The sequence below is a fragment of the Ambystoma mexicanum genome, chromosome 3q (genome assembly GCF_040938575.1).
Source record: "Ambystoma mexicanum isolate Mex_15411 chromosome 3q, UKY_AmexF1_1, whole genome shotgun sequence".
In the NCBI taxonomy this organism is placed as follows: Eukaryota; Metazoa; Chordata; class Amphibia; order Caudata; family Ambystomatidae; genus Ambystoma; species Ambystoma mexicanum.
The window spans coordinates 1149130769-1149202857 of record NC_090926.1 but is presented as its reverse complement, the minus strand read 5'-3'; positions in this window follow the sequence as shown (position 1 = coordinate 1149202857).

Here is a 72089-nt window from a genome sequence, read left to right as displayed (position 1 = left end):
GGCACTTGCGGAGGGCTAGAGGCAGCACATATTTCCGTCATGCTACAGGCAGGCACTTGCTGAGGGCTAGATGCAGCACAAGTTCCCATCATGCTACAGGCAGGCACTTGCTGGGTGCTAGAGGCAGCACACGTTCCCATCATGCTACAGGCAGGAGCTTGCTGAGAGTTAGAGGCATCACAAGTTCCCATCATTATACAGGCAGGCACTTGCTGAGGGATAGAGGCTGCAAAAGTTCCTATCATGGTACAGGCAGGCACTTGCCGAGGGCTAGAGGCAGCACATATTTCCGTCATGCTACAGGCAGGCACTTGCTGAGGGCTCGAGGCAGAACAAGTTCCAATCTTTCTACAGGCAGGCACTTGCTGGGTCTAGAGGCAGCACACGTTCCCATCATGCTACAGGTAGGCACTTGCTGAGGGCTAGAAGCAGCACACGTTCCCATCATGCTACAGGCAGGCACTTGCTGAGGGCTAGATGCAGCAGAGGTTTCCATCATGCTACAGGCAGGCACTTGCTGAGGGCTAGAGGAGGACAAGTTCCCATCATTCTACAGGCAGGCACTTGCTGAAGGCTAGAGGCAGCACCAGTTCCCTGCATGCTACAGGCAGGCACTTGCTGAGGTCTAAAGGCAGCAGAAGTTCCCATCATGCTACAGGCAGGCACTTACTGAGGGATAGAGTCAGCACAAGGTCCCCTCATTCTATATCCTCTAGGCTGGCCCTTGAGGGCTAGGGGCAGCACAAGTTCCTATCATGCTACAGGTAGGCACTTGCTGAGGGATAGAGGCTGCAAAGGTTCCCATCATGGTACAGGCAGGCACTTGCTGAGGGCTAGAGGCAGCACATGTTTCCGTCTTGCTAGAGGCAGGCATTTGCTGAGGGCTAGAGGAAGCATACGTTCCCATCATGCTACAGGCAGGCACTTTCTGAGGGCTAGAGTCAGCACACGTTCCCATCATGCTACAGGCAGGCACTTGCTGGGTGCTAGAGGCAGCACACATTCCCATCATGCTACAGGCAGGCACTTGCTGAGGGCTAGAAGCAGCACACGTTCCCATCATGCTACAGGCAGCACCTGCTGAGGGCTAGATGCAGCACACGTTCCCATGCTACAGGCAGGCACTTGCAGAAGGCAAGAGGCAGCAGACGTTTCCCTCATTCTATAGCCTCTAGGCAGGCCCTTGAGGACTAAAGGCAGCACAAGTTCTCCTCACGCTATATAGTCTCTAGGAAGGCCCTTGAGGGTTAGAGGCAGCACATGTTCACACCATGTTGCTGACAGGCACCTGCTGAGGGCTAGAGGCTGCTTAAGTTCCCATCATGCTACAGGCAGGCACTTTTTTGACGGCTAGAGGCTGCATACATTCCTATCATTCTACAGGCAGGCACTTGTTGAGAGCTAGAGGCAGCATGCGTTCCCATCATAGTACAGGCAGGCACTTGCTGAGGGATAGAGGCAGCAAAAGTTCCCATTATGCTACAGGCAGGCACTTGCTGACGGCTAGAGGCTGCATAAGTTCCCATCATTCTACAGGCAGGCACTTGCTGAGAGTTAGAAGCAGCACGCGTTCCCATCCTGCTACAGGCAGGCATTTGCTGAGAGCTAGAGGCAGCACAAGTTCACATCATGCTACATGCAGGCACTTGCTGAGAGCAAGAGGCAGCACAGGTTCCCATCATGCTACAGGCAGGCACTTGCTGAGGGATAGAGGCTGCAAAAGTTCCCATCATGCTACAGGCAGGCGCTTGCTGAGAGCTAGAGGCAGCACAAGTTCCCATCATGTTACAGGCAGGCACTTGCTGAGGGATAGAGGCTGCAAATGTTCCTATCATGGTACAGACAGGCACTTGCGGAGGGCTAGAGGCAGCACATATTTCCGTCATGCTACAGGCAGGCACTTGCTGAGGGCTAGATGCAGCACAAGTTCCCATCATGCTACAGGCAGGCACTTGCTGGGTGCTAGAGGCAGCACACGTTCCCATCATGCTACAGGCAGGCACTTGCTGAGGGCTAGAGGCAGCTCACGTTTCTCTCATTCTATAGCCTCTAGGCAGGCCCTTGAGGGCTAGATGCAGTATACATTCTCCTCACGCTATATAGTCTCTAGGAAGGTCCTTGAGGGCTAGAGGCAGCATATGTTCACACCATGCTACAGACAGGCACTTGCTGAGAGCTAGAGGCAGCACAAGTTCCCCTCATGCCACATAGCGATAGGCAGGCCCTTGCTGAGAGCTAGAGGCAGCACAAGTTCTCATCATGCTACAGGCAGGCACTTGCAGAGGGCAAGAAGCAACACAAGTTCCCCTCATTCTATAGCCTCTAGGCAGGCCCTTGAAGGATAGAGGCAGCACAAGTTCCCATCATGCTACAGGCAGGCACTTGCTGAGGGATAGAGGCAGCACAAGTTCCCATCATGCTACAGGCAGGCACTTGTTGAGGGCTAGAGGCAGCACAAGTTCCAATCATTCTACAGGCAGGCACTTGCTGAGAGCTAGAGACAGCACACGTTCACATCATGCTACAGGCAGGAACTTGCTGAGGGCTAGAAGCAGCAGACGTTCCCATCATGCTACAGGCAGGGACTTGCTGGGTGCTAGAGGCTGCAAACATTCCCATCATGCTACAGGCGGGCACTTGCTGACGGCTAGAGGCTGCATAACTTCCCATCATTCTACAGGCAGGCACTTGCTGAGAGTTAGAAGCAGCACGCGTTCCCATCCTGCTACAGGCAGGCATTTGCTGAGAGCTAGAGGCTGCAAACATTCCCATCATGCTACAGGCAGGCACTTGCTGACGGCTAGATGCTGCTTAAGTTCCCATCATGCTACAGGCAGGCACTTTTTTGACGGCTAGAGGCTGCATAAATTCCCATCATTTTACAGGCAGGCACTTGCTGAGAGCTAGAGGCAGCATGCATTCCCATCATACTACAGGCAGGCACTTGCTGAGGGATAGAGGCAGCATAACTTCCCATCATTCTACAGGCAGGCACTTGCTGAGAGTTAGAAGCAGCACGCGTTCCCATCCTGCTACAGGCAGGCAATTGCTGAGAGCTAGAGGCAGCACAAGTTCTCATCATGCTACATGCAGGCACTTGCTGAGAGGTAGAGGCAGCACATGTTCCCATCATGCTACAGGCAGGCACTTGCTGAGGGATAGAGGCTGCACAAGTTCCCATCATTCTACAGGCAGGCACTTGCTGAGGGCTAGAGGCTGCAAATGTTCCTATCATGGTACAGGCAGGCACTTGCCGAGGGCTAGAGGCAGCACATATTTCCGTCATGCTACAGACAGGCACTTGCTGAGGGCTAGATGCAGAACAAGTTCCAATCATTCTACAGGCAGGCACTTGCTGGGTCTAGGGGCAGCACACGTTCCCATCATGCTACAGGCAGGCACTTGCTGAGGACTAGATGCAGCAGAGGTTCCCTTCATGCTTCAGGCAGGCACTTGCTGAGGGCTAGAGGAGGACAAGTTCCCATCATTCTACAGGCAGGCACTTGCTGAAGGCTAGAGGCAGCACCAGTTCCCTGCATGCTACAGACAGGCACTTGCTGAGGGCTAAAGGCAGCACAAGTTCCCATCATGCTACAGGCAGGCACTTACTGAGGGATAGAGTCAGCACAAGTTCCCCTCATTCTATATCCACTAGGCTGGCCCTTGAGGGCTAAGGGCAGCACACGTTCCTATCATGCTACAGGTAGGCACTTGCTGAGGGATAGAGGCTGCAAAGGTTCCCAGCATGCTACATGCAGGCACTTGCTGAGGGCTAGAGGCAGCACAGGTTCCCCTCATTATATAGCCTCTAGACAGGCCCTTGAGGGCTAGGGGCAGCACAAGTTCCTATCATGCTATCGGCAGGCACTTGCTGAGAGCTAGAGGCTGCACAAGTTTCCATCATGCTACAGGCAGGCACTTGTTGACGGCTAGAGGCAGCACACGTTCCCATCAGGCTTCAGGCAGGCGATTGCTGAGGGATAGAGGCAGCAAACATTCCCATCATGGTACAGCATGCACTTGCTGAGGGCTAGAGGCATCATAGGTTCCCCTCATGCTACAAGTAGGCACTTGCTGAGGGCTAGAGGCAGCACACGTTCACATCATGCTACAGGCAGTCACTTGCTGAGAGCTAATGGCAGCACAAGTTCCCATCATGCTACAGGCAGGCACTTGCTGAGCGCTATAGACAGCACACGTTGACATCATGCTACAGGCAGGCACTTTCTGACAGCTAGAGGCAGCACATGTTCCCATCATGCTACACGCAGGCACTTGCTGAGGGATAGAGGCTGTAAACGTTCCCATCATTCTATAGCCTCTAGGCTGGCCCTTGAGGGCTAGGGGCAGCACAAGTTCCTATCATGCTACAGGTAGGTGCTTGCTGAGGGCTAGAGGCAGCACACGTTCACATCATGCTTCAGGCAGGGACTTGCTTGGAGCTAGAGGCAGCACAAGTTCCCATCATGCTACAGGCAGGCACTTGCTGAGAGCTAGAGGGAGCACAAGTTCTCATCATGCTACAGGCAGGCACTTGCTGTGGGCTAGAGGCAGCACAGGTTCCCATCATGCTACAGGCAGGCACTTGCTGTGGGCTAGAGGCAGCACATGTTTCCATCATGCTACAGGCAGGCACTTGCTGAAGACTAGAGACAGCACAAATTCCCATCATGCTACAGGCAGGCACTTGCTGAGGGCTAGAAGCAGCACACATTCCCATCATGCTACAGGTAGGCACCTGCTGGGTGCTAGAGGCTGCAAACGTTCCCATCATGCTACAGGCAGGCACTTGCTGATGGCTAGAGGCTGCTTAAGTTCCCATCATGCTACAGGCAGGCACTTTTTTGACGGCTAGAGGCTGCATAAATTCCCATCATTCTACAGGCAGGCACTTGTTGAGAGCTAGAGGCAGCATGCGTTCCCATCATACTACAGGCAGGCACTTGCTGAGGGATAGAGGCAGCAAAAGTTCCCATTATGCTACAGGCAGGCACTTGCTGACGGCTAGAGGCTGCATAAGTTCCCATCATTCTACAGGCAGGCACTTGCTGAGAGTTAGAAGCAGCACACGCTCCCATCCTGCTACAGGCAGGCATTTGCTGAGAGCTAGAGGCAGCACAAGTTCCCATCATGCTACAGGCAGGGACTTGCTGAGGGATAGAGGCTGCAAAAGTTCCCATCATGCTACAGGCAGGCGCTTGCTGAGAGCTAGAGGCAGCCCAAGTTCCCATCATGCTACAGGCAGGCACTTGCTGAGGGATAGAGGCTGCAAAAGTTCCTATCATGGTACAGGCAGGCACTTTCGGAGGGCTAGAGGCAACACATATTTCCGTCATGCTACAGGCAGGCACTTGCTGAGGGGTAGAGGCAGCACAAGTTCCCATCATGCTACAGCCAGGCACTTGCTGGGTGCTAGAGGCAGCACACGTTCCCATCATGCTACAGGCAGGCACTTGCTGAGGGCTAGAGGCAGCACACGTTTCCCTCATTCTATAGCCTCTAGGCAGGCCCCTGAAGGTTAGAGGCAGCACAGGTTCCCATCATGCTACAGGTAGGCAATTGCTGGGGGCTAGAGGCAGCACAAGTTCCAGTCATTCTACAGGCAGGCACTTGCTGGGTGTTAGAGGTAGCACACGTTCCCATCATGCTACAGGCTGGCACTTGCTGAGGGCCAGTAGCAGCACACGTTTCCATCATGCTACAGGCAGGAACTTGCTGAGGGCTAGAGGCAGCAGAAGTTTCCAACATGCTACAGGCAGGCACTTGCTGAAGGCTAGAGGCAGCACAAGTTCCCTGCATGCTACAGGCAGGCACTTGCTGAGGGCTAGAGGCAGCACAAGTTCACATCATGCTACAGCAGGCACTTACTGAGGGCTAGAGTCAGCACAAGTTCCCCTCATTCTATAACCTTTAGGCTGGCCCTTGAGGGCTAGGGGCAGCATATGTTCACTCCATGCTACAGACAGGCACTTGCTGAGGTCTAGAGGCAGCACAAGTTCCTATCATGCTACAGGCGGGCACTTGCTGAGGTCTAGAGGAAGCACAAGTTCCCATCATGCTACAGGCAGGCACTTTCTGGGTGCTAGAGGCAGCACACGTTCCCATCATGCTACAGGCAGGCAATTGCTGAGGGCTAGAGGCAGCACAAGTTCCAGTCATTCTACAGGCAGGCACTTGCTGGGAGCTAGAGGCAGCACACGTTCACATCATGCTACAGGCAGAAACTTACTGAGGGCTAAAGGCAGCACAGGTTTCCCTCATTCTATAGCCTCTAGGCAGGCCCTTGTGGGCTAGACGCAGTACAAGTTCTCCTCACGCTATATAGTCTCTAGGAAGGCCCTTGAGTGCTAGAGGCAGCATATGTTCACACCATGCTACAGACAGGCACTTGCTGAGGGCCAGTAGCAGCACAAGTTTCCATCATGCTACAGGCAGGCACTTGCTGAGGGCAAGAGGCAGCACACGTTTCCATCATGCTACAGGCAGGAAGTTGCTGAGGGCTAGAGGCAGCAGAAGTTTCCATCATGCTACAGGCAGGCACTTGCTGAAGGCTAGAGGCAGCACAGGTTCCCTGCATGCTACAGGCAGGCACTTGCTGAGGGCTAGAGTCAGCACAAGTTCCCCTCATTCTATAGCCTTTAGGCTGGCCCTTGAGGGCTAGGGGCAGCATATGTTCACTCCATGCTACAGACAGGCACTTGCTGAGAGCTAGAGGCAGCAAAAGCTCCCCTCATGCTACATAGCGATAGGCAGGCCCTTGCTGAGAGCTAGAGGCAGCACAAGTTCACATCATGCTACAGGCAGGCACTTGCCGGGTGCTAGAGGCAGCACAGGTTCCCATCATGCTACAGGCAGGCACTTGCTGAGGGCCAGTAGCAGCACACGTTTCCATCATGCTACAGGCAGGAACTTGCTGAGGGCTAGAGGCAGCAGAAGTTTCCATCATGCTACAGGCAGGCACTTGCTGAAGGCTAGAGGCAGCACACGTTCACATCATGCTACAAGCAGGCACTTTCTGACAGCTAGAGGCAGCACACGTGCCCATCAATCTACAGGCAGGCACTTGCTGAGGGATAGAGGCTGCAAAAGTTCCCATCATGCTACAGGCACGCACTTGCTGGGTGCTAGAGGCAGCACACGTTCCCATCATGCTACAGGCAGGCACTTGCTGAGGGCTAGAGGCAGCACATGTTTCGGTCTTGCTACATGCAGGCACTTGCTAAGGGCTAGAGGAAGCACAAGTTCCCATCATGCTAGAGGCAGGCACTTGCTAGGTGCTAGAGGCAGCACACGTTCCCATCATGCTGCAGGCAGGCACTTGCTGAAGGCTAGAGGCAGCCCAAGTTCCGAGCATGCTACAGGCAGGCACTTGCTGAGGGCTAGAGGCAGCACACGTTCCCATCATGCTACAGGCAGGCACTTGCTGAGAGCTAGAGGCAGCACAGGTTCCCCTCATTATATAGCCTCTAGACAGGCCCTTGATGGCTAGGGGCAGCACAAGTTCCTATCATGCTATCGGCAGGCACTTGCTGAGAGCTAGAGTCTGCACAAGTTCCCATCATGCTACAGGCAGGCACTTGTTGACGGCTAGAGGCAGCACACGTTCTCATCAGGCTTCAGGCAGGCAATTGCTGAGGGATAGAGGCAGCAAACGTTCCCATTATGCTACAGGCAGGCACTTGCTGAGAGCTAGTGGCAGCACAAGTTCCCATCATGCTACAGGCAGGCACTTGCTGAGAGCTAGTGGCAGCACAAGTTCCCATCATGCTACAGGCAGGCACTTGCTGAGCGCTAGAGACAGCACACGTTCACATCAGGCTACAGGCAGGCACTTTCTGACAGCTAGAGGCAGCACATGTTCCCATCATGCTACAGGCAGGCACTTGCTGAGGGCTAGAGGCAGCATACGTTCACATCATGCTTCAATCAGGCACTTGCTTGGAGCTAGAGGCAGCACAAGTTCCCATCATGCTACAGGCAGGCACTTGCTGAGAGCTAGAGGCAGCACAAGTTCTCATCATGCTACAGGCAGGCACTTGCTGTGGGCTAGAGACAGCACAAGATCCCATTATGCTACAGGCAGGCACTTGCTGACGGCTAGAGGCTGCATACGTTCCCATCATTCTACAGGCAGGCACTAGCTAAGAGTTAGAAGCAGCACGCGTTCCCATCCTGCTACAGGCAGGCATTTGCTGAGAGCTAGAGGCAGCACAAGTTCCCATCATGCTACATGCAGGCACTTGCAGAGGGATAGAGGCTGCAAAAGTTCCCATCATGCTACAGGCAGGCACTTGCTGAGAGCTAGAGGCAGCTTAAGTTCCCATCATGCTACAGGCAGGCACTTGCTGAAGGATAGAGGCTGCAAAGGTTCCTATCATGGTACAGGCAGGCAATTGCGGAGGGCTAGAGGCAGCACATATTTCCGTCATGCTACAGGCAGGCACTTGCTGAGGGCTAGAGGCAGCACAAGTTCCCATCATGCTACAGGCAGGCACTTGCTGGGTGCTAGAGGCAGCACACGTTCCCTTCATGCTACAGGCAGGCACTTGCTGAGGGCTAGTAGCAGCACACGTTCCCATCATGCTACAGGCAGGCACTTGCTGAGTGCTAGAGGCAGGAGTAGTTTCCATCATTCTATACCCTGTAGGCTGGCCCTTGAGGGGTAGGGGCAGCACAAGTTCCTATCAGGCTACAGGTAGGCGCTTGCTGAGGGCTAGAGGCAACAGACGTTCACATCATGCTTCAGGCAGGCATTTGCTTGGAGCTAGAGGCAGCACTAGTTCCCATCATGCTACAGGCAAGCACTTGCTGTGGGCTAGAGGCAGCACATGTTTCCGTCATGCTACAGGCAGGCACTTGCTGAAGACTAGAGACAGCACAAGTTCCCATCATGCTACAGGCATGCACTTGCTGGGTGCTAGAGGCAGCACACGTTCTCATCATGCTACAGGCAGGCACTTGCAGAGAGCTAGAGGCAGCACAGGTTCCCCTCATTATATAGCCTCTAGACAGGCCCTTGAGGGCTAGGGGCAGCACAAGTTCCTATCATGCTATCGGCAGGCACTTGCTGAGAGCTAGAGGCTGCACAAGTTCCCATCATGCTACAGGCAGGCACTTGTTGACGGCTAGAGGCAGCACACGTTCCCATCAGGCTTCAGGCAGGCAATTGCTGAGGGATAGAGGCAGCAAACGTTCCCATTATGCTACAGGCAGGCACTTGCTGAGAGCTAGTGGCAGCACAAGTTCCCATCATGATACAGGCAGGCACTTGCTGAGAGCTATTGGCAGCACAAGTTCCCATCATGCTACAGGCAGGCACTTGCTGAGCGCTAGAGACAGCACACGTTCACATCAGGCTACAGGCAGGCACTTTCTGACAGCTAGAGGCAGCACATGTTCCCATCATGCTACAGGCAGGCACTTGCTGTGGGCTAGAGGCAGCACACGTTCCCATCATGCTGCAGGCAGGCACTTGCTGAAGGCTAGAGGCAGCCCAAGTTCCGAGCATGCTACAGGCAGGCACTTGCTGAGGGCTAGAGGCAGCACACGTTCCCATCATGCTACAGGCAGGCACTTGCTGAGAGCTAGAGGCAGCACAGGTTCCCCTCATTATATAGCCTCTAGACAGGCCCTTGATGGCTAGGGGCAGCACAAGTTCCTATCATGCTATCGGCAGGCACTTGCTGAGAGCTAGAGTCTGCACAAGTTCCCATCATGCTACAGGCAGGCACTTGTTGACGGCTAGAGGCAGCACACGTTCTCATCAGGCTTCAGGCAGGCAATTGCTGAGGGATAGAGGCAGCAAACGTTCCCATTATGCTACAGGCAGGCACTTGCTGAGAGCTAGAGGCTGCATACGTTCCCATCATTCTACAGGCAGGCACTTGCTAAGAGTTAGAAGCAGCACGCGTTCCCATCCTGCTACAGGCAGGCATTTGCTGAGAGCTAGAGGCAGCACAAGTTCCCATCATGCTACATGCAGGCACTTGCTGAGAGCTAGAGGCAGCACAGGTTCCCATCATGCTACAGGCAGGCACTTGCTGAGGGATAGAGGCTGCAAAAGTTCCCATCATGCTACAGGCAGGCACTTGCTGAGAGCTAGAGGCAGCTTAAGTTCCCATCATGCTACAGGCAGGCACTTGCTGAGGGATAGAGGCTGCAAAGGTTCCTATCATGGTACAGGCAGGCACTTGCGGAGGGCTAGAGGCAGCACATATTTCCGTCATGCTACAGGCACTTGCTGAGGGCTAGAGGCAGCACAAGTTCCCCTCATGCTACAGGCAGGCACTTGCTGGGTGCTAGAGGCAGCACACGTTCCCTTCATGCTACAGGCAGGCACTTGCTGAGGGCTAGTAGCAGCACACGTTCCCATCATGCTACAGGCAGGCACTTGCTGAGTGCTAGAGGCAGGAGTAGTTTCCATCATTCTATACCCTCTAGGCTGGCCCATGAGGGGTAGGGGCAGCACAAGTTCCTATCAGGCTACAGATAGGCGCTTGCTGAGGGCTAGAGGCAACAGACGTTCACATCATGCTTCAGGCAGGCATTTGCTTGGAGCTAGAGGCAGCACTAGTTCCCATCATGCTACAGGCAAGCACTTGCTGTGGGCTAGAGGCAGCACATGTTTCCGTCATGCTACAGGCAGGCACTTGCTGAAGACTAGAGACAGCATAAGTTCCCATCATGCTACAGGCATGCACTTGCTGGGTGCTAGAGGCAGCACACGTTCTCATCATGCTACAGGCAGGCACTTGCTGAGGGCTAGAAGCAGCAGACGTTCCCATCATGCTACAGGCAGGCACTTGCTGGGTGCTAGAGGCTGCAAACATTCCCATCATGCTACAGGCGGGCACTTGCTGACGGCTAGAGGCTGCATAACTTCCCATAATTCTACAGGCAGGCACTTGCTGAGAGTTAGAAGCAGCACGCGTTCCCATCCTGCTACAGGCAGGCATTTGCTGAGAGCTAGAGGCTGCAAACATTCCCATCATGCTACAGGCAGGCACTTGCTGACGGCTAGAGGCTGCTTAAGTTCCCATCATGCTACAGGCAGGCACTTTTTTGACGGCTAGAGGCTGCATAAATTCCCATCATTTTACAGGCAGGCACTTGCTGAGAGCTAGAGGCAGCATGCATTCCCATCATACTACAGGCAGGCACTTGCTGAGGGATAGAGGCAGCATAACTTCCCATCATTCTACAGGCAGGCACTTGCTGAGAGTTAGAAGCAGCACGCGTTCCCATCCTGCTACAGGCAGGCATTTGCTGAGAGCTAGAGGCAGCACAAGTTCTCATCATGCTACATGCAGGCACTTGCTGAGAGCTAGAGGCAGCACATGTTCCCATCATGCTACAGGCAGGCACTTGCTGAGGGATAGAGGCTGCACAAGCTCCCATCATTCTACAGGCAGGCACTTGCTGAGGGCTAGAGGCTGCAAATGTTCCTATCATGGTACAGGCAGGCACTTGCCGAGGGCTAGAGGCAGCACATATTTCTGTCATGCTACAGACAGGCACTTGCTGAGGGCTAGATGCAGAACAAGTTCCAATCATTCTACAGGCAGGCACTTGCTGGGTCTAGGGGCAGCACACGTTCCCATCATGCTACAGGCAGGCACTTGCTGAGGGCTAGATGCAGCAGAGGTTCCCTTCATGCTTCAGGCAGGCACTTGCTGAGGGCTAGAGGAGGACAAGTTCCCATCATTCTACAGGCAGGCACTTGCTGAAGGCTAGAGGCAGCACCAGTTCCCTGCATGCTACAGACAGGCACTTGCTGAGGGCTAAAGGCAGCACAAGTTCCCATCATGCTACAGGCAGGCACTTACTGAGGGATAGAGTCAGCACAAGTTCCCCTCATTCTATATCCTCTAGGCTGGCCCTTGAGGGCTAAGGGCAGCACACGTTCCTATCATGCTACAGGTAGGCACTTGCTGAGGGATAGAGGCTGCAAAGGTTCCCAGCATGCTACATGCAGGCACTTGCTGAGGGCTAGAGGCAGCACAGGTTCCCCTCATTATATAGCCTCTAGACAGGCCCTTGAGGGCTAGGGGCAGCACAAGTTCCTATCATGCTATCGGCAGGCACTTGCTGAGAGCTAGAGGCTGCACAAGTTTCCATCATGCTACAGGCAGGCACTTGTTGACGGCTAGAGGCAGCACACGTTCCCATCAGGCTTCAGGCAGGCGATTGCTGAGGGATAGAGGCAGCAAACATTCCCATCATGGTACAGCATGCACTTGCTGAGGGCTAGAGGCATCATAGGTTCCCCTCATGCTACAAGTAGGCACTTGCTGAGGGCTAGAGGCAGCACACGTTCACATCATGCTACAGGCAGTCACTTGCTGAGAGCTAATGGCAGCACAAGTTCCCATCATGCTACAGGCAGGCACTTGCTGAGCGCTATAGACAGCACACGTTGACATCATGCTACAGGCAGGCACTTTCTGACAGCTAGAGGCAGCACATGTTCCCATCATGCTACAGGCAGGCACTTGCTGAGGGATAGAGGCTGTAAACGTTCCCATCATTCTATAGCCTCTAGGCTGGCCCTTGAGGGCTAGGGGCAGCACAAGTTCCTATCATGCTACAGGTAGGTGCTTGCTGAGGGCTAGAGGCAGCACACGTTCACATCATGCTTCAGGCAGGGACTTGCTTGGAGCTAGAGGCAGCACAAGTTCCCATCATGCTACAGGCAGGCACTTGCTGAGAGCTAGAGGCAGCACAAGTTCTCATCATGCTACAGGCAGGCACTTGCTGTGGGCTAGAGGCAGCACAGGTTCCCATCATGCTACAGGCAGGCACTTGCTGTGGGCTAGAGGCAGCACATGTTTCCATCATGCTACAGGCAGGCACTTGCTGAAGACTAGAGACAGCACAAATTCCCATCATGCTACAGGCATGCACTTGCTGGGTGCTAGAGGAAGCACACGTTCCCATCAATGTACAGGCAGGCACTTGCTGAGGGCTAGAAGCAGCACACATTCCCATCATGCTACAGGTAGGCACCTGCTGGGTGCTAGAGGCTGCAAACGTTCCCATCATGCTACAGGCAGGCACTTGCTGATGGCTAGAGGCTGCTTAAGTTCCCATCATGCTACAGGCAGGCACTTTTTTGACGGCTAGAGGCTGCATAAATTCCCATCATTCTACAGGCAGGCACTTGTTGAGAGCTAGAGGCAGCATGCGTTCCCATCATACTACAGGCAGGCACTTGCTGAGGGATAGAGGCAGCAAAAGTTCCCATTATGCTACAGGCAGGCACTTGCTGACGGCTAGAGGCTGCATATGTTCCCATCATTCTACAGGCAGGCACTTGCTGAGAGTTAGAAGCAGCACGCGCTCCCATCCTGCTACAGGCAGGCATTTGCTGAGAGCTAGAGGCAGCACAAGTTCCCATCATGCTACAGGCAGGGACTTGCTGAGGGATAGAGGCTGCAAAAGTTCCCATCATGCTACAGGCAGGCGCTTGCTCAGAGCTAGAGGCAGCCCAAGTTCCCATCATGCTACAGGCAGGCACTTGCTGAGGGATAGAGGCTGCAAAAGTTCCTATCATGGTACAGGCAGGCACTTTCGGAGGGCTAGAGGCAACACATATTTCCGTCATGCTACAGGCAGGCACTTGCTGAGGGGTAGAGGCAGCACAAGTTCCCATCATGCTACAGCCAGGCACTTGCTGGGTGCTAGAGGCAGCACACGTTCCCATCATGCTACAGGCAGGCACTTGCTGAGGGCTAGAGGCAGCACACGTTTCCCTCATTCTATAGTCTCTAGGAAGGCCCTTGAGGGCTAGAGGCAGCATATGTTCAAACCATGCTACAGACAGGCCCTTGCTGAGAGCTAGAGGCAGCACAAGTTCTCATCATGCTACAGGCAGGCACTTGCGGAGGGCAAGAGGCAACACAAGTTCCCCTCATTCTATAGCCTCTAGGCAGGCCCTTGAAGGATAGACGCAGCACAATTTCCCATCATGCTACAGGCAGGCACTTGCTGAGAGCTAGAGACAGCACACGTTCACATCATGCTACAGGCAGGCACTTGCTGAGGGCTAGTAGCAGCACACGTTCCCATCATGCTACAGGTAGGTGCTTGCTGAGGGCTAGAGGCAGCAGACGTTCACATCATGCTTCAGGCAGGCATTTGCTTGGAGCTAGAGGCAGCACTAGTTCCCATCATGCTACAGGCAGGCACTTGCTGAGAGCAAGAGGCAGCACAAGTTCTCATCATGCTACAGGCAGGCACTTGCTGTAGGCTAGAGGCAGCACAAGTTCCCATCATGCTACAGGCAAGCACTTGCTTTGGGCTAGAGGCAGCACATGTTTCCGTCATGCTACAGGCAGGCACTTGCTGAAGACTAGAGACAGCACACGTTCACATCATGCCACAGGCAGGCACTTGCTGAGGGCTGGAAGCAGCACACGTTTCCATCATGCTACAGGCAGGCACTTGCTGGGTGCTAGAGGCTGCAAACGTCCCATCATGCTACAGGCAGGCACTTGTTGACAGATAGAGGCTGCGTAAGTTCCCATCATGCTACAGGCAGGCACTTTTTTGACGGCTAGAGGCTGCATAAATTCCCATCATTTTACAGGCAGGCACCTGCTGAGAGCTAGAGGCAGCATGCGTTCCCACCATACTACAGGCAGGCACTTGCTGAGGGATAGAGGCAGCATAAGTTCCCATTATGCTACAGGCGGGCACTTGCTGACGGCTAGAGGCTGCATAACTTCCCATCATTCTACAGGCAGGCACTTGCTGAGAGTTAGAAGCAGCACGCGTTCCCATCCTGCTACAGGCAGGCATTTGCTGAGAGCTAGAGGCAGCACAAGTTCTCATCATGCTACATGCAGGCACTTGCTGAGAGCTAGAGGCAGCACAGGTTCCCATCATGCTACAGGCAGGAACTTGCTGAGGGATAGATGCTGCAAAGTTTCCCATCATGCTACAGGCAGGAGCTTGCTGAGAGTTAGAGGCATCACAAGTTCCCATCATTATACAGGCAGGCACTTGCTGAGGGATAGAGGCTGCAAAAGTTCCTATCATGGTACAGGCAGGCACTTGCCGAGGGCTAGAGGCAGCACATATTTCCGTCATGCTACAGGCAGGCACTTGCTGAGGGCTAGAGGCAGAACAAGTTCCAATCTTTCTACAGGCAGGCACTTGCTGGGTCTAGAGGCAGCACACGTTCCCATCATGCTACAGGTAGGCACTTGCTGAGGGCTAGAAGCAGCACACGTTCCCATCATGCTACAGGCAGGCACTTGCTGAGGGCTAGATGCAGCAGAGGTTTCCATCATGCTACAGGCAGGCACTTGCTGAGGGCTAGAGGAGGACAAGTTCCCATCATTCTACAGGCAGGCACTTGCTGAAGGCTAGAGGCAGCACCAGTTCCCTGCATGCTACAGGCAGGCACTTGCTGAGGTCTAAAGGCAGCAGAAGTTCCCATCATGCTACAGGCAGGCACTTACTGAGGGATAGAGTCAGCACAAGGTCCCCTCATTCTATATCCTCTAGGCTGGCCCTTGAGGGCTAGGGGCAGCACAAGTTCCTATCATGCTACAGGTAGGCACTTGCTGAGGGATAGAGGCTGCAAAGGTTCCCATCATGGTACAGGCAGGCACTTGCTGAGGGCTAGAGGCAGCACATGTTTCCGTCTTGCTAGAGGCAGGCATTTGCTGAGGGCTAGAGGAAGCATACGTTCCCATCATGCTACAGGCAGGCACTTTCTGAGGGCTAGAGTCAGCACACGTTCCCATCATGCTACAGGCAGGCACTTGCTGGGTGCTAGAGGCAGCACACATTCCCATCATGCTACAGGCAGGCACTTGCTGAGGGCTAGAAGCAGCACACGTTCCCATCATGCTACAGGCAGCACCTGCTGAGGGCTAGATGCAGCACACGTTCCCATGCTACAGGCAGGCACTTGCAGAAGGCAAGAGGCAGCAGACGTTTCCCTCATTCTATAGCCTCTAGGCAGGCCCTTGAGGACTAAAGGCAGCACAAGTTCTCCTCACGCTATATAGTCTCTAGGAAGGCCCTTGAGGGTTAGAGGCAGCACATGTTCACACCATGTTGCTGACAGGCACCTGCTGAGGGCTAGAGGCTGCTTAAGTTCCCATCATGCTACAGGCAGGCACTTTTTTGACGGCTAGAGGCTGCATACATTCCTATCATTCTACAGGCAGGCACTTGTTGAGAGCTAGAGGCAGCATGCGTTCCCATCATAGTACAGGCAGGCACTTGCTGAGGGATAGAGGCAGCAAAAGTTCCCATTATGCTACAGGCAGGCACTTGCTGACGGCTAGAGGCTGCATAAGTTCCCATCATTCTACAGGCAGGCACTTGCTGAGAGTTAGAAGCAGCACGCGTTCCCATCCTGCTACAGGCAGGCATTTGCTGAGAGCTAGAGGCAGCACAAGTTCACATCATGCTACATGCAGGCACTTGCTGAGAGCAAGAGGCAGCACAGGTTCCCATCATGCTACAGGCAGGCACTTGCTGAGGGATAGAGGCTGCAAAAGTTCCCATCATGCTACAGGCAGGCGCTTGCTGAGAGCTAGAGGCAGCACAAGTTCCCATCATGTTACAGGCAGGCACTTGCTGAGGGATAGAGGCTGCAAATGTTCCTATCATGGTACAGACAGGCACTTGCGGAGGGCTAGAGGCAGCACATATTTCCGTCATGCTACAGGCAGGCACTTGCTGAGGGCTAGATGCAGCACAAGTTCCCATCATGCTACAGGCAGGCACTTGCTGGGTGCTAGAGGCAGCACACGTTCCCATCATGCTACAGGCAGGAGCTTGCTGAGAGTTAGAGGCATCACAAGTTCCCATCATTATACAGGCAGGCACTTGCTGAGGGATAGAGGCTGCAAAAGTTCCTATCATGGTACAGGCAGGCACTTGCCGAGGGCTAGAGGCAGCACATATTTCCGTCATGCTACAGGCAGGCACTTGCTGAGGGCTAGAGGCAGAACAAGTTCCAATCTTTCTACAGGCAGGCACTTGCTGGGTCTAGAGGCAGCACACGTTCCCATCATGCTACAGGTAGGCACTTGCTGAGGGCTAGAAGCAGCACACGTTCCCATCATGCTACAGGCAGGCACTTGCTGAGGGCTAGATGCAGCAGAGGTTTCCATCATGCTACAGGCAGGCACTTGCTGAGGGCTAGAGGAGGACAAGTTCCCATCATTCTACAGGCAGGCACTTGCTGAAGGCTAGAGGCAGCACCAGTTCCCTGCATGCTACAGGCAGGCACTTGCTGAGGTCTAAAGGCAGCAGAAGTTCCCATCATGCTACAGGCAGGCACTTACTGAGGGATAGAGTCAGCACAAGGTCCCCTCATTCTATATCCTCTAGGCTGGCCCTTGAGGGCTAGGGGCAGCACAAGTTCCTATCATGCTACAGGTAGGCACTTGCTGAGGGATAGCGGCTGCAAAGGTTCCCATCATGGTACAGGCAGGCACTTGCTGAGGGCTAGAGGCAGCACATGTTTCCGTCTTGCTAGAGGCAGGCATTTGCTGAGGGCTAGAGGAAGCATACGTTCCCATCATGCTACAGGCAGGCACTTTCTGAGGGCTAGAGTCAGCACACGTTCCCATCATGCTACAGGCAGGCACTGGCTGGGTGCTAGAGGCAGCACACATTCCCATCATGCTACAGGCAGGCACTTGCTGAGGGCTAGAAGCAGCACACGTTCCCATCATGCTACAGGCAGCACCTGCTGAGGGCTAGATGCAGCACACGTTCCCATGCTACAGGCAGGCACTTGCAGAAGGCAAGAGGCAGCAGACGTTTCCCTCATTCTATAGCCTCTAGGCAGGCCCTTGAGGACTAAAGGCAGCACAAGTTCTCCTCACGCTATATAGTCTCTAGGAAGGCCCTTGAGGGTTAGAGGCAGCACATGTTCACACCATGTTGCTGACAGGCACCTGCTGAGGGCTAGAGGCTGCTTAAGTTCCCATCATGCTACAGGCAGGCACTTTTTTGACGGCTAGAGGCTGCATACATTCCTATCATTCTACAGGCAGGCACTTGTTGAGAGCTAGAGGCAGCATGCGTTCCCATCATAGTACAGGCAGGCACTTGCTGAGGGATAGAGGCAGCAAAAGTTCCCATTATGCTACAGGCAGGCACTTGCTGACGGCTAGAGGCTGCATAAGTTCCCATCATTCTACAGGCAGGCACTTGCTGAGAGTTAGAAGCAGCACGCGTTCCCATCCTGCTACAGGCAGGCATTTGCTGAGAGCTAGAGGCAGCACAAGTTCACATCATGCTACATGCAGGCACTTGCTGAGAGCAAGAGGCAGCACAGGTTCCCATCATGCTACAGGCAGGCACTTGCTGAGGGATAGAGGCTGCAAAAGTTCCCATCATGCTACAGGCAGGCGCTTGCTGAGAGCTAGAGGCAGCACAAGTTCCCATCATGTTACAGGCAGGCACTTGCTGAGGGATAGAGGCTGCAAATGTTCCTATCATGGTACAGACAGGCACTTGCGGAGGGCTAGAGGCAGCACATATTTCCGTCATGCTACAGGCAGGCACTTGCTGAGGGCTAGATGCAGCACAAGTTCCCATCATGCTACAGGCAGGCACTTGCTGGGTGCTAGAGGCAGCACACGTTCCCATCATGCTACAGGCAGGCACTTGCTGAGGGCTAGAGGCAGCTCACGTTTCTCTCATTCTATAGCCTCTAGGCAGGCCCTTGAGGGCTAGATGCAGTATACATTCTCCTCACGCTATATAGTCTCTAGGAAGGTCCTTGAGGGCTAGAGGCAGCATATGTTCACACCATGCTACAGACAGGCACTTGCTGAGAGCTAGAGGCAGCACAAGTTCCCCTCATGCCACATAGCGATAGGCAGGCCCTTGCTGAGAGCTAGAGGCAGCACAAGTTCTCATCATGCTACAGGCAGGCACTTGCAGAGGGCAAGAAGCAACACAAGTTCCCCTCATTCTATAGCCTCTAGGCAGGCCCTTGAAGGATAGAGGCAGCACAAGTTCCCATCATGCTACAGGCAGGCACTTGCTGAGGGATAGAGGCAGCACAAGTTCCCATCATGCTACAGGCAGGCACTTGTTGAGGGCTAGAGGCAGCACAAGTTCCAATCATTCTACAGGCAGGCACTTGCTGAGAGCTAGAGACAGCACACGTTCACATCATGCTACAGGCAGGAACTTGCTGAGGGCTAGAAGCAGCAGACGTTCCCATCATGCTACAGGCAGGGACTTGCTGGGTGCTAGAGGCTGCAAACATTCCCATCATGCTACAGGCGGGCACTTGCTGACGGCTAGAGGCTGCATAACTTCCCATCATTCTACAGGCAGGCACTTGCTGAGAGTTAGAAGCAGCACGCGTTCCCATCCTGCTACAGGCAGGCATTTGCTGAGAGCTAGAGGCTGCAAACATTCCCATCATGCTACAGGCAGGCACTTGCTGACGGCTAGAGGCTGCTTAAGTTCCCATCATGCTACAGGCAGGCACTTTTTTGACGGCTAGAGGCTGCATAAATTCCCATCATTTTACAGGCAGGCACTTGCTGAGAGCTAGAGGCAGCATGCATTCCCATCATACTACAGGCAGGCACTTGCTGAGGGATAGAGGCAGCATAACTTCCCATCATTCTACAGGCAGGCACTTGCTGAGAGTTAGAAGCAGCACGCGTTCCCATCCTGCTACAGGCAGGCAATTGCTGAGAGCTAGAGGCAGCACAAGTTCTCATCATGCTACATGCAGGCACTTGCTGAGAGGTAGAGGCAGCACATGTTCCCATCATGCTACAGGCAGGCACTTGCTGAGGGATAGAGGCTGCACAAGTTCCCATCATTCTACAGGCAGGCACTTGCTGAGGGCTAGAGGCTGCAAATGTTCCTATCATGGTACAGGCAGGCACTTGCCGAGGGCTAGAGGCAGCACATATTTCCGTCATGCTACAGACAGGCACTTGCTGAGGGCTAGATGCAGAACAAGTTCCAATCATTCTACAGGCAGGCACTTGCTGGGTCTAGGGGCAGCACACGTTCCCATCATGCTACAGGCAGGCACTTGCTGAGGACTAGATGCAGCAGAGGTTCCCTTCATGCTTCAGGCAGGCACTTGCTGAGGGCTAGAGGAGGACAAGTTCCCATCATTCTACAGGCAGGCACTTGCTGAAGGCTAGAGGCAGCACCAGTTCCCTGCATGCTACAGACAGGCACTTGCTGAGGGCTAAAGGCAGCACAAGTTCCCATCATGCTACAGGCAGGCACTTACTGAGGGATAGAGTCAGCACAAGTTCCCCTCATTCTATATCCTCTAGGCTGGCCCTTGAGGGCTAAGGGCAGCACACGTTCCTATCATGCTACAGGTAGGCACTTGCTGAGGGATAGAGGCTGCAAAGGTTCCCAGCATGCTACATGCAGGCACTTGCTGAGGGCTAGAGGCAGCACAGGTTCCCCTCATTATATAGCCTCTAGACAGGCCCTTGAGGGCTAGGGGCAGCACAAGTTCCTATCATGCTATCGGCAGGCACTTGCTGAGAGCTAGAGGCTGCACAAGTTTCCATCATGCTACAGGCAGGCACTTGTTGACGGCTAGAGGCAGCACACGTTCCCATCAGGCTTCAGGCAGGCGATTGCTGAGGGATAGAGGCAGCAAACATTCCCATCATGGTACAGCATGCACTTGCTGAGGGCTAGAGGCATCATAGGTTCCCCTCATGCTACAAGTAGGCACTTGCTGAGGGCTAGAGGCAGCACACGTTCACATCATGCTACAGGCAGTCACTTGCTGAGAGCTAATGGCAGCACAAGTTCCCATCATGCTACAGGCAGGCACTTGCTGAGCGCTATAGACAGCACACGTTGACATCATGCTACAGGCAGGCACTTTCTGACAGCTAGAGGCAGCACATGTTCCCATCATGCTACAGGCAGGCACTTGCTGAGGGATAGAGGCTGTAAACGTTCCCATCATTCTATAGCCTCTAGGCTGGCCCTTGAGGGCTAGGGGCAGCACAAGTTCCTATCATGCTACAGGTAGGTGCTTGCTGAGGGCTAGAGGCAGCACACGTTCACATCATGCTTCAGGCAGGGACTTGCTTGGAGCTAGAGGCAGCACAAGTTCCCATCATGCTACAGGCAGGCACTTGCTGAGAGCTAGAGGGAGCACAAGTTCTCATCATGCTACAGGCAGGCACTTGCTGTGGGCTAGAGGCAGCACAGGTTCCCATCATGCTACAGGCAGGCACTTGCTGTGGGCTAGAGGCAGCACATGTTTCCATCATGCTACAGGCAGGCACTTGCTGAAGACTAGAGACAGCACAAATTCCCATCATGCTACAGGCATGCACTTGCTGGGTGCTAGAGGAAGCACACGTTCCCATCAATGTACAGGCAGGCACTTGCTGAGGGCTAGAAGCAGCACACATTCCCATCATGCTACAGGTAGGCACCTGCTGGGTGCTAGAGGCTGCAAACGTTCCCATCATGCTACAGGCAGGCACTTGCTGATGGCTAGAGGCTGCTTAAGTTCCCATCATGCTACAGGCAGGCACTTTTTTGACGGCTAGAGGCTGCATAAATTCCCATCATTCTACAGGCAGGCACTTGTTGAGAGCTAGAGGCAGCATGCGTTCCCATCATACTACAGGCAGGCACTTGCTGAGGGATAGAGGCAGCAAAAGTTCCCATTATGCTACAGGCAGGCACTTGCTGATGGCTAGAGGCTGCATAAGTTCCCATCATTCTACAGGCAGGCACTTGCTGAGAGTTAGAAGCAGCACACGCTCACATCCTGCTACAGGCAGGCATTTGCTGAGAGCTAGAGGCAGCACAAGTTCCCATCATGCTACAGGCAGGGACTTGCTGAGGGATAGAGGCTGCAAAAGTTCCCATCATGCTACAGGCAGGCGCTTGCTGAGAGCTAGAGGCAGCCCAAGTTCCCATCATGCTACAGGCAGGCACTTGCTGAGGGATAGAGGCTGCAAAAGTTCCTATCATGGTACAGGCAGGCACTTTCGGAGGGCTAGAGGCAACACATATTTCCGTCATGCTACAGGCAGGCACTTGCTGAGGGGTAGAGGCAGCACAAGTTCCCATCATGCTACAGCCAGGCACTTGCTGGGTGCTAGAGGCAGCACACGTTCCCATCATGCTACAGGCAGGCACTTGCTGAGGGCTAGAGGCAGCACACGTTTCCCTCATTCTATAGTCTCTAGGAAGGCCCTTGAGGGCTAGAGGCAGCATATGTTCAAACCATGCTACAGACAGGCCCTTGCTGAGAGCTAGAGGCAGCACAAGTTCTCATCATGCTACAGGCAGGCACTTGCGGAGGGCAAGAGGCAACACAAGTTCCCCTCATTCTATAGCCTCTAGGCAGGCCCTTGAAGGATAGACGCAGCACAATTTCCCATCATGCTACAGGCAGGCACTTGCTGAGAGCTAGAGACAGCACACGTTCACATCATGCTACAGGCAGGCACTTGCTGAGGGCTAGTAGCAGCACACGTTCCCATCATGCTACAGGTAGGTGCTTGCTGAGGGCTAGAGGCAGCAGACGTTCACATCATGCTTCAGGCAGGCATTTGCTTGGAGCTAGAGGCAGCACTAGTTCCCATCATGCTACAGGCAGGCACTTGCTGAGAGCAAGAGGCAGCACAAGTTCTCATCATGCTACAGGCAGGCACTTGCTGTAGGCTAGAGGCAGCACAAGTTCCCATCATGCTACAGGCAAGCACTTGCTGTGGGCTAGAGGCAGCACATGTTTCCGTCATGCTACAGGCAGGCACTTGCTGAAGACTAGAGACAGCACAAGTTCCCATCATGCTACAGGCATGCACTTGCTGGGTGCTAGAGGCAGCACATGTTCCAATCATTATACAGGCAGGCACTTGCTGAGAGCTAGAGACAGCACACGTTCACATCATGCCACAGGCAGGCACTTGCTGAGGGCTAGTAGCAGCACACGTTCCCATCATGCTACAGGCAGGCACTTGCTGGGTGCTAGAGGCAGGAGTAGTTTCCATCATTCTATAGCCTCTAGGCTGGCCCTTGAGGGGTAGGGGCAGCACAGGTTCTTATCAGGCTACAGGTAGGTGCTTGCTGAGGGCTAGAGGCAGCAGACGTTCACATCATGCTTCAGGCAGGCATTTGCTTGGAGCTAGAGGCAGCACTAGTTCCCATCATGCTACAGGCAGGCACTTGCTGAGAGCAAGAGGCAGCACAAGTTCTCATCATGCTACAGGCAGGCACTTGCTGTAGGCTAGAGGCAGCACAAGTTCCCATCATGCTACAGGCATGCACTTGCTGGGTGCTAGAGGCAGCACACGTTCTCATCATGCTACAGGCAGGCACTTGCTGGGGGCTGGAACCAGCACACGTTTCCATCATGCTACAGGCAGGCACTTGCTGGGTGCTAGAGGCTGCAAACGTCCCATCATGCTACAGGCAGGCACTTGTTGACAGATAGAGGCTGCGTAAGTTCCCATCATGCTACAGGCAGGCACTTTTTTGACGGCTAGAGGCTGCATAAATTCCCATCATTTTACAGGCAGGCACTTGCTGAGAGCTAGAGGCAGCATGCGTTCCCACCATACTACAGGCAGGCACTTGCTGAGGGATAGAGGCAGCATAAGTTCCCATTATGCTACAGGCGGGCACTTGCTGACGGCTAGAGGCTGCATAACTTCCCATCATTCTACAGGCAGGCACTTGCTGAGAGTTAGAAGCAGCACGCGTTCCCATCCTGCTACAGGCAGGCATTTGCTGAGAGCTAGAGGCAGCACAAGTTCTCATCATGCTACATGCAGGCACTTGCTGAGAGCTAGAGGCAGCACAGGTTCCCATCATGCTACAGGCAGGAACTTGCTGAGGGATAGATGCTGCAAAGTTTCCCATCATGCTACAGGCAGGAGCTTGCTGAGAGTTAGAGGCATCACAAGTTCCCATCATTATACAGGCAGGCACTTGCTGAGGGATAGAGGCTGCAAAAGTTCCTATCATGGTACAGGCAGGCACTTGCCGAGGGCTAGAGGCAGCACATATTTCCGTCATGCTACAGGCAGGCACTTGCTGAGGGCTAGAGGCAGAACAAGTTCCAATCTTTCTACAGGCAGGCACTTGCTGGGTCTAGAGGCAGCACACGTTCCCATCATGCTACAGGTAGGCACTTGCTGAGGGCTAGAAGCAGCACACGTTCCCATCATGCTACAGGCAGGCACTTGCTGAGGGCTAGATGCAGCAGAGGTTTCCATCATGCTACAGGCAGGCACTTGCTGAGGGCTAGAGGAGGACAAGTTCCCATCATTCTACAGGCAGGCACTTGCTGAAGGCTAGAGGCAGCACCAGTTCCCTGCATGCTACAGGCAGGCACTTGCTGAGGTCTAAAGGCAGCAGAAGTTCCCATCATGCTACAGGCAGGCACTTACTGAGGGATAGAGTCAGCACAAGGTCCCCTCATTCTATATCCTCTAGGCTGGCCCTTGAGGGCTAGGGGCAGCACAAGTTCCTATCATGCTACAGGTAGGCACTTGCTGAGGGATAGAGGCTGCAAAGGTTCCCATCATGGTACAGGCAGGCACTTGCTGAGGGCTAGAGGCAGCACATGTTTCCGTCTTGCTAGAGGCAGGCATTTGCTGAGGGCTAGAGGAAGCATACGTTCCCATCATGCTACAGGCAGGCACTTTCTGAGGGCTAGAGTCAGCACACGTTCCCATCATGCTACAGGCAGGCACTTGCTGGGTGCTAGAGGCAGCACACATTCCCATCATGCTACAGGCAGGCACTTGCTGAGGGCTAGAAGCAGCACACGTTCCCATCATGCTACAGGCAGCACCTGCTGAGGGCTAGATGCAGCACACGTTCCCATGCTACAGGCAGGCACTTGCAGAAGGCAAGAGGCAGCAGACGTTTCCCTCATTCTATAGCCTCTAGGCAGGCCCTTGAGGACTAAAGGCAGCACAAGTTCTCCTCACGCTATATAGTCTCTAGGAAGGCCCTTGAGGGTTAGAGGCAGCACATGTTCACACCATGTTGCTGACAGGCACCTGCTGAGGGCTAGAGGCTGCTTAAGTTCCCATCATGCTACAGGCAGGCACTTTTTTGACGGCTAGAGGCTGCATACATTCCTATCATTCTACAGGCAGGCACTTGTTGAGAGCTAGAGGCAGCATGCGTTCCCATCATAGTACAGGCAGGCACTTGCTGAGGGATAGAGGCAGCAAAAGTTCCCATTATGCTACAGGCAGGCACTTGCTGACGGCTAGAGGCTGCATAAGTTCCCATCATTCTACAGGCAGGCACTTGCTGAGAGTTAGAAGCAGCACGCGTTCCCATCCTTCTACAGGCAGGCATTTGCTGAGAGCTAGAGGCAGCACAAGTTCACATCATGCTACATGCAGGCACTTGCTGAGAGCAAGAGGCAGCACAGGTTCCCATCATGCTACAGGCAGGCACTTGCTGAGGGATAGAGGCTGCAAAAGTTCCCATCATGCTACAGGCAGGCGCTTGCTGAGAGCTAGAGGCAGCACAAGTTCCCATCATGTTAAAGGCAGGCACTTGCTGAGGGATAGAGGCTGCAAATGTTCCTATCATGGTACAGACAGGCACTTGCGGAGGGCTAGAGGCAGCACATATTTCCGTCATGCTACAGGCAGGCACTTGCTGAGGGCTAGATGCAGCACAAGTTCCCATCATGCTACAGGCAGGCACTTGCTGGGTGCTAGAGGCAGCACACGTTCCCATCATGCTACAGGCAGGCACTTGCTGAGGGCTAGAGGCAGCTCACGTTTCTCTCATTCTATAGCCTCTAGGCAGGCCCTTGAGGGCTAGATGCAGTATACATTCTCCTCACGCTATATAGTCTCTAGGAAGGTCCTTGAGGGCTAGAGGCAGCATATGTTCACACCATGCTACAGACAGGCACTTGCTGAGAGCTAGAGGCAGCACAAGTTCCCCTCATGCCACATAGCGATAGGCAGGCCCTTGCTGAGAGCTAGAGGCAGCACAAGTTCTCATCATGCTACAGGCAGGCACTTGCGGAGGGCAAGAAGCAACACAAGTTCCCCTCATTCTATAGCCTCTAGGCAGGCCCTTGAAGGATAGAGGCAGCACAAGTTCCCATCATGCTACAGGCAGGCACTTGCTGAGGGCTAGAGGCAGCACAAGTTCCCATCATGCTACAGGCAGGCACTTGTTGAGGGCTAGAGGCAGCACAAGTTCCAATCATTCTACAGGCAGGCACTTGCTGAGAGCTAGAGACAGCACACGTTCACATCATGCTACAGGCAGGAACTTACTGAGGGCTAGTAGCAGCACACGTTCCCATCATGCTACAGGCTGGCAATTGCTGAGGGCTAGAGGCAGCACAAGTTCCAATCATTCTACAGGCAGGCACTTGCTGAGAGCTAGAGGCAGCACAAGTTCCAATCATTCTACAGGCAGGCACTTGCTGAGAGCTAGAGACAGCACACGTTCACATCATGCTACAGGCAGGCACTTGCTGAGGGCTAGTAGCAGCACACGTTCCCATCATGCTACAGGCAGGCACTTGCTGAGTGCTAGAGGCAGGAGTAGTTTCCATCATTCTATAGCCTCTAGGCTGGCCCTTGAGGGGTAGGGGCAGCACAAGTTCCTATCAGACTACAGGTAGGCGCTTGCTAGGGCTAGAGGCAACAGACGTTCACATAATGCTTCAGGCAGGCATTTGCTTGGAGCTAGAGGCAGCACTAGTTCCCATCATGCTACAGGCAGGCACTTGCTGAGAGCAAGAGGCAGCACAAGTTCTCATCATGCTACAGGCAGGTACTTGCTGTGGGCTAGAGGCAGCACAAGTTCCCTTCATGCTACAGGCAAGCACTTGCTGTGGGCTAGAGGCAGCACATGTTTCCGTCATGCTACAGGCAGGCACTTGCTGAAGACTAGAGACAGCACAAGTTCCCATCATGCTACAGACATGCACTTGCTGGGTGCTAGAGGCAGCACACGTTCTCATCATGCTACAGGCAGGCACTTGCTGAGGGCTAGAAGCAGCACACGTTCCCATCATGCTACAGGCAGGCACTTGCTGGGTGCTGGAGGCTGCATACGTTCCCATCATGCTACAGGTAGGCACTTGCTGACGGCTAGAGGCTGCTTAAGTTCCCATCATGCTACAGGCAGGCACTTTTTTGACGGCTAGAGGCTGCATAAATTCCCATCATTTTACAGGCAGGCACTTGCTGAGAGCTAGAGGCCGCATGCGTTCCCACCATACTACAGGCAGGCACTTGCTGAGGGATAGAGGCAGCATAAGTTCCCATTATGCTACAGGCGGGCACTTGCTGACGGCTAGAGGCTGCATAACTTCCCATCATTCTACAGGCAGGCACTTGCTGAGAGTTAGAAGCAGCACGCGTTCCCATCCTGCTACAGGCAGGCATTTGCTGAGAGCTAGAGGCAGCACAAGTTCTCATCATGCTACATGCAGGCACTTGCTGAGAGCTAGAGGCAGCACAGGTTCCCATCATGCTACAGGCAGCCACTTGCTGAGGGATAGAGGCTGCAAAGGTTCCCATCATGCGACAGGCAGGCGCTTGCTGAGAGTTAGAGGCAGCACAATTTCCCATCATTATACAGGCAGGCACTTGCTGAGGGATAGAGGCTGCAAAAGTTCCTATCATGGTACAGGCAGGCACTTGCCGAGGGCTAGAGGCAGGACATATTTCCTTCATACTGCAGGCAGGCACTTGCTGAGGGCTAGAGGCAGAACAAGTTCCAATATTTCTACAGGCAGGCACTTGCTGAGGGCTAGTAGCAGCACACGTTCCCATCATGCTACAGGCAGGCACTTGCTGAGGGCTAGATGCATCAGAGGTTTCCATCATGCTACAGGCAGGCACTTGCTGAGGGCTAGAGGAGGACAAGTTCCCATCATTCTACAGGCAGGCACTTGCTGAAGGCTAGAGGCAGCACCAGTTCCCTGCATGCTACAGGTAGGCACTTGCTGAGGTCTAAAGGCAGCAGAAGTTCCCATCATGCTACAGGCAGGCACTTACTGAGGGATAGAGGCTGCAAAGGTTCCCATCATGCTACAGGCAGGCACTTGCTGAGGGCTAGAGGAAGCACACATTCCCATCATTCTACATGCAGGCACTTGCTGAGGGCTAGAGTCAGCACACGTTCCCATCATGCTACAGGCAGGCACTTGCTGGGTGCTAGAGGCAGCACACATTCCCATCATGCTACAGGCAGGCACTTGCTGAGGGCTAGAAGCAGCACACGTTCCCATCATGCTACAGGCAGCACCTGCTGATGGCTAGATGCAGCACATGTTCCCATGCTACAGGCAGGCACTTGCAGAAGGCAAGAGGCAGCAGACGTTTCCCTCATTCTATAGCCTCTAGGCAGGCCCTTGAGGACTAAAGGCAGCACAAGTTCTCCTCACGCTATATAGTCTCTAGGAAGGCCCTTGAGGGTTAGAGGCAGCACATGTTTCCGTCATGCTACAGGCAGGCACTTGCTGAAGACTAGAGACAGCACAAGTTCCCATCATGCTACAGACATGCACTTGCTGATGGCTAGAGGCTGCATCTGTTTCCATCATGCTACAGGCAGGCACTTGCTGAGGGCTAGAAGCAGCACACGTTCCCATCATGCTACAGGCAGGCACTTGCTGGGTGCTAGAGGCTGCATACGTTCCCATCATGCTACAGGTAGGCACTTGCTGACGGCTAGAGGCTGCTTAAGTTCCCATCATGCTACAGGCAGGCACTTTTTTGACGGCTAGAGGCTGCATAAATTCCCATCATTTTACAGGCAGGCACTTGCTGAGGGATAGAGGCAGCATAAGTTCCCATTATGCTACAGGCGGGCACTTGCTGACGGCTAGAGGCTGCATAACTTCCCATCCTGCTACAGGCAGGCATTTGCTGAGAGCTAGAGGCAGCACAAGTTCTCATCATGCTACATGCAGGCACTTGCTGAGAGCTAGAGGCAGCACAGGTTCCCATCATGCTACAGGCAGGCACTTGCTGAGGGATAGAGGCTGCAAAGGTTCCCATCATGCGACAGGCAGGCGCTTGCTGAGAGTTAGAGGCAGCACAATTTCCCATCATTATACAGGCAGGCACTTGCTGAGGGATAGAGGCTGCAAAAGTTCCTATCATGGTACAGGCAGGCACTTGCCGAGGGCTAGAGGCAGCACATATTTCCGTCATGCTACAGGCAGGCACTTGCTGAGGGCTAGAGGCAGAACAAGTTCCAATCTTTCTACAGGCAGGCACTTGCTGGGTCTAGAGGCAGCACACGTTCCCATCATGCTACAGGTAGGCACTTGCTGAGGGCTAGAAGCAGCACACGTTCCCATCATGCTACAGGCAGGCACTTGCTGAGGGCTAGATGCAGCAGAGGTTTCCATCATGCTACAGGCAGGCACTTGCTGAGGGCTAGAGGAGGACAAGTTCCCATCATTCTACAGGCAGGCACTTGCTGAAGGCTAGAGGCAGCACCAGTTCCCTGCATGCTACAGGCAGGCACTTGCTGAGGTCTAAAGGCAGCAGAAGTTCCCATCATGCTACAGGCAGGCACTTACTGAGGGATAGAGTCAGCACAAGGTCCCCTCATTCTATATCCTCTAGGCTGGCCCTTGAGGGCTAGGGGCAGCACAAGTTCCTATCATGCTACAGGTAGGCACTTGCTGAGGGATAGAGGCTGCAAAGGTTCCCATCATGGTACAGGCAGGCACTTGCTGAGGGCTAGAGGCAGCACATGTTTCCGTCTTGCTAGAGGCAGGCATTTGCTGAGGGCTAGAGGAAGCATACGTTCCCATCATGCTACAGGCAGGCACTTTCTGAGGGCTAGAGTCAGCACACGTTCCCATCATGCTACAGGCAGGCACTTGCTGGGTGCTAGAGGCAGCACACATTCCCATCATGCTACAGGCAGGAACTTGCTGAGGGCTAGAAGCAGCACACGTTCCCATCATGCTACAGGCAGCACCTGCTGAGGGCTAGATGCAGCACACGTTCCCATGCTACAGGCAGGCACTTGCAGAAGGCAAGAGGCAGCAGACGTTTCCCTCATGCTATAGCCTCTAGGCAGGCCCTTGAGGACTAAAGGCAGCACAAGTTCTCCTCACGCTATATAGTCTCTAGGAAGGCCCTTGAGGGTTAGAGGCAGCACATGTTCACACCATGTTGCTGACAGGCACCTGCTGAGGGCTAGAGGCTGCTTAAGTTCCCATCATGCTACAGGCAGGCACTTTTTTGACGGCTAGAGGCTGCATACATTCCTATCATTCTACAGGCAGGCACTTGTTGAGAGCTAGAGGCAGCATGCGTTCCCATCATAGTACAGGCAGGCACTTGCTGAGGGATAGAGGCAGCAAAAGTTCCCATTATGCTACAGGCAGGCACTTGCTGACGGCTAGAGGCTGCATAAGTTCCCATCATTCTACAGGCAGGCACTTGCTGAGAGTTAGAAGCAGCACGCGTTCCCATCCTGCTACAGGCAGGCATTTGCTGAGAGCTAGAGGCAGCACAAGTTCACATCATGCTACATGCAGGCACTTGCTGAGAGCAAGAGGCAGCACAGGTTCCCATCATGCTACAGGCAGGCACTTGCTGAGGGATAGAGGCTGCAAAAGTTCCCATCATGCTACAGGCAGGCGCTTGCTGAGAGCTAGAGGCAGCACAAGTTCCCATCATGTTACAGGCAGGCACTTGCTGAGGGATAGAGGCTGCAAATGTTCCTATCATGGTACAGACAGGCACTTGCGGAGGGCTAGAGGCAGCACATATTTCCGTCATGCTACAGGCAGGCACTTGCTGAGGGCTAGATGCAGCACAAGTTCCCATCATGCTACAGGCAGGCACTTGCTGGGTGCTAGAGGCAGCACACGTTCCCATCATGCTACAGGCAGGCACTTGCTGAGGGCTAGAGGCAGCTCACGTTTCTCTCATTCTATAGCCTCTAGGCAGGCCCTTGAGGGCTAGATGCAGTATACATTCTCCTCACGCTATATAGTCTCTAGGAAGGTCCTTGAGGGCTAGAGGCAGCATATGTTCACACCATGCTACAGACAGGCACTTGCTGAGAGCTAGAGGCAGCACAAGTTCCCCTCATGCCACATAGCGATAGGCAGGCCCTTGCTGAGAGCTAGAGGCAGCACAAGTTCTCATCATGCTACAGGCAGGCACTTGCGGAGGGCAAGAAGCAACACAAGTTCCCCTCATTCTATAGCCTCTAGGCAGGCCCTTGAAGGATAGAGGCAGCACAAGTTCCCATCATGCTACAGGCAGGCACTTGCTGAGGGCTAGAGGCAGCACAAGTTCCCATCATGCTACAGGCAGGCACTTGTTGAGGGCTAGAGGCAGCACAAGTTCCAATCATTCTACAGGCAGGCACTTGCTGAGAGCTAGAGACAGCACACGTTCACATCATGCTACAGGCAGGAACTTACTGAGGGCTAGTAGCAGCACACGTTCCCATCATGCTACAGGCTGGCAATTGCTGAGGGCTAGAGGCAGCACAAGTTCCAATCATTCTACAGGCAGGCACTTGCTGAGAGCTAGAGGCAGCACAAGTTCCAATCATTCTACAGGCAGGCACTTGCTGAGAGCTAGAGACAGCACACGTTCACATCATGCTACAGGCAGGCACTTGCTGAGGGCTAGTAGCAGCACACGTTCCCATCATGCTACAGGCAGGCACTTGCTGAGTGTTAGAGGCAGGAGTAGTTTCCATCATTCTATAGCCTCTAGGCTGGCCCTTGAGGGGTAGGGGCAGCACAAGTTCCTATCAGGCTACAGGTAGGCGCTTGCTAGGGCTAGAGGCAGCAGACGTTCACATAATGCTTCAGGCAGGCATTTGCTTGGAGCTAGAGGCAGCACTAGTTCCCATCATGCTACAGGCAGGCACTTGCTGAGAGCAAGAGGCAGCACAAGTTCTCATCATGCTACAGGCAGGTACTTGCTGTGGGCTAGAGGCAGCACAAGTTCCCTTCATGCTACAGGCAAGCACTTGCTGTGGGCTAGAGGCAGCACATGTTTCCGTCATGCTACAGGCAGGCACTTGCTGAAGACTAGAGACAGCACAAGTTCCCATCATGCTACAGACATGCACTTGCTGATGGCTAGAGGCTGCATCTGTTTCCATCATGCTACAGGCAGGCACTTGCTGAGGGCTAGAAGCAGCACACGTTCCCATCATGCTACAGGCAGGCACTTGCTGGGTGCTAGAGGCTGCATACGTTCCCATCATGCTACAGGTAGGCACTTGCTGACGGCTAGAGGCTGCTTAAGTTCCCATCATGCTACAGGCAGGCACTTTTTTGACGGCTAGAGGCTGCATAAATTCCCATCATTTTACAGGCAGGCACTTGCTGAGGGATAGAGGCAGCATAAGTTCCCATTATGCTACAGGCGGGCACTTGCTGACGGCTAGAGGCTGCATAACTTCCCATCCTGCTACAGGCAGGCATTTGCTGAGAGCTAGAGGCAGCACAAGTTCTCATCATGCTACATGCAGGCACTTGCTGAGAGCTAGAGGCAGCACAGGTTCCCATCATGCTACAGGCAGGCACTTGCTGAGGGATAGAGGCTGCAAAGGTTCCCATCATGCGACAGGCAGGCGCTTGCTGAGAGTTAGAGGCAGCACAATTTCCCATCATTATACAGGCAGGCACTTGCTGAGGGATAGAGGCTGCAAAAGTTCCTATCATGGTACAGGCAGGCACTTGCCGAGGGCTAGAGGCAGCACATATTTCCTTCATACTGCAGGCACGCACTTGCTGAGGGCTAGAGGCAGAACAAGTTCCAATCTTTCTACAGGCAGGCACTTGCCGGGTCTGGAGGCAGCACACGTTCCCATCATGCTACAGGTAGGCACTTGCTGAGGGCTAGTAGCAGCACACGTTCCCATCATGCTACAGGCAGGCACTTGCTGAGGGCTAGATGCAGCAGAGGTTTCCATCATGCTACAGGCAGGCACTTGCTGAGGGCTAGAGGAGGACAAGTTCCTATCATTCTACAGGCAGGCACTTGCTGAAGGCTAGAGGCAGCACCAGTTCCCTGCATGCTACAGGTAGGCACTTGCTGAGGTCTAAAGGCAGCAGACGTTCCCATCATGCTACAGGCAGGCACTTACTGAGGGATAGAGGCTGCAAAGGTTCCCATCATGCTACAGGCAGGCACTTGCTGAGGGCTAGAGGAAGCACACATTCCCACCATTCTACAGGCAGGCACTTGCTGAGGGCTAGAGTCAGCACACGTTCCCATCATGCTACAGGCAGGCACTTGCTGGGTGCTAGAGGCAGCACACATTCCCATCATGCTACAGGCAGGCACTTGCTGAGGGCTAGAAGCAGCACACGTTCCCATCATGCTACAGGCAGCACCTGCTGAGGGCTAGATGCAGCACATGTTCCCATGCTACAGGCAGGCACTTGCAGAAGGCAAGAGGCAGCAGACGTTTCCCTCATTCTATAGCCTCTAGGCAGGCCCTTGGGGACTAAAGGCAGCACAAGTTCTCCTCACGCTATATAGTCTCTAGGAAGGCCCTTGAGGGTTAGAGGCAGCACATGTTCACACCATGTTGCAGACAGGCACCTGCTGAGGGCTAGAGGCAGCACAAATTCCCATCATGCTACAGGCAGGCACTTGCTGATGGCTAGAGGGTGCATATGTTTCCATCATGCTACAGGCAGGCACTTGCTGAAGGCTAGAGGCTGCATAAGGTCCCATAATGCTACAGGCAAGAACTTACTGAGGACTTGAGGCAGCACAATTTCCCATCATGCTGCAGGCAGGCACTTGATGAGAGCTAGAGGCAGCACAAGTTCCCATCATTCTACAGGCATGCACTTACTGAGGGCTAGAGGCAGCACAAGTTCTCATCATGCTACAGGCAGGCACTTGCTGAGAGCTAGAGGCTGCACAATTTCCAATCATTCTACAGGCAGGCACTTGCTGAGGTCTAGAGGCAGCACACTTACCCATCATGCTACAGGCAGGCACTTGCTGGGTGCTAGAGGCACTACACGTTCCCATCATGCTACAGGCAAGCACTTGCTGGGTGCTAGAGGCAGCACACGTTCTCATCATGCTACAGGCAGGCACTTGCTGTGGGCTAGAGGCAGCACAAGTTCCCATCATGCTACAGGCAGGCACTTGCTGTGGGCTAGAGGCAGCACATGTTTCCGTCATGCTACAGGCAGGCACTTGCTGGGTGCTAGAGGCACTACACGTTCCCATCATGCTACAGGCAAGCACTTGCTGGGTGCTAGAGGCAGCACAAGTTCCCATCATGCTACAGGCAGGCACTTTCTGTGGGCTAGAGGCTGCAAACGTTCCCATCATGCTACAGGCAGGCACTTGCTGACGGCTAGAGGCTGCTTAAGTTCCCATCATGCTACATGCAGGCACTTTTTTGACGGCTAGAGGCTGCATAAATTCCCATTATTCTACAGGCAGGCACTTGCTGAGAGCTAGAGGCAGCATGCATTCCCATCATACTACAGGCAGGCACTTGCTGAGGGATAGAGGCAGCATAAGTTCCCATTATGCTACAGACAGGCACTTGCTGACGGCTAGAGGCTGCATAAGTAGGCAGGCATTTGCTGAGAGCTAGAGGCAGCACAAGTTCCCATCATGCTACATGCAGGCACTTGCTGAGAGCTAGAGGCAGCACAGGTTCCCATTATGCTAAATGCAGGCACTTGCTGAGAGCTAGAGGCAGCATGCGTTCCCATCATACTACAGGCAGGCACTTGCTGAGGGATAGAGGCAGCAAAGGTTCCCATTATGCTACATGCAGGCACTTGCTGAGAGTTAGAGGCAGCACGAGTTCCCATCCTGCTACAGGCAGGCACTTGCTGAGAGCTAGAGGCAGCACAGGTTCCCCTCATTCTGTAGCCTCTAGACACGCCCTTGAGGGCTAGGGGCAGCACAAGTTCCTATCATGCTATCGGCAGGCACTTGCTGAGAGCTAGAGGATGCATATGTTCCCATCATGCTACAGGCAGGCACTTGCTGAGAGCTAGAGGCATCATAGGTACCCCTCATGCTACAGGCAGCAGGCACTTGCTGAGAGCCGAGGCAGCACAAGTGACCATATCATGCTACAGGCAGGCACTTGCTGAGAGCTAGAGACAGCACACGTTCACATCAATCTACAGGCAGGCACTTGCTGAGGGATAGAGGCTGCAAAAGTTCCCATCATGCTACAGCCAGACGCTTGCTAAGGGCTAGAGGAAGCACAAGTTCCCATCATGCTAGAGGCAGGCACTTGCTGGGTGCCAGAGGCAGCACACGTTACCATCATGCTACAGGCAGGCACTTGCTGAGGGGTAGAAGCAGCACACGTTCCCATCATGCTACAGTGTTAGGGAGAATTCTCTGTTTAGGCTGAATTTCCCTCCCTAGTGAGTCCCCCAGCAGCTTTGCTGGATTTCTGGGGTTTAATTTTTTCTCCTGCCAAGAGTGAGACTCTTTTACCCTCACTCTTGGACATGTTGAACGGTGTTATCTTGGACAAACCTTGTGTTGAATGGGCTATGGGGTCTTTTACTCCATAGGGCCTCATGTATTTTTGTGATGTGGGTTACCCAGCACCCTCTGTGCCGTGACCCAGGGGTGTCCTAGGGACTCCCCAACATAGACTCCATACCCTGGGACTGACTACTGTCTCCCAGGGCATGTAAAGTCACCAAAGACTTTGCTAGTCTTGAATCCTGAACAGAACCAGTACAAACCATCATATTGTGGACGTACTGGCTGGGGCAATTCGATTGCCCCAGGGTCTGTTAGTCGAGGGGGCACGTCTCCGTCCCCCCTGATCGAGTTTTGGCTGGTGGCAGTGGAAACTACGTTTTATATTCGACCGCGAATATTTTCCTATGGGATTTCCCATTGTTTTAGGCTAACACATTTAATTATTTATTTACGGTAGCCTTAAACATACCGCCGGTTTATATATTTATTTTTATAACTCCGGTTGGGACTTTTTGCCAAAACTTGATCCTAAAATGGCGTTGGTGTTCGCCTCTGTAACTCTGACCCAAAGTGGAGCCCTTTGTTCCACTTTTGGCGGGCTTCTCCACAGAAGCCCTCCAAAGTGGTGCCACTCTGTCTGGGGTACTTAGGAGGGGTGGAGGGGGATTTAGGCACCCTGGACTGAGTTACCTTGGTAACTCAAGTCGCACTCCGTCCTGATTGGCCCAAGTGGTGAGCCGCCCGGCTCACCACTTAGCATGTTTGAGTGACAGCTAGGCTGGGTGAATGGGGGTTTGCTGCATAAAAGCAGGGCTTTGGGGACTGGGACTTCAGAAGTCGCCACAGGACCAAGAATCCGACGAGGGAAGAGCTGAGCCGACCTGCTTCGACGACACCACCCGGTGGAGCCCTGCTGAACCGTCTCACCACTTTTCCCGACGACCGAGGAGAACTCCTAACAGAGTGGCTCCTTCCCTTGACTGGTGGGGACAACCAGTTTTCGCCTTCTTTTCGCTTCTCGAGGTATCTCGTGGCCGCCTTGCCAGTGCCAAGCACCCCGGCAACCGGAACCCCACCACTTTTACCCCAACCACGAAAGTCGGTACAACCCTTTTACCGGAGGACTCCGCGGCTGGTTTCTTCCCGGGCAGTGCAACGACCTTCTTCTTCTGCTCTTCAGCGAGAACTTCTTCTCCCCTGACCGACGTCGAGCCTTGCTGCCACTGCCTGGAACAACTGCCACCGCTGGAGGATCCTTTCCACTTAAGGTACCGTGTTCCGCCTGGCTTCCCTTGCCACCGACTGTACGGGGTAGATTTAGCCCCCGGCTTTCGAACCTGGGAGTGCCTGGGACACCCTGGCTAAACTTTCTAAGCCACTCTAAACTCTTTCTAACTCTTTGCAAGACTTTGAATCCCTAATAACAGTGTGATCTTGGGCACATTTTCGCTCCGGCTACTCTAAGAGTGGGCCCTGCCCAGTGACTTTTGCTCACCTGTGACTTTGTGCTTCTTTGAGCCTATTGCAAGTGTTCTGGACCTTAGAGTGGTGTGTTTAACCCATTTCTGCTTTTTCTCTCCCTTTCTTGGAAACTACTAGAGTGTCATCTAACGTTAAGCACTCACCTCTGTTTTAATTAAGTGGTGTTAACCTAGAGTTGTCTAGATAGGAGAAAGGATTGAATCTACTTTCGTTATAACTGTGTTTGAAGTGTTTACTATATTTTGCTAGAGTGTTTTTAACTTATGTGTATTTTAAATAAATAACTATATACTTTTGAAACCAAGCTCTGGTCAGTGTTTGCTTGTGCTATTGTGTTTTGGTACATATTGTGTATACTTTGCATACTGCCTAACTCTTCTTGAGAGAAGTCTGACTGCTCAGCCACAGCTACCAGGTAAATCTGGGTGGTACAGACTGCTACCAAAGGGGTTTACTGCTCTACCTGTAGTCTTAAATCTTTTGCAGTGTTCCCCAAGGGAACTGCACAGGTTTCTGCCTAACACTGGTGTACAGCGGTGGGATTTGTATTGAGTATACATTTTATTGTGCTTTAGATACCTTAGTGCAACTAACCACAAAGCTTAGCACTGAAAAAGTAAAACCTCTAACATGTCAGTTATAGAAAGCTATAGTCAAGAGTCCCTTGCAGCCAAAACTGCTGATTGTTTAAGAGTGCTCTGTAAACATAAGGATCTCCTGACTAAGGGCAAGAAAATGGAGCTGATTGAAAGATTGTTAGCTAACCAAAGTCTGGGTGATGGTTCAGGGGAACCTACCACTCCAGCAACTGTAGATGACAGTGTTGAAGTTAACATGGAGCAAAATGTTGATGATTCTGAGGAAGAGTCAGAAGAGGAGGGTGAGGCTGTTGTAACTGTCCCCCCTAGGCCTCTGCCTGCTCTACCTGCTGTGCCTACTGGACCTTTACCAGGTCCCACATTTAGTCCTCAGTACTTTGAACTGGAGAAAATGAAGCTAGAATTGGAGTATAAGAAACTTAATGCTCAAACTGACAAAGAACTAAGGCTAAGGGAAATGGAGCTCAAGTATGACTTAGAAATGAAGAAATTATCTGTTGAGAATGTTTCTCTCTCTGGCTCCTCTAGAAGTTCCAGTCCTAAAAGACCCCGGATGCCTAAAGAATTGGTTGGTATGTATGAGCCTAAGTTGGATGTGTTGGATTGGTTGTCTCTGTTTGAATATAATCATGGGCTCCAGAACATCACAGGAAATGACTTACTCACCTGGTTGTTCTCTAGGCTTCCCCCTGTTGCAACTGATGTGGTAATGGAGATGGGGGAGGAGGATAGGAAGGACTATGAATGTGTGAAACTAGCTTTGATAGCTAGGTTTGGGAAGACCCCTTCCCAGTATCTTAAGAGGTTTAGGAACCTCAAAAAGCATGATGGTACCCCTTGGGCTACCTGGGTGAGTGAATGTTTGAAAAACTTAGAGGGATGGATTAAGGGTTACAAGGTGAACACTTATGAAGGTATGAAGAATTTGTTTATGTTGGAGACTATTTATGATGCCTGCTCTCCTGAGCTCAGACAACACTTGGCTGATTCCAGGGAATTGGATTCCCGGAGGCTAGCTAAGGCTGCTGACTTGTGGGTTGCCAACAGGGCCACTCACAAGGATTCTGGGGTAACTCAGAAGAAGGATGGGGAGAAACAGTCTAAAAAGGACTCCAAAGAGAATTCTAATACTACAAATTCCAAAGAGGGCCCCAAACAAAACTATAAGGGTAAGCCACAAGGGAAACCAAATCAGGCTAGTGTACCTTCTGGTCCCAGACCAGAAGGAGGTCAGAACAAGCCTCCATTCCAGCGAGCCTTTGGCTCATGCTTTGTTTGTAAGGCTACTGACCATGTGAAAGGAGATCCCAGATGTAAGGGTAAACCTTCAGGGGTCCAGCTTGCCTCCTTAGCCTTCGCTCCAGAAGAGGAAGTACAAATGGCAAGTGGAAACTTTCTATTACTAGCTGATGAACCCACTGGAGTCTCAGCTAGTGTTTCTTTAGTCTCTCTGGGGTTGTGGGAGCAACAGAATTTAGATGTCTATAACTCTATCCCAGATAATACTAAAGAGTATTATAAGGACAGTGTCCAGGTGAATGGTCAGGAGACTCCTGCCATTAGGGACACTGGAGCCAGCATAACTGTGGTGGATGAATCATTTTTCAAGGCAGAGGATGTTGCTAAGGCACCCAAATGCCTCACCAAGTTAGCTGGTGGGCCTGTGCAGATGTGTCCCCAGTTACCAGTTCTCATCCAATGTAATGATATGGCTGTAAAAATACCTGTCAGTGTACAATGTGAAGTGCCAGGTAGGGTTCTGTTGGGTAATGACCTCAAAGCTCTTGGAGTTGTATCTCATACCCCCAGACCTCCTAGCAAAAGGTTCCAGGAACTCACAAAACCTGCAAGGGAGAAAACCCTGAGAGGGTTATCTCAGGAGATGATGACAGAAATCACTCCTCTACCACTGGAGCAACTTACTGCAGTAACTACCAGATCAGGAGCAAAGGGGCAACCCAAGACTCCTAGGAAAAAGCCAGCAGCAAGCACTCCAGTGCTTCCAACAAGGACTTCCCCTAGGTTGTCCAAAAGTACACCTGTAACTCCACCTCCAGCTGAGGCTGAGAGGGAGGTACAACCCTGTGTGGTTGAGCTAGACTCTGAGGAAGAGCTAGAAGGAGGCCCCAACCTTATTGGAGATTTGGACCCTGAGGACCATCCTGAGCTGCAGTCTTTACTGGCAGAAGGTGGGCCTAGCAGGGCAGCTTTTCGTAAGGGGCAAAGAGAATGTCCAACTCTGGAAGGTCTCCGCCACCAGGCAGCTTCTCAAGCTGATGGGCAAGAGCCTGGGAAGTATAGGTTGCACTGGGAAGATGGCCTCTTCTACAGTGAACCCACTGAGTCTGAACCTGGAGACTACAAACGCCTTGTAGTCCCACAAGAAAACAGACAACAGTTCTTACAACTAGCCCATGAGATACCTTTGGCTGGCCACTTGAGTTTCAAGAAGACCAAGGAAAGGCTCTCACTCTACTTTTATTGGCCAAAGATGGGGGCCGAAGTAGATAGATATTGTAAGAGCTGCCATACCTGCCAGACTTCTGGTAAGGTTGGTTCCAAGAATGTGGCACCTTTAGTGCCTCTCCCAGTTGTGGGAGTCCCATTTGAGAGGGTAGGGATTGACATTGTTGGTCCCCTTGATCCTCCAACCTCCTCAGGCAACAGGTTTATCCTTGTTGTAGTAGACCATGCTACTAGGTACCCTGAGGCCATTCCTATGAGGACTGTTACAGCTCCGGCTGTGGCTAAGGCCCTCCTTGGTATTTTTACCAGGGTTGGGTTTCCTAAGGAGGTAATCTCTGACAGGGGGTCAAACTTTATGTCCCACTACATGAAGGCCATGTGGAAAACCTGTGGAGTTACCTACAAGTTCTCAACCGCCTACCACCCTCAGACAAACGGGTTGGTTGAAAGGTTTAACAGAACCATGAAGAGCATGATAGGTGCTTTGGAAGAACCCCTTAAGAAAAAGTGGGACCTTCTACTGCCATGCCTTCTCTTTGCTTATAGAGAAGTCCCTCAGGAGGGAGTAGGTTATTCTCCCTTTGAGCTTCTCTATGGCCATCCAGTCAGAGGTCCATTGGCCCTGATTAAGGAGGGGTTGGAAGGTGCTCCTCCCCTCAAGCCAGTCAGAGTGACTGACTATGTGATAGGTCTCCGGAGGAGAATGTCACACATGATGGCAGAAGCAAGTGACAACTTGAAAGCTGGTCAAGCCCTGGTCAAACATTGGCACGACCAGAAGGCTAACATGGTTGAGTTTACTCAAGACCAGCTAGTTCTAGTTATGCTCCCAACAAGGCAGAGGGCCTTGCAAGACAAATGGATGGGACCCTTCAAGGTTGTGGGAAAACTTGGAGAGGTCAACTATCTGGTGGATCTGGGCAGACCCAGGGAAGCTCCTAGAGTCTTCCACACCAACCGACTAAAAGCATACATCTCCAGACCTGATGTAGGAGCCTTGCTTCTAGCTTCAGCTGCAGAGGAGGAAGAGAGTGAATCTCTCCCTGATCTCCTCAGAGGTGTACCTTTAGATGAAAAAGTTGAAGGAGTCAATCTCTCTTCAGACCTGACACCTGAGCAACAAGAGGAGTGCAAATCTATGTTAAATCAGTTTGCCTCCCTGTTCTCACTGTCACCAGGCTTGACCCCTTGGGGCCAGCATGAGATACTCACTGGTGACTGTCTGCCAGTCAAAAGCAGAGGATACAGAATGTCAGAACATATCAGAGCCCACATCAAAGGAGAGGTCAAGAAGATGCTTGATCTCGGGGTAATAGAGCCCTCTACTAGTCCATGGTCTAGCCCAGTTGTGTTAGTACCAAAGGCAGGATCCAAAGACTTGAGATTCTGTGTGGACTATAGAGCTCTAAATGCAGTCACCAAGACTGATGCCCACCCTTTGCCCAGGACAGATGAGTTGGTGGATAAACTTGGTGCAGCCAAGTACCTCAGCACATTTGACCTGACGTCAGGCTATTGGCAAATAGCCCTGACAGACCATGCCAAGGAGAAAACTGCATTTTCAACCCCAGTTGGCTTGTACCAGTTTAAGGTCATGCCTTTTGGACTAAAAAATGCACCTGCCACGTTCCAAAGGATGGTGAACCAAGTTCTGGCTGGGATGGAAGATTTCTGCATGGCATACTTGGATGACATTGCAGTCTTCAGCCACTCCTGGGAAGAACATGTGAACCACCTAGGACATGTGTTGCAGGCTCTGGAACAGGCCCATTTGACAATCAAAGCCAGTAAGTGCCAGATTGGTCAAAGTAAAGTGGTCTACCTTGGACATGAGGTAGGAGGTGGAGAAATAAGGCCTTTGCCCAGCAAGATTGAAGCTGTGCAAAATTGGACAACACCAACTACTCAAACCCAAGTGAGAGCTTTTTTAGGCCTCACTGGATATTACAGGAATTTCATTGAGAACTATGGGACCATAGCTTCTCCACTGAATGTAATCTCCTCTCCCAAATTCCCTAAAAAGGTAAAATGGAATGAGGAGTGCAATCAGGCCTTTGAAAAACTGAAGAGAGCTCTTTGCCAAGCTCCAGTATTGAGAGCTCCTGACTACCACCAACCTTTCATTGTACAAACTGATGCTTCCAATGTAGGTATAGGTGCAGTTCTAAGCCAACTGGATGAGAAGGGTAGGGAGCACCCCATTTGCTTCATCAGTAGGAAACTGAAGGATCCTGAGACAAGGTGGGCAACTATCGAAAGAGAATGCTTTGCTATTGTGTGGGCACTGAAGAAGTTTAGGCCATACTTGTATGGTTCTACTTTTGTTATTCAGACTGACCACCAACCCTTGAGATGGTTAATGCAAATGAAAGGGGAAAATCCAAAACTATTGAGATGGTCAATCTGCCTGCAAGGGTTTGATTTCACCATTGAGCACAGGTCAGGGTGTCACCATCAAAATGCTGATGGACTCTCTAGGATGTATATCATCGACTAGAGGTATGAGGTTCATCCAGGAGTGGATTAAATCCTCCTGTCCCTTAGTCTGGGGGGGGCGAGTGTTAGGGAGAATTCTCTGTTTAGGCTGAATTTCCCTCCCTAGTGAGTCCCCCAGCAGCTTTGCTGGATTTCTGGGGTTTAATTTTTTCTCCTGCCAAGAGTGAGACTCTTTTACCCTCACTCTTGGACATGTTGAACGGTGTTATCTTGGACAAACCTTGTGTTGAATGGGCTATGGGGTCTTTTACTCCATAGGGCCTCATGTATTTTTGTGATGTGGGTTACCCAGCACCCTCTGTGCCGTGACCCAGGGGTGTCCTAGGGACTCCCCAACATAGACTCCATACCCTGGGACTGACTACTGTCTCCCAGGGCATGTAAAGTCACCAAAGACTTTGCTAGTCTTGAATCCTGAACAGAACCAGTACAAACCATCATATTGTGGACGTACTGGCTGGGGCAATTCGATTGCCCCAGGGTCTGTTAGTCGAGGGGGCACGTCTCCGTCCCCCCTGATCGAGTTTTGGCTGGTGGCAGTGGAAACTACGTTTTATATTCGACCGCGAATATTTTCCTATGGGATTTCCCATTGTTTTAGGCTAACACATTTAATTATTTATTTACGGTAGCCTTAAACATACCGCCGGTTTATATATTTATTTTTATAACTCCGGTTGGGACTTTTTGCCAAAACTTGATCCTAAAATGGCGTTGGTGTTCGCCTCTGTAACTCTGACCCAAAGTGGAGCCCTTTGTTCCACTTTTGGCGGGCTTCTCCACAGAAGCCCTCCAAAGTGGTGCCACTCTGTCTGGGGTACTTAGGAGGGGTGGAGGGGGATTTAGGCACCCTGGACTGAGTTACCTTGGTAACTCAAGTCGCACTCCGTCCTGATTGGCCCAAGTGGTGAGCCGCCCGGCTCACCACTTAGCATGTTTGAGTGACAGCTAGGCTGGGTGAATGGGGGTTTGCTGCATAAAAGCAGGGCTTTGGGGACTGGGACTTCAGAAGTCGCCACAGGACCAAGAATCCGACGAGGGAAGAGCTGAGCCGACCTGCTTCGACGACACCACCCGGTGGAGCCCTGCTGAACCGTCTCACCACTTTTCCCGACGACCGAGGAGAACTCCTAACAGAGTGGCTCCTTCCCTTGACTGGTGGGGACAACCAGTTTTCACCTTCTTTTCGCTTCTCGAGGTATCTCGTGGCCGCCTTGCCAGTGCCAAGCACCCCGGCAACCGGAACCCCACCACTTTTACCCCAACCACGAAAGTCGGTACAACCCTTTTACCGGAGGACTCCGCGGCTGGTTTCTTCCCGGGCAGTGCAACGACCTTCTTCTTCTGCTCTTCAGCGAGAACTTCTTCTCCCCTGACCGACGTCGAGCCTTGCTGCCACTGCCTGGAACAACTGCCACCGCTGGAGGATCCTTTCCACTTAAGGTACCGTGTTCCGCCTGGCTTCCCTTGCCACCGACTGTACGGGGTAGATTTAGCCCCCGGCTTTCGAACCTGGGAGTGCCTGGGACACCCTGGCTAAACTTTCTAAGCCACTCTAAACTCTTTCTAACTCTTTGCAAGACTTTGAATCCCTAATAACAGTGTGATCTTGGGCACATTTTCGCTCCGGCTACTCTAAGAGTGGGCCCTGCCCAGTGACTTTTGCTCACCTGTGACTTTGTGCTTCTTTGAGCCTATTGCAAGTGTTCTGGACCTTAGAGTGGTGTGTTTAACCCATTTCTGCTTTTTCTCTCCCTTTCTTGGAAACTACTAGAGTGTCATCTAACGTTAAGCACTCACCTCTGTTTTAATTAAGTGGTGTTAACCTAGAGTTGTCTAGATAGGAGAAAGGATTGAATCTACTTTCGTTATAACTGTGTTTGAAGTGTTTACTATATTTTGCTAGAGTGTTTTTAACTTATGTGTATTTTAAATAAATAACTATATACTTTTGAAACCAAGCTCTGGTCAGTGTTTGCTTGTGCTATTGTGTTTTGGTACATATTGTGTATACTTTGCATACTGCCTAACTCTTCTTGAGAGAAGTCTGACTGCTCAGCCACAGCTACCAGGTAAATCTGGGTGGTACAGACTGCTACCAAAGGGGTTTACTGCTCTACCTGTAGTCTTAAATCTTTTGCAGTGTTCCCCAAGGGAACTGCACAGGTTTCTGCCTAACATACAGGCAGGCACTTGCTGAAGGCTAGAGGCAGCCTAAGTTCCCAGCATGCTACAGGCAGGCACTTGCTGAGGGCTAGAGGCAGCACACGTTCCCATCTTGCTACAGGCAGGCACTTGCTGAGGTCTAGAGGCAGCACATGTTTCCGACTTGCTACAGGCAGGCACTTGCTGGGTGCTAGAGGCAGCACGCGTTCCCATCATGCTACAGGCAGGCACTTGCTGAGGACTAGAGGCAGCACACGTTTCCCTCATTATATAGCCTCTAGACAGGCCCTTGAGGGCTAGGGGCAGCACAAGTTCCTATCATGCTATCGGCAGGCACATGCTGAGAGCTGGAGGCTGCACAAGTTCCCATCATGCTACAGGCAGGCACTTGTTGACGGCTAGAGGCATCATAGGTTCCCCTCATGCTACAGGTAGGCACTTGCTGAGGGCTAGAGGCAGCACACGTTCACATCATGCTACAGGCAGGCACTTGCTGAGAGCTAGTGGCAGCACAAGTTCCCATCATGCTACAGGCAGGCACTTGCTGAGAGCTAGAGGCAGCACACGTTCACATCATGCTACAGGCAGGCACTTGCTGAGGGCTAGTAGCAGCACACGTTCCCATCATGCTACAGGCAGGCACTTGCTGAGTGCTAGAGGCAGGAGTAGTTTCCATCATTTTATAGCCTCTAGGCTGGCCCTTGAGGGCTAGGGGCAGCACAAGTTCCTATCATGCTACAGGCAGGCGCTTGCTGAGGGCTAGAGGCAACAGACGTTCACATCATGCTTCAGGCAGGCATTTGCTTGGAGCTAGAGGCAGCACTAGTTCCCATCATGCTACAGGCAGGCACTTGCTGAGAGCAAGAGGCAGCACAAGTTCTCATCATGCTACAGGCAGGCACTTGCTGTGGGCTAGAGGCAGCACAAGTTCCCATCATGCTACAGGCAAGCACTTGCTGTGGGCTAGAGGCAGCACATATTTCCGTCATGCTACAGGCAGGCACTTGCTTAAGACTAGAGACAGCACAAGTTCCCATCATGCTACAGGCATGCATTTGCTGGGTGCTCGAGGCAGCACACGTTCTCATCATGCTACAGGTAGGCACTTGCTGAGGGCTAGAAACAGCACACGTTCCCATCATGCTACAGACAGGCACTTGCTGGGTGTTAGAGGCTGCAAACGTTCCCATCATGCTACAGGCAGGCACTTGCTGACGGCTAGAGGCTGCTTAAGTTCCCATCATGCTACAGACAGGCACTTTTTTGACAGCTAGAGGCTGCATACATTCCCATCATTTTACAGGCAGGCACTTGCTGAGAGCTAGAGGCAGCATGCGTTCCCACCATGCTACAGGCGGGCACTTGCTGACGGCTAGAGGCTGCATATCTTCCCATCATTCTACAGGCAGGCAGTTGCTGAGAGTTAGAAGCAGGACGCGTTCCCATCCTGCTACAGGCAGGCATTTGCTGAGAGCTAGAGGCAGCACAGGTTCCCATCATGCTACAGGCAGGCACTTGCTGAGGGATAGAGGCTGCAAAGGTTCCCATCATGCTACAGACAGGCGCTTGCTGAGAGTTAGAGGCAGCACAAGTTCCCATCATTCTACAGGCAGGCACTTGCTGAGGGCTAGAGGCTGCAAAAGTTCCTATCTTGGGTCAGGCAGGCACTTGGCGAGGGCTAGAGGCAGCACATATTTCCGTCATGCTACAGGCAGGCACTTGCTGAGGGCTAGAGCCAGAACAAGTTCCAATCATTCTACAGGCAGGCACTTGCTGGCTCTAGAGGCAGCACACGTTCCCATCATGCTACAGGCAGGCACTTGCTGAGGGCTAGATGCAGCAGAGGTTCCCATCATGCTTCAGGCAGGCACTTGCTGAGGGCTAGAGGAGGACATGTTCCCATCATGCTACAGGCAGGCACTTGCTGAGAGCTAGAGGCAGCACATGTTCCCCTCATTATATAGCCTCTAGACACGCCCTTGAGTGCTAGGGGCAGCACAAGTTCCTATCATGCTATCAGCAGGCACTTGCTGAGAGCTAGAGGCTGCACAAGTTTCCATCATGCTACAGGCAGGCACTTGTTGACGGCTAGAGGCAGCACACGTTCCCATCATACTACAGGCACGCACTTGCTGAGAGCTAGTGGCAGCACAAGTTCCCATCATGCTACAGGCAGGCACTTGCTGAGCGCTAGAGACAGCACATGTTCCCATCATGCTACAGGCAGGCACTTGCTGAGGGATAGAGGCTGCAAACGTTCCCATCATTCTATAGCTTCTAGGCTGGCCCTTGAGGGCTAGGGGCAGCACAAGTTCCTATCATGCTACAGGTAGGCGCTTGCTGAGGGCTAGAGGCAGCACACGTTCACATCATGCTTCAGGCAGGCACTTGCTTGGAGCTAGAGGCAGCACAAGTTCCCATCATGCTACAGGCAGGCACTTGCTGAGAGCTAGAGGCAGCACAAGTTCTCATCATGCTACAGGCAGGCACTTGCTGTGGGCTAAAGGCAGCACAGGTTCCCATCATGCTACAGGCAGGCACTTGCTGTGGGCTAGAGGCAGCAAATGTTTCCGTCATGCTACAGGCAGGCACTTGCTGAAGACTAGAGACAGCACAAGTTCCAATCAAGCTACAGGCATGCACTTGCTGAGGGCTAGAAGCAGCACATGTTCCCATCATGCTACAGACAGGCACTTGCTGGGTGCTAGAGGCAGCACACGTTCCCATCATGCTACAGGCAGGCACTTGCTGAGGGCTAGAAGCAGCACACGTTCCCATCATGCTACAGGCAGGCACTTGCTGGGTGCTAGAGGCTGCAAACGTTCCCATCATGCTACAGGCAGGCACTTGCTGACGGCTAGAGGCTGCTTAAGTTCCCATCATGCTACAGGCAGGCACTTTTTTGACGGCTAGAGGCTGCTTAAATTCCCATCATTCTACAGGCAGGCACTTGCTGAGAACTAGAGGCAGCATGCGTTCCCATCATACTACAGGCAGGCACTTGCTGAGGGCTAGAGGCAGCACAAGTTCCCCTCATGCTGCAGGCAGGCACTTGCGGAGGGCTAGGGCTAGAGGCAGCACAAGTTCCCATCATGCTACAGGCAGGCACTTGCTGAGGGATAGAGGCTGCAAATGTCCCCATCATGCTACAGGCAGGCACTTGCTGTGGGCTAGAGGCAGCACATGTTTCCGTCATGCTACAGGCAGGCACTTGCTGAATACTAGAGGCAGCACAAGTTTCCATCATGCTACAGGTAGGCACTTGCTGGGTGCTAGAGGCAGCACACGTTCACATCATTCTACAGGCAGGCACTTGCTGAGGGCTAGAAGCAGCAGACGTTCCCAACATGCTACAGGCAGGCACTTGCTGAGGGATAGAGGCAGCACAAGTTCCAATCATTCTACAGGCAGGCACTTGCTGAGGGCTAGAAGCAGCACACGTTCCCATCATGCTACAGGCAGACACTTGCTGGGTGCTAGAGGCTGCAAACGTTCCCATCATGCTACAGGCAGGCACTTGCTGACGGCTAGAGGCTGCTTAAGTTCCCATCATGCTACAGGCAGGCACTTTTTTGGCGGCTAGAGGCTGCTTAAATTCCCATCATTCTACAGGCAGGCACTTGCTGAGGGATAGAGGCAGCGCATGTGCCCATCATGCTACAGGCAGGCCCAGAGGCAGCACAGGTCGTGGGGAAGTCCACATCATGCCACATCAGGCCCTTGTGTAGAGGCAGTTAAAGCTTCAAACGGAGGGCGTCTCTTGATTGAGTGCGCGCCGTGACTACTAATTTACCAAACATGGCAGAGGGTTGGCAGAGGTCCCAAATAATACTGGAGCCGGGCAGCGGTGGGAAACCAATCATGGCGCTCGGTTACGCACCCGCCACGGCTTCCATTGGAAGCAATGCCCTCTCAGCAGGCGGACTCCAGAAGCAGGAGAACGGAGACATGCTCCAAGAGTCCTGTCAACAACAACAGGGGCCCTCCGAGAGGCCCTGCGCAGGGTGGGGCGCCCGCCAGAGGGCTCCGTGGGATGTATCGACTCTAATTATGACAAAAAATGCCATGTGCAGCAGAGGAGAAAAGCGGAGCGCTGACAGGCAAAGCGGCAGGGCACGGCGGTAGCAGCCCCCGGGGGCGTGGAGGGGGAGGGGAGAAAAGTTATTTGTGTCTGTTAGCTATAACAAATTTCTTTAGGGATGAAGTAAGACTGTCGAAAGAGAAAGCGTGGATGGATAGGGAAAGGTGGCAGGGGAGAGAAGACCCACAGAAACCACTGGTTTACCTGGCCTTGATGGGTTAATAGGGCAATATTTCAAAGAGGCCGACGGTTGATTGGGGCAAGGCAACAAGGAGCCAGGAATCAGAGAATCCACCTACTCGGGGAGGGAGAGGGGACAAGGTACAAAAAAAAGACTGGAAGCCCCATGAGTGGCTGTTGCAAGGTGCCCAATACAAACATCTTCCCTTCAGACATCAGAGACGCGCTATACCGCACGTGTGGACAGGGAGTTAAGTGAAGACAAGAGAACAGACTGCATGCATGGACACTGAGTTAAGCGAAAGACGTGGGAACATACCGCATGGGTATAAAGGGTTAAGCGAAAGACGAGTTGCATGCACATGTCTGGACAGGAGGTTAAGTGAAAGACAAGGGTGGGTACCACTTGCATGAACAGGGAGTTAATTGAGGGACACCGGAGAATACCGCATGCGTGGACAAGGGACTAAGTGGGTGTAAAGGGAGTTAAGCGAAAGATGAGGGAGCATGCCACATGTATGGACAGGAAGTTAAGTGAAAGACAAGGGCGGATACTGCATGTGTGGGCAATGTGGTATGTTGCTGGTGTGCCCATCCGTCCCCGTGAAGCCCTCCAGCACACAGAACATGCCACAACGCGGCGATCCTAGGACTGCCCCTTTTATAATGCATGTTGGGAGTCGCCTGCCATGGTCATCCGGCAGGCGCCCCTGGGCGCTATCTCTGCTAGCGCCGTGCAGTCCCACTATGTGTGGGGGTGGGGGCCTGCCATGGACATCCGGCATGGCCCCGGGTGCCAGGGCCTCTGGCACCCTGGCGTGGGGTCACAGCCTGCCAGGCCTCTGACCGAGGGGACCTCGACTGCCATCCTGGCATGCGAGTCCCTCAGTGTCTGGGCGTGCAGGCCTGCGCCTCCACGTGTAGGCCTGGGGCCTACATGGATAATGAGACACGGACTCAGTCGTTCCTCTTTGGGAGTCTGCAGCCGCTCTGACTCACGTGCCTGCAGGGGCTCCTTTTATTAGCTTGGGCCATGACACAGTCATGGCCCATCTTAAAGGGGCCATACACGTGAGGAAAACACATCCCCTTAAAGGGGCAATGCACACACAGGAGGGTCCCACCTAACACTCCTCCTTTTTCATAATGAACAAACAAACAGTGCCGAAACATACAGGCATCCCACCTGTTACAAAACAACAGAATACTTTTTGGTTTAGAACTTGTGGGGTAGGCAAATAATAAGATAGGCCACCGCCACATACCTAGCTTGCCCTAACATATATTAACCCATTTCTAAACACACTCAACAAGTGACAGTCGTGGCAGGTGAGCTGCCAGAGGAACACAGGCAGTTCTACCACAGTTTGCAAGACCCTTTATTAACCTGGGGCTCGGAACGGTCAATATACAAACAACCGCCATGATTGGCGGCTGGCATTACATGCACACCTTGCAACGGCAGGATCACGGCCTCACCTTATCATTCTTTACTGAGACCACTTAAAAGCATGTGGTTAATATGCAGGTTCACAGCATTGAAACGCATATTTACTGAGTCCTCTTCAAACGATGATGGAATTACAGGACACCAGTCCATCTTCCATCCGCGTCCATTTGTGAGTCACCTCCCCGTGACCAGGTCCATGGATGGCGTAATTCAAAACCGGCAAAGCCGCGCCTGTCAGAGAACGCCAGGGGCCACATCGGCATAGACCCTTGATGTTATGGGCCGTCCATGCAGGAGTCCCTTCCCCCCCAGGTCCTCGTCCCTTAATGGTACAGTCCACGGCTGGCAAAACCGCACCTGACCAGCGGCCACATCGGCATATCCTCCTTATGTTTAGAGCAGGGTAGCGAGACGCAGATCACAGGGCGTCCAGGCTGCTCCTGATGCTGTTAATGGGGACGGTGCTGCAGGTAGGGCCCGGGATGACAGGACATCGCTCACCCCACCCTTCTCGCGATGCTCCCCCAGTCAGGAGTGTCTTTTTTTCCCCAGGGGTGCAGGAGGGCACACAAGCACTCATGATGCGCTGCACCCCATCCCTGCTCGCTGCACTGCTTCGAGGTGTTGGTTCGGTCCTCACGACGGCATGGCATGCAGGGCAGCACCAGTGGTAGGCAGTTCTGGAACCTTTGTGGCTCGGTGTCTAGGACACCCGTGGGGCAGACACGGTGACTGTGGTGCTATATTGTTGGTGCCACCGTGATGCCACATTTAAGCGACACACGGCTGTCTTGGGGGTGCACAGTTCCTTCCCTGCACCTTCTCTTCTCCAGACAAAGGCACGCACCCATGGTAGCAGGGCACTCGTGACGGGGCGATGCTGGTAACGTGGCGCTGAGAGTGGCGGGGGCAGCCCACCACATATTTATTCAGCTCCTCTTGCATGGAGGCAAGGATCACTTCCTTGTCAGCCCCGCTGGGCTGGGCTCTTTAAAGGGCCTTCTACTTTCCAGGGCTCTGGCGCCGGAGCGCTGTTGCGAGTCACCGCCTCACGGCCTGGGGTCTTCATGATCTTCCTGCGGTGTAGGTTGCAGCCTGGTTGTCGTGCTCACCTCCTGCACCGCTGTATGCCCCGGGATGATGCCGGGGGGCTCCGGCGGTACCACGTCACCTGACAGGTATAGAATTGTGCAGGACACATCTGGTAGTGGGGCCCCATTGACCCACCAATGACGCCATCTCGACATCTCCTCCACACCCCAGGCAGGGGAAAGGCATCTCGCAGGGGAGGGCACACCTCTGTCCTCCATGATTGTGTGGTCACCAGACCGCAGTGCAGATTACCCCACAGGGGCGGCACTTCTCTCACGGCTCCATGCCAGAGCCAGTCCTTATGTGGCCCGCCGGGTGATATTAGCAGGCCGGCAGGGCCACCAGCTCCTTGATTCTCAGATGGTCCAGTAGGGGGCTTTGGTGGGAGGGTGTCGAGTTAGACTGCAGGGCTGGCCATGAGCCCTCCTTGTCAGGGTGACCTATTTGACTTCCATTGCTTCCCCTTTGGCTTTCCTGGTGGCACTGTGCAGGGAGGTGATCACCGGTGTAGTGCACAGCACTTCACAGCATTACTTATGTTCTCAGAGTTCCATTAGGTACCTTTGCGTTTAACTTTGAAGCATCTCACCGCCACTGGGGGCCCAGAATCACTACTGGGGGCTGCATATGCTGAGTGGTTGGAGCACGTTACCTGCCCTCAATCATTACCAGCTAGGCCTGGGATCGCTGAAGGGCCCTCACTTCACGGCCCGCCTGTTCCAATGGCAGGCGTAGCAGTCGTCACCACTGGCGCCCCTGGATCACACTGGGGGCGCCGGCATCCATCGTGCCCACCCGTGTGGGCCTCTATTTTCCTGCTCTAGACAGGAGCCTGTCTCCATCATCCCGCCCAGCAGCCCGGGACCTCCCGCAGTCGCTTTCTGTTCCTTCATGGGGGCGGAGGAGGCGGGTCAAGCACGGCCTCCCTTTTCGCAGCAGATGCCACTCATGATCTTCTTCGCTGGGGGCCGGGGCACGCACAGCCTCCCCTTTTGTCAGGCATGGGGAACGCCACCGGGGCACAGTGAGGGCTCCGGGCAGCATAACTTTGCTGCTGAAGCACCCCCCACCTCCCTACCAGCAGTTGGCCCCAGATCACGATATGGGAGTGGCAGCAGTCCATCCCTCTGCTCCGGTGGAGGCGCCGGGGCAGCCGGCGCTCACCCGAGGCGTAGTCTGGGTGTTTTCGTGCATCTTCCTGTTCGCCGTGGCCGACGGGCCGGCCTCCTCCCTGCACGCAGCTAGTGCTGCAGGGAGCCGCTCTTGGATCCCCACACACACAGCGGGTGTCATGGGGACAGGCCACGCTGCGGATCTTCACCCTGGCCGCACGAGCACCCTCTTTTATGAGGACCGCGGCCAGGAGCACGGGACCGCCATCAGGGCGCTGGGATGGCCCCCCTTTCTCTTCCCCACGGGACCAGGGCAAACAAAGGCCTCGGTGTGCGGCGGATGCCGCAGGGGAGCGGAGCGTCACTCTCCCTTCTTCACGGCGTCGGCCGCTCACCTCTGCAGCAGGGGAATGGAGCTTCACACTCCCCTCTGGTGTCGGGAGATGCTGCACCAGTGGGGTGGGCCGATGAGGGCCTCAGGGGAGACAAACATCCCGGCCGCACGAGCACCCCCTCTCAGAGGGCCGCGGCCGGGGATAATCCAGGGCGGGGCTCTCACTTCTTCTCTCCTCTCCCCACAAGGTCAGGGGAGCATACCGCCCTCCGCGGCGGACATCGCCGGGGGAAAGGAAGCATCGCCCTCTGCCCGCGGGCGCCTCCTTTTCTTTGCGGCCGCCACCGCTCATGTTCTTCTCCTTGCGGCGGAACGCTGCTAGTCGTGTGCCCCACCGCAGGGCAGCCCGGGCCTACACCGCCCTCGCCACGGCAGTGAGGCGCAGGCCACGCTGGATCCGCGGTGGGGTCGGATGCTCCTCCTCCCACCACATAACGGCAGCAGGGGGGGGGGCGCGCGGATTCATGTTCCTCGTCGCCATTGTTGGGAGTCGCCTGCCATGGTCATCCGGCAGGCGCCCCTGGGCGCTATCTCTGCTAGCGCCGTGCAGTCCCACTATGTGTGGGGGTGGGGGCCTGCCATGGACATCCGGCATGGCCCCGGGTGCCAGGGCCTCTGGCACCCTGGCGTGGGGTCACAGCCTGCCAGGCCTCTGACCGAGGGGACCTCGACTGCCATCCTGGCATGCGAGTCCCTCAGTGTCTGGGCGTGCAGGCCTGCGCCTCCACGTGTAGGCCTGGGGCCTACATGGATAATGAGACACGGACTCAGTCATTCCTCTTTGGGAGTCTGCAGCCGCTCTGACTCACGTGCCTGCAGGGGCTCCTTTTATTAGCTTGGGCCATGACACAGTCATGGCCCATCTTAAAGGGGCCATACACGTGAGGAAAACACATCCCCTTAAAGGGGCAATGCACACAGGAGGGTCCCACCTAACAATGCACACGCATCAGAGTTACGTCACTCCGCTGCGTGTGTGCCCTTACAGATACAGGCACCACTCTCCTCCTTCTTCATAACAAACAAACACAATAGGAGGCACACACATCTAACTCAAAACATTTCACTGCAAAATCAAAACCCCCCTCCTTTTTCATCCCTTGAGTCGCAGGCCCACAGGTTTGTACTCAGTCCATGGACCGGGCACGGCTGTTCAGGGATACAACACATAGTCACTGAGATGGCCAGGCTTCCCCCTCCCTGCCCTCTGAGGATACCTCCTGCCCGCCTCCTGGTTCAGACTCTCCTCACCTGAGTATCCTGAGTATTGTCCGGTACTTCGTCACAGTCTCATCGCAGGGTTGTCGCCGGGCCTGATCTCCTCCACCTTCTTAAAGAAACTGGCATTTCGGGTGACAGTGGCAGTTCCATCTGACGCGGTCACCATAGAACCATGCACAGCCACCGCGTTCATGGGATTAGGTTCAAATGTCAGTGATCGCTTGTCTTGCGGATGATGGTTCTTCACCAAAACGTAATCGCTGGGGATCAGTTGATGGGGTCTGGATCCGCTTCTAATGTTATCCTCTTCCGTCCTCGTCCTTTCTCGCTCCACCTAAGCGTCGTCAATCACCACTGCTTCCTGCTCCCCCGCTTCAGGTATTAATCCCCTCGGGCACCGATGAAACATTGCATCCGCTAGGGCCACTCCAGTCGATGCATGATTGGTGACCCTGTACTCCAGCAGAAACTGGCACAGTGCCGGTTGTAGGCATTGGCATTGTCTATGAGCAATCTGGAACACTTTGTTGAGGGTCCTCATGAACCGCTCAGACTCGCCATTTGCAGGGGGGCAGACTCCTGTGATCTTCTTGTGGTGTGTGTCCTACTCCCCCATAAGCTGAGCAAAACTGTCCCCTTGGAACGGCAGTCTATTATCAAAGCACAGGGTTTGAGGCAGCCCATGCGTGGCAAAGATCTTCTCCAGGGTGACTGCCACCTTTTCAAACAACACTGACTCAATGAACTCAACCTCAGGGTAGCGTGACCACTCGTCCACCACCACTAGGAAGTGAGTGTCTCTGCCGGTGAAGCAAAAGTCAGCATGCACACCTTCCCAGGTTCTTGTTCTTTGGGGCATGGCTTCAACGATGGGTTCTATGTTCAGTGGGGCAGCCGCCAGACACCATACGCATACCGAAACGAATGCTTCCACCCGCTTCTCGAGGTCAGGGAACCACACCTTCTGGCGTAGCCTCACCATCATCTTTGCCATCCCTTGGTGACCCTGATGCACCAGTTTGATAAGTTGCTGGATCTTTCACATTAGTACAACTATGCGGTCCCCCCGGAGCAGGAGCCCCTACTCCATGAATGTCAACTCATCCTTCACTCTCCACAGCTGTTCTAGCGCCACCCATGCATCTTGGGTTCTTTGCCCCAGGGTGTCCACCACGGACCTCCATGACCCTTGCTGAAGCGCCGCCTTTAGTATCTGGAAGCACTCATCCACTACTGCCGCCTTCTTGAGCTCCTGTAGCGGTATTCAGTTTGGGGTTGCTGATTCAATGAATAGCTGTACATGCTTGTCAGCCTTTTCCACATTGAGGTTTTCCCATTCTTCCACACCACACCTTCAATGCCTCAACAAATAATCTGCCGCATTGTTATTACCCGGGCAATACACCAGCGAGACACCATACTCCAGGAGCGCAAGCATTCACCTTTCAATGTAGGCCCGGGCCTTTCAATGATGATCTGGCCAATATCGGGAACAGAGGCTTGTGGTCTGTCACCACAGTCACCGGACAGCCGAGGACATAGAGTCGAAAATGCCGACACCCCCACAGGACTGCCAGGGCTTCCCACACAATATGTGAATAGCGCTGCTCCGTCTCGGGCAGGACCCTGCCCACATAGGCAATCGGCCTGATCTCACCTTGTGTGTCCGCCTGGCTAAGGACCGCAACTAGACCAAACGGGCTGGCACCGACCGCCACCTCTGATGACAAAGACTGATCAAAGAACACCATTGTGTCTTCCGCTGTTAGTGCCCCTTTTACGTCGTCAAACGCTGCTTGTTCTAGCAGGCCCAAGTGCCATGTTGAATCTTTCCTAGTGGGGCTTTGCAGGGGCTCCGACCTGGAGGCCAGATTCTGGATGAACTGGCCGCATTAGGTGACCATCTCCAGAAAGCTTTGAACTTTGGTCACATTCTCCAGAGGTCTTGCCTCCATAATGTCCTTGCCCTTCCATGGGCTGGGGGACACACACCCTTCCTTGAAGACGAACCTGAAGAATTCGATCTTCTTCTGGAATTTGCACTTCCCTGTGTGCAAATTCAGCCCCAGCACCTGCAGCCGCTCCAGAGTTTTCAGCAGCTGCTCCATATGTTCCACCTCCGTCTTGAGAAACACCAGAATATCGTTGCTGATATTGAGAACGCCATCCAGATCTGCCAGGGCCCCTTGTATGATGTTCTGGAAGACGTCCACTGCGGATGACACACCTAAGCCTGGGCATTTGTAACGGTGCAGGGCCCGGTGTGTGGTCAAAGTGGTGATATATCTTGAGTCCGGATGTAGCACAACTTGATGATAGTCAGCATGCAGGTCGAGTTTCGAGAAGAACCTGGCCCTTTGCAGTTCTGCGATGATGTCAGCGATCGTGGGCGTAAGGTGTCTCTTGTTTTATGGCCTTGTTCGGGAGCCTCATGTCTACACAGATCCTCACCGACGTAGGCTGTTTCAGCTTCCGTGCAACGACTATGGTGACACCATTGGTTTAGGTCCATCCACTTTCTCTATAATGTCTAGTGACAACAGACTTTCCAATTCCTTATCCTCCAGATCTCGCAGGTGGAATGGGACTCTGCAGTGCTTGAGGATTATTGGTTGTATGGATTCATCGATATGATGCCTCACGTGTTCGCCAGCCATGCAGCCTATCCCCTCAAACAGCTGACTGTATTTCATGAGAATTCCTTGCAGGTCTTCCACATACACCCCATACACGAAACTTAGGTTGCCCAATGCTTCAGACGCTGCACAGCTCAGGAGAGTGTTGTTGCTTACACTCATCACATAGAAGCACCGACATAGCATCATAATTTACTCTTGCCATCACATTCACTGATGCCCCGTGTCCACCAGCACAGGCACCATTGACTCATTGACCTGTACCAAACACTGTGGTTGCCTTCTGGTGTTGCCATGCAGCACACTGACGCTGAAGAGGAATAAGATATTTTCTTCATCATCCTCTTTCTCTGCTTTCTGAGTCAGCCCTTCTTGTCCCACGTCCACCAATGATACGTTGTGCTGGCGCTGCTGTCGAAAAATAACCTGCCCATACCGGCCCTCTCTGCACCACCACTGGCACCGGAGCCCAGCACATGTGGCCATAGTAGTGATCAAGTGCGCCACTGTGCCCATACACCTTCCCTTGCACAGGACATAACGCCAATGCGGGAGATCATACCTGCACTTGAGGCACGACTCCAGAGTCCTACCCCCTCTGTCACGCTGGCCACCACCCAGTCGACAGGCACCTCTCCCTCCTTGACCTTGGCCCACGACAATGACCTCTTCCATCTTCCCCGGACGAATAGCTGCATCAATTTTCAACACCCTCACTTCAGCCACCTCATGGGACCAGCCCAACTCCAGTATGCAGGGCAACATGAGGCCAGGTTCGCGTAGCACCTGTCTTCGAAGCTTACCAGACAAACAGCCCTGAATGCGCTGTGTCCTGATCATGGCCTGAGCGTTGTCCCGGGCACATGATAATGAGATTCGCTGGAGACGCCCATAGAACGTGTCCAGAGACTCATCATCTTTTTGTTTGGCGCTGCACATGACAAAAAGCTCATAGTCCGCATTGGCAAGTGGTTTAAAGTATAAACGCAAAGCGCTCTTGGCCTCCGTGTATGACGAATTCACTGGTTGCAAAGATTGAAAAATGTTGTGCACCGCCAGCCCTGCCGAATACGAAAGCGTGGCTACCTTACTGTCTTTATCATTCTCACCTGCAGCCCAGAAATACATGTCCAGACAGTCTATCCAGAATCTCCACCTCGGCCCAAGGCTTGACGGGGCCCCAGAAACATCAAATTCAGGCATCGGTGTATGTGACCCCTGTTGTTGTGACACACGTGTACCCACTGACGCCGTGGTCCCTGCTGGCGCCTGTGCTCCTGCACCATCATCCTGGTCACTCATGGAGGGGAGTGCATGAGTACCCCACGTGCAATCCGGGGCCGCAATACACAATGGCACTCAAGGCAGACTGCACCCAGAAAAATTGAGCATGCTGAAACAACCACACTCCACCCAGTGTTCAAATATAGTCAGGAAACCCTTCCTCCCCCGAGTCCAGACAAGTCTTACTCTACACTCGGGTGTGCTGTAAAAATTCACCCCTCCAACAGTGTCCAAAGTTCCAGGAAGTGCTTCCCCCCCAGCGTTCAAGCAGAGTATCCAAAAATTGGACTGAATGGAAACAATTGTCTTATCTCCAAAGGCCTCAACTCTCCTCACCTCAACAATGAAGAGAAAAGTCCTGAAAAGTCCGCAAATTCAGTTTGTAATTGGTAGAATATCACCCCCCTTATGTGGGTGATTCCAAAAAGTAATGTGGAGGCGCACAATCCCTCCCCAACCTTCTCCACCACGTGTGAGGCAAAATGGCAGCTGTCCGCGTTGCTATCGCCAACTCAGCGGCAAGTATTCCATTAGGTGTCCTCGAGAAACCTCACTGCTTTAGCCCTGCAGGTTCGCATGTTGGAACAACCTTGTCACGAAAGTGGTATGTTACTGGTGTGCCCAACCAGCATTTTGCGCCCCCCTCAGCCCCAACACACAGAACATGCCATTACAGTATTCACTGTCCAGGCTCCACGATCGCATTGGTGATCACAGGAACGCCCCGTTTATTATGCACACACAACATAGTTGCGTCACTCCACCACGTGTGTGCCCTTAAAGATACATGAACCACAGACAAGGAATTAAGCGAAAGACAAGAGAGCATAACACATGTGTGGACAGGGTGTAAAGCAAAAGGCAAGGGAGTATACCACATGTGTGGACAGGGAGTAAATTGAAGACAATGGAGCACACTGCATTTGTGAACAGATATTTGAACGAATTATGTGGTAACATACCACATGTGTCGACAGGGTGATAGGCGAAAGACAAAAGAGGATACCGAATGCATGAACAGGGAATTAAGCGAAAGACATGGGAGCATACTGCATGCATGGACAGAGGATAAAGTGAAAGACATAGGCTCATACCGCATGTGTGGACAGGGTGTTAGGCAAAAGACAAGGGAGCATATCGAATGCATGGAGAGGTAGTTAAGTGAAAGACAAGGAAGCATAACGCATGTGTGGACAGGGTGTTAAGCGAAAGTCGAGGGAACATACCCCATGGGTGTAAAGGAGGTTAAGCGAAAGACAAGGTAGCATGCTAAATGTGTGGCTGGGAAGTTCAGTGAAAAACAAGGGAGGATACGACATGCATATACAGGGAGTTAATTGAAAGACAAGGAAGCATACCACATGCGTGGATTGGGAGTTAAGCGAAAGACATGGGATCATACAGCATGCATGAACAGGGGATTAAATGAAAGACATGGGAGCATACCGCATGTGTGTAGAGGTCATTAGGCGAAAGACGAGGGAACATACCAAATGCATGGACAGAGAGTTAATTGAAAGACAAAGAAGCATGCCGCATGCATGGACTGGGATTGAAGTGAAAGACGTGGCAGCATACTGCATGTGTGGACAGGTTATTAGGCAATAGATGAGGGAACATACCAAAGGCATGGATATGGAGTTAAGTGAAAGACAAGGGAGCATAATTCATGTGAGGCCAGGGCGTTAATGTTATATATTGGTATTTATTTTTTAAAAAAGTAATAGAAATTAGCACAAAAATATCAAAAACCACATTATCCGTGGCATAACATAATCAACTTCTCTCAGCATAAATAAATCACAAAAGTGAGTCAAAAAGAACACAATCACAATACTTAACTTTCTGCAAATTTCACTTCACAAAATAATTACATTGATCAATAACAAAGGTTCTTATGTAATGTTGTGCGATTTTGATTTTCCTGCAGACTTAAAAGTGTAGCAGTAGGATTTCAAGATTGGTAAAAATACATATGGCAATTATAATTTCGCCCACACTTTTGGTTTAAAATAAACACACAGTGATTTATCACTTTGTTTTTCAGACCCCTCTTCCTTTGGTCTATGCCCCCCCCACCCACCTGGTGCCTTCCTGGTTGCCACTCTTTTTCCCTATTTAAGGAGCCCTCCAGCTTCTTTTCCTTTGCAGATGGGGAGCAGGTGCAAGTGGATCTAGGACACATGGCCTAAGCCCCGCCTACCTGGTGCCTTCCTGGTTGCTGCCCTTTATCCCTGCTTAAGGAGCCCTCCAGCCTCACCTGGCCTAAGCCCCGCCCACCTGGTGCCTGCCTGGTTGCCGCTCTGTTTCCCTATTTGAGGAGCCCTCCATCCTCTTTTCCTTTGCAGTTGGGGAGCAGGTGTAAGTGGATCTAAGTCACCTGGCCTAAGCACAGCCCACCTGGTGCCTTCTTGGTTGCCGCTCTTTTTCCCTACTTAAGGAGCCCTCCAGCCTCACCTGGCCTAAACCCCGCCCACCTGGTACTTTCCTGGTTGCCGCTCTTTTTTCCTACTTAAGGAGCCCTCCAGCCTCACCTGGCTTAAGCCCTGCCCACCTTCTTAGCCCTGCCTCTTCCTATCTGCTCTTAACTCTTAGATCAAGGGTGTCTCTCGCGTGTGCATCTGAAGCAAAGGGCAGACGAAGAAAAGGGCAATTCCTGTTTGGACAGAAGGACCCAGGGCCCGAACCGCTACTCAGACAGCAGGTAAACATGCACCAACATGTGTTTACTCCCTCTGTCCCCACAGGCCACACCCCACCGTCATCAGGCAATGCCAACGTCAACTTCTCCAGTGCTGGGGTGAGGACAGGTGCACCGTGGCACAGCAAGTTGTGCATTTGTTAAAGTTGTATTCTCGCGCCGCAGCGTTTGTGTGCGGTTCGCTCACATTGTGCGTCCCTGACCGTGTGGTCCCTCGCAACTCCCTATTGCATGTGCCTCGTGCCTCATGCGCCCCTCTGAACCCACGCAACCCCTTTGCTTTTACTCATTGACTGCCCTGTTTTGCATTGTATTGCTTTGTGTTCTGCTGCATTCTTCCTTCTTCTAGGTTTTCATTTGTTGACTGCTTTGTTCTTTTGTATATATTTCTGTGTTCTACTGTGCTCCACCCTCCTCTAGGATCTCTTTTTAATGACTGCTCTGTTCCTGATGCCCTGGTAACCTGATTTGCTTTCCGGACTGCATTGTTTTCTGCCTGCTCTACCATCTGAGCTCTTGTCTACTTAGTCAGTTGTCCACTATTGTCTTGTCCCTTTCTGTCTCGTCTGCATGCACACCCTCCTTGTCTCCTCCCCTAGTGTCTCTCCCCCCACCTTTCCCCCTCCACTCCTCTTACTCTCTCCTCTTACCCCACCTACTCTATGGTGCTCTCTGCTTCTCATATCTTTTCAAACTGCTTCTTTATTGACTATCCTGCTCTCCTCACTAAGTCTGGTAGGAAAAAGTTCAAAAAGGATATCCTGGTCTCCAACCCAGGCCTCCCTATCGCTGACACCTATACCAATGCTTCCTCCAGACTAACCCTCACCGACATCCTCCTTGTTGTTCCCTCCCCAGACCTATGGACTCTTTATATGGTCTCTGTGCTCTCTCCTTTCTCTTCTTCTCCCATTAATGGTGGAACCCGGTGGGAGGCCCTCCTGGCCCACTCCCAGTCCTCTAAGTTCATCATGATTGTTTAGCCTGAATGGCACCGTCTTGGTCCAAGGCCCTCAGGCCAACCTTCTCCTCTTTGATAGACGCTTCCCGCGCCTTCTCAATTTCCTTTTTTTCTCCTGCTATCCCTTCTCTACCTTCTTTGGATTCCTTGCCTCCCCCCTCTGTCTCCTCCTTGGCTACCTAGCCCTCACCTTCTTCCTCTTCTGCTCTCCCTCGGGCTGATTCCATACCTCCGCAGGGCGTACCTCTGATGTGTACCCCTCCCCGGAGGTCTTTCAAGGTTGGCAACCTTCTCCATATTGCCCCTCTCAACTCTTGCTCAGCTGTCAAACACTCCTCTGACATCTGCTGCCTCCTGGAAGCACTTGATCATGGCCAGCTCTCTCACGAGCTTTGACACTCTCCTCCCTGATGGCTACAATATCATCTCCACGCCCAGATCCAACCGTTCCGAGGGGGGTGTAGACTTGATCTTCCCAGAGTGGATTCCTGCCTGTGTCATTCCTATAAAGGCCTACTCCTCTTTCTAAAGCCTTGTCTGAAGGCTCTCTCTCTCTCACCTGGCCACTCTCTTACCATGGCTACTATCTATTGGCCACCTGTTCAGAACACCTCCTTCCTCTCTGAGTGGCCAGACCTCTCCTCCTCCCTCCTGGCCTCAACCACTCAACTCCTCCTTCTTGGAGACGTTAACATCCACCTGTATGCTTCCTGCTCCTCCTCTGGACCCTTTCGCAACCTCTGCCACTCTCTCTCTCTTTCATTTCTCCCCTCTGGGCCGACTCACTCTGCAGGGCACACTCTGGATGTTCTGATCTCCTCAGACCTCCCCTTTCTATCCCCCTCACCACTCCTCTCTCCTGGAGTGATCACTTTCTCCTTTCCTCCCATCTCTCCCTCTCTACCTCTCAGGCCAAGCCAACTCCAGCACTGCCACCTACCTTTTCAGTCATCAAACCCATGAAGTGTGTGTCAGTCGAGGCTTTTGTGGCCACTTTCTCTGCCCCTCCTCCTTCTCTGGCTGACTCACATCCTGAGACAGCCCTTTCCATGCTCCTCTCTTCTATCTGTGATACTCTTGATGTTCTTGCCCCTGTAATGAGGATCGGCTTGAAGCCCAAAGCCAAGTGCAACCCCTGGTATGACTCTGACCTCGTCACCCTTAAACGCAAGTGCAGGGTGGCTGAGAGGAAATGGCTAACTTCCTGTGCATCCTCTGACAAACTGGCCTGCCGCCTGCTCCAAAGGCAATACCGGCTCTCTGTCCGCACTAAGAAGAGAGCCCACATCCAAGCCAGTGTCTCTATGGCATCTAACAATTCGGCCAAACTCTTTAAAATCTGCAAGGAGCTGGCAATCCTGCTGCAGTCTCTACCTCTGCTGTCCCCTCCCAGGCCCTCTGCATGGCTCTGGCTCATCATTTCATCTCCAAAACCCAGGACATCCTATCCACCCTCTCGTCCTCGCCTCCTCCTCCCCCTACTCTCTCCCCTACCTCCTCTTTCTCTTCCCTTCCCCTGTTTCTCCCCAAACAAGGTTTCTAGACAAGTCAGAATTTTTGAAAGTCTCATCCAAACAGGTTCTTACCTGTTCTTCCAAAACCATCAAGGACCATTTTGACACCCTCGCCCTGGCTGACTTCTACAACCACTCCTTTGCCAATGGAGCCTTCCCTTCACCCCTGAAGCACTCTCTTGTGCACCCTCTTCTCAAGAAAACCTCAGCCAACCTCTCCTAGCCCGATCTCCATCACTCCTTTCCTGGGCAAACTCCTGGAAAATCTGTCCATCTCCCATCTTAATCTTCACACTGAATCTGTTGTTTGTCTCCATGACCATCAGTCTGGCTTCGGCGCAGCCAGAAGCATGGAAACTACTCTCCTGAACATCCATGAAAACCTGCTCTCTAACCTTGATTCTAATCTCCCCTCTGTCCTCATTTTACGCAATCTCTCTTCTGCCTTTGACACGTCAACCATGCCATCCTGCTCAATCATCTCCGTGATAACCTGGGTATCACTGACCAGGCATTGGCCTGACTGATCTCATTCCTCTCTGATCGACCCTCCCAGGTCCAACTTGGGTCCTTCCTTTCCTCTATTTCACTCTCTACCTTTGGTGTTCCCCGGGGTCTAACCTCTCTCCCTGGCTGTTCAACCAATACCTGTCGCCTCTCGCCCACCGTATAGCCACTCTCTGCTCCAACTTTCAGTGCTATGCAGATGACACTCAGCGTGTTTTCAGGCTCCCCTCTGCCATTTTTTCTCCTTCTCTCATCTCTGACCTCTCTGTCTGCTATACAGGAGTGGTGTGCCACCAATGATCTCTGCCTTAATAATAGTAAGATTCTACTCATCGGCACACCTGCACCCTCCTTTCCTGTCACTCTCTGGCCAGCCTCCCTTGACTCTCTTCCTGCTCCCACCTGTGAGGCTAAGAACCTTGGGATCATCTTCAAATCTACACTCTCCTTTTCTCCTCACATCTCTGTCATCTCTAAGAAGTCAAACTACCAACTGCACCTTCTCAGAGGTATTCTTCCTTTCCTCTCCTTCCCCCAGAAGCTCACTGTTTCTAGAGCTTTTGTTCTCTCTAGGCTGGACTACTGCAACAGCATCTTTCTAAATCTGCATGCTTCTACTCTCTACCTGCCAGAACAGGACTGCAAGACTTGCCCTTGGCCTCAAGCCCGGGGATTGTATCTCTCCAGCACTGAAATCTCTGCATTGTCTCCCAGTGGCTGCAAGGATTAAGTTCAAGACCCTCTGCATTGTCCACAAGGCCTTCTGGGGCCTGGGTGCTCAATACTCTCTCTTCGTAAATACCTTCCTACTTGAGCTCTTCGCTCCCCCACCTCCAACTCCATCAGGGTCAGTCACTTCTTCAAGCAACGAGTTGGTGGTAGATCTATTTCATCGGCATGGGGCCTACCCTCTGGAATAGCCTCCCTGCCGCTTTGAAATTTGAGGAGAACCATCTCCGGTTGTGGAAGCACCTCAAGACGTTCCTCTTTGCTTCTGCCTTCTCTCTTCCTCTCTGCTGCTGATTTCCTGTCTGATACTGCACTGGTTACCTGGCTACCCTCTGATTTCGGCCCAGGTCCCTGCCCGCCCAGTTGCACACCTGCACTGCCTCCCAGCAACCCTTGCACTTGGGTCTGTATCTGTATACCCACAGTCCCCCTTCCTGCAATTTTGGACACCTGCTGTCTGCACTTACCTTTGCACCTGCCACCTGCTGGCTGCACTTCTTGTTATTGTTTTGATCCCTTGTACAGCACTGCCCCTCCCATTTTCCCTGGCTCTCCCCCCGCACTTGCATGATCTCAATCTCACTTGGCCTAGTAAGATCGTTGTCTCTGTCTTCCATCTGTTCCCCCTTCCTTGCCTCGTCACGCCTTTAAAAACTTGTGTATAGGCACATTACAAATGTCATATCATATCATGTTGGGAATTCAGATAGAAAAATTACTGAAAGACCTGTGTTGGGGGAGCTGGATACAAGGTTTGGCCTGATTTAAGAAGTTGGGTCAGCTGGACAACAAGGATTACCTAATTCATTTATAGGCTATAGATTTCAGTGCGCACTGGGAAGTGAGCTTTTTTCATTTCAGATCTTTACAAAAATTCACCCCGTAGTGTTCTGCCAAATGGGGAATTAATTAAAATAATATGTTTGGTAAAATAGGCTAAGGATCGACAAAGTTTTGCCCCCTTGCCCACTATAAGGGGAAGGGATTCACGGCAAGCAGACACCCACCTGTTGATTTCCCATGGCTCAGATCTACTTACATAGCAAGCCCCTCTTTGAGGTTCAGGAAAGCCAGCTGCATCTCTGGATACTGGAAAGATAGGGCAGGTGTCTGGTAACTCCACTCTCAATGATGGCCTCCCTCTCGCCACCATAGGACCCAGACATATTTGAGGCCTTCCTAGAGATAGACAGCTCCACCCAGATGCACTCTCAGCTATCTCCTCTGGTGTCTCCTTATAGCTATCACATGGTGAGTTTCAGCAGCCTTCCTGATGGTCTGTCTCTTCTCTCTGTATTCCTGTCTTTCTCTTTTTTCTATCTCTCTGTCCTAGTGGAGTCCCCCTTATATAGCAGTATAGTACCCTGCAATCATCTCTGCCACTAGGATTGGACAGTTACGCTTTGCTCTCCTCCCAAATCCCACTTCCAGGATTGATTTAGGGGTCTGGAGAAAAATATGGCAATTCCCATTTGCCATCACCCTTTGTTCTCCTCTCAACCTTTTGGCAAAAACTAGTTTTGTATCACATCTTCTTAATTTTACTAGCAACTGCCAGCCAAAGATATTTTCTGTTTCAGCTAATCATGGGGAATTAGATAAGCGGACCGCCAAATCTGTATCATGTAGCATGGGTACCTTTCTGCCATTTCCATAAAAATCACAACAGTTATGAGTATGTAAGTTATTAAGCATATCCCCAATTTCAATTTCTACTGCTCATCAACTCTCACATTTGGAACATGTTCAGATCAGTTAGAAACCTAGTTTAACTGGCCCTTACAGTTCTGAGTCACATGAAGATGAATGTTATATCCCCAAATTCACCTGGAAATGACATAAAACATGGTACATAGATGAAATACATCCACCTTATGATGACTGAGAAAATGGCCTAAATTGCAATAGTCCTTTAACCCCTTACTGCTAAGCTTTAATCAAGTCTATGCAAAAAGGACGAGCATACTCATCCTCAGCACTTAAGGGGTTAAATAAATTGTGAATCTTCATGTGGGACCAATGGTCCTGCTCCTGCTTCCGACCATTTATTTTCACTGGGTCACCCTGTGCCTTTATCAGTCTCCTTTGTGTTAGAAGCTTGCTCTTTGAAGTGGGTGCCCCCATTTTCACACATATTAATCATGCTTCAACCAAGGGTGACTTTTCTTGAAGACCGTGCTTTGAGAGCCAGCAAGTCTGGAGAACATTGAATTTCGATGCCTTTAGCAGGACATTTTTATTGTGGTTGGTCATTAGATGGGAGATGTGACATCCAGGCTAGAAGTGGGAGATGTACTTGGTAAGTTTTGCCCACAGCCAGCAAAAAGGTCTGCCTTGGGCTGATTTTTTTTTACATGAAGACAAAGTGGCTCTTCAAGTGTCACTGCTGTTTTGTGGGTGAAACATATTATACAATGCTCTTTTTCCCATCCTGTTTTGTTTTCCTGACATTTTTCTGTGAGCAGTGATGTTTTTTGGTACATTTACTTTTTTTTTTTAAATGTTTTTATTTGCACACATGTGCAGTCCATTTTTGTTTTCAATGTTTAAAATCCCGTTTTCCATGTGACAGGGATCTTTGATTCCTCCTTCTTTTGTAAATTAAAATGCTGCTTATCCATTGGTAATGACAGGTAGGCCCCTTTCCACATGGGTCTTTAATTTTACTTGAAAAACAAAAACAAAGGCCAGGCCGTTTTTGTTTTAGTGTTTCAAATCCTGCCATTCATGTGAAAGGGACTTCTGTTTAGGGGCTTTAAATGCACCCACATTAAGCGAAAGACGAGGGAACATAACACATGGGTGTAAAGGGAGTTAAGCGAAAGACATCCGAGCCTACCACATGAGTGGGCAGGGAGTTACGTGAAAGACAAGGGAGCATACTATATGCATAAATAGGGGATTCAGTGAAAGATTTGGGCGCATTCTGCATGTGTCGAAACGGCGTTAGGCAAACGTCGTGGGAACATACCGAATGTGTGAAAAGGGAGTTAAGTGAAAGACAAGGGAGCATAACACATGTGTGGAAAGGGAGTTAAGTAAAAGACAAGTGAACATACTGCATGGGTGGAAAGGGAGTTACGTGAAGGACAAGGGAGCATATCACATGTGTGGACAGGGAATTAGGCTAAAGACAAGGGGGCATACCAAATGCATGTACAGGGATTTAAGTGAAAGACAAGGGAGCATAATGCATGTGCAGGCAAGGCGTTAGGCGAAAGACGAAGGAACATACCCATGGGTGGAAAGGGAGTTAACTGAAAGACAAGGGACCATACCACATGCGTGGACAAGGAGTCAAGCAAAAGACGATAAAGTATACCACATGGGTGGAAACTGGGTTAAGTGAATGACTAGGGAGCATAATACATGTATATAAAAGGAGTTAAGTGAAAGAAAATGGAGTCTATCTCTGTTCTGTTAAAACTAACCAATTTGTACAGATACGCTGTTCAACTGTAACCTTACTGACAGCTTAATCTGCCTCCTCACTGTGATTTTTCATAGCTTGTAACCATTCTAGTTTGCGTTATTATTGTCTGCTGCCAAGTGAATAAGCTGTAACAGCGCCACGATGCCTCAGGACCGATTGTGCGCTTTATAAATGCAAATATATAAAAAATAAAACACATGTATGGACAGAGCTTTAAGGGAAAGAGTTAGAAGCATAGTGCAGTCATGGACGCGGAGTTAAGCTACAAGTGAGCATGCATACTGTATCATAAACAGGGCATTAAGGGAAAAACCGAGGGAGCATACCACATGCAAGAACTCGGAGTTAAGCGAAAGATAAAAGAGAATACCACATGCATAGACGCAGCATTAAGCAAAATGCAAGGCAGCATACAGCATGCATGGACACGAAAGACGAGGGAGTATGCTGCAGGCCTGGACATGACTTTAAAGGAAAGAAAATCGAGCACACCTCATGTGTGAACAGCGAGTTAAGCAATAGATGAGGGAGACTACCGTACGCATGATCAGGGAGTTAATCCAAAGGTGTTAGGCGAGAGAGTATGCTGCATACCTGGGCATGGCTTTAAGCGGAAGACAAGGTAGCATATTGCATGCATGCAAAGGGCGATAAGCGAAAGGCCATTGAGCATGCACAGGGAGTTAAGCGAAAGGCCATTGATCATTCTGCATGCATGCACAGGGAGTTAAGTGAAAGGCCATTGATCATTCTGCATGCATGCACAGGGAGTTAAGTGAAAGGCCACTGATCATTCTGCATGCATGCACAGGGAGTTAAGTGAAAGGCCATTGATCATTCTGCATGCATGCACAGGGAGTTAAGCGAAAGGCCATTGATCATTCTGCATGCATGCACAGGGAGTTAAGTGAAAGACCATTGATCAAGACTAGGAAGTGCCCCTTCAGAAATCAAAAACAACTACCCCCACGGATGCATAAAGACCCAGGCAAAGGATGTGTGATCCTGCTGGATGGGAATGGCAAGAAGGCAAGTTGAAGAGGATCCCCTTCAGACATCTGAGAGACCTACACGCAAGGATGGGCGGGTCCTCAGACACAAAATGAGGGAGCCTGACAGATGTGTGGGGCTAAGCATCTGGTGAAGAGAAGCCCCTTCAGAAATGAAAGATCCCTGTACCGAAGGATGGATGCTGTACCAGGCAAGGGTAGAGAAGCCAGCTGGATGGGTGGGGCAAAATGGTAGTATGGAAAGAAACCCTAGAGGAAAATAAAGAACCCCTTCCCCACAGGATGGTGGTGACGTCAAGGCTAAGGAGTGAGTTAAACAAAACCAGGGGGTGAGAGCCGAGGAATGAGGGAACCAAGGCCAAGAAGTGAGGGGAACTAGGCACATATGTGTGGGAATCAAGGCAAAGGAGTAAGGAAAATGGGATCTATGTGATTTCACCGAATCCACTTCACCAAAAGGTAAAATCTTCAATTTCTTTTTCTTCAATTTAGTGTTTTAATTATTTTTATTTTATTTTACATTTATAAAGCGCTCACACAGCCCGCAGGCATCAAGGCGCTGTTACAGGAATTGTTAGTTTTTCTTAGTTGTGTAATTGTGTTTTTTCTTTGTCTTAGTTACGTATTTATAACGCGCTTAAACACTCAGAGGTTTCTAAGCGCGGACCCGGGGATCGAACCTGTTATTGCTTTGTGTCGTCTTGCTTCCAAGACGCGCACGCTGCCGCTGTGCTATCCTCCCGGGAATCATGCAGGGGGAGCCCCTCCACTTCCCCCTACCTTATCCTTACCCCACAACCCCATCTATGTTTTAAAATGTAATCCATTTACCGAACCAAATTCGAATAAGTTGTTTTTCGAATATTTCTCATTCAGTAAAATTGTATTTGGTGGTATACAAGTACAATGAGGCAAAGGAGGAAAATCTGGCCAAGGGGTGAGGGAAAGAAATTAAGGCAAGGAGGGAAAGGAAGCAAGGGAGTGATGGAAACAAGGATGAGGAGTGAGGGGAAAGGGCCAAGGTCTGAGGGAAACAAAGTAGAGGAATGAGAGAAGCTAGGGGCAAACGATGCAAAGGAGTGAACGAAACGAGGCAAGGGAGTGGGGGAAATGCAGCAAAAGGGTGAGCAAAACAAGGCCAACAAGTGAGGGAAACAAGGGAAGCTAGGCCAATGAGAGTGTGAAACAAGGCAATGGAGTGAAAGAAACAAGGCAAAGGAGTGAGGGAAATGAGACAAAAGAGTGAGGGAAACGAGGCAAGATAGTGAGGGAAATAAAGCAAAGGAGTGAGTAAAATAAGGCAAAGAAGTTAAACATGGCAGAGGAGTGAGCGAAACAAGTCAAAGGAGTGAGGGAATCAAGGCCAACGAGTGAGAGAATTAAGGCTGAGGATTGAGGGAAATACAGCCAAGGAGTGATGGAATCATGACCAAGGAGCAAGGGAAATAAGGGCAAGGAGTGAGGGAAACAAGGCAAAGGAGTGAGGAGAAATAAGGTCAAGGGGTGAGTCAAAACAAAGTGGAGGCGTGAAGGAAACTAGGCCAAGAAGTGAGGGAAACAAGACAAAGGAAGGAAACATGGCAGATGAGTGAGGGAAACAAGGGGAACAAGGCCAAGGAGTGATGGAAACAAAGCAGGTGAGTGAGGGATACAAGACAATTCAGTGAGGAAAACAAGGAAAGTGAAGAGAGAAATAAGGCCAACCTGTGAGGGAACCAAGGAAATGGAATGAGGGAAACAAGGCCAAGACGTTAGGGAAACAAAGTAGAGGAATGAGAGAAGCTAGGCCAAGGAGTGAGAGAAACGAGGCAAAGGAGTGAAGGAAATGAGGCAAGGGAGTGAGGGAAATGAGGCAAATGAGTGAGCAAAATAAGGCAAAGGAGTGAGGTAAACCAGGCCAATGAGTGTGTGAAACAAGGCAAAGGAGTGAAAGAAACAAGGCAAAGGAGTGAAGGAAACGAGGCAAAAGAATGAGGGGAATGAAGCAAGATAGTGAGGGAAACAAAGCAAAGGAGTGAGGAAAATATTTTTTTTTTATTGTTGTGTGTGGTTATCATTAACGTTTTAAAACTAAGTCACAATATTTCCAAATCTTTCATAAAATAAAACTGACATACATCATTTAAAACCTAATAAAATCATAAATGCACTCAAATTTAAATGATACAAACTTTCCAACCTAAAACAGAAGAGAACATAACCATAACATCTTACAACCTCATTATCGTGGGAAGAAGGAGCCAACGAGTGATGGAATCAACGATCAAGGAGCAAGGGAAATAAGGCCAAGGAGTGAGAGAAACAAGGCAATGGAGTGAGGAGAAATAAGATAAAGGGGTGATTCAAATCAAAGTGGAGGTGTGCAGGAAACTAGGCCAAGAAGTGAGGGAAACAAGACAAAGGAAGGAAACATGGCAGATGAGTGAGGGAACCAAGGCCAAGGCATGATGGAAACAAAGCAAGGGAGTGAGGGAAACAAGACAATGCTGTGAGAAAAACAAGGAAAGTGAAGAAAACATGACAGAGGAGTGAAGGAAACAAGGCCAAGGGGTGATGGAAACAAAGACAAGGAGTGAGAGAAACAAGGCGGAGGAGTGAGGAAAACTAGGCCAAGCATTTAAGGAAACCAGGCATGGGAGTGAGGTTTGTGCTCAGGGTGGTGAGGCACAGATTGTCAGGTATGGCTCTTGCAATCATGGGAGTGGGGGGGGGTGCCAGTTACGGGCTTCTGCTTTGGCTGTTGTGGGGCGGGATGCCAGGTAAGACGCTTGTGCTCTGGGTGGTGGGGAGCAACATGCCAGGTATGGGCTTGTGCTCTGGGTGGTGGGGAGCAACATGCCAGGTATGGGCTTGTGCTCTGGGTGGTGGAGGTGAGGATGCCAGCTATGGAGCACCTGCTCTGGATGTTGAGGGAGGGGCAGGATGGCACGTGTGGGGCTTGCAGTCTTGGTGATTAGGGGCAGGATGCCAGGTATGAGGCTTCCAATTTTTTGTGATGCATATTCAAGTCCCCTACCCCCAAAGCAATTTAGGTTGAGAAAGATGTACTAGGAGTACATGATAACGAAGGAATGTAGAGCAGCAGCTGAATTCCTCTGTAGGAAGTCCCCCCCCCATCCGTCCTATATGCTCGA